General features: G+C 47.9%; 1 protein-coding gene and 1 long non-coding RNA gene across 12 annotated transcripts; both read left to right on the top strand.

Moving 5' to 3' along the window:
* The first annotated feature begins 14,299 nt into the window (after window positions 1-14,299).
* On the top strand, window positions 14,300-32,062 carry LOC125544644. 11 transcript variants are annotated; one of them, XR_007299593.1, is made up of 8 exons: window positions 14,300-14,573; window positions 14,672-15,144; window positions 15,251-15,392; window positions 15,525-15,593; window positions 16,406-16,557; window positions 16,635-16,849; window positions 16,954-17,261; window positions 31,508-31,716. It is a non-coding gene; the product is annotated as an uncharacterized LOC125544644 (long non-coding RNA). The 11 variants fall into 11 exon arrangements; XR_007299592.1 differs by having other exon boundaries at window positions 16,395-16,557; XR_007299587.1 differs by lacking the exons at window positions 15,251-15,392; window positions 16,406-16,557 and adding an exon at window positions 32,010-32,062 and having other exon boundaries at window positions 31,508-31,591.
* Window positions 32,063-37,714: 5,652 nt separating this feature from the next.
* On the top strand, window positions 37,715-41,378 carry LOC125544643 (receptor-like protein kinase 5). Its single transcript, XM_048708384.1, has 2 exons — window positions 37,715-40,612; window positions 40,708-41,378. The coding sequence occupies exons 1-2, from the start codon at window positions 37,903-37,905 to the stop codon at window positions 41,163-41,165; spliced, it is 3,168 nt and encodes a 1,055-aa protein (XP_048564341.1). The 5' UTR covers window positions 37,715-37,902; the 3' UTR covers window positions 41,166-41,378.
* The last annotated feature ends 21,180 nt before the right edge of the window (window positions 41,379-62,558 follow it).

Genomic DNA, 62,558 nt, shown 5'->3' with positions numbered 1-62,558 from the left:
TGTATGATTGGTTATCTTTGCAAGTCTCTTCGAATTATCAGTTTGGTTTGGCCTACTAGATTGATCTTCCTTGCAATGGGAGAAGTGCTTAGCTTTGGGTTCAATCTTGCGGTGTCCTTTCCCAGTGACAGTTGGGGCAGCAAGGCACGTATTGTATTGTTGCCATCGAGGATAACAAGATGGGGTTTTCATCATATTGCATGAGTTTATCCCTCTACATCTTGTCATCTTGCTTAAGGCGTTACTCTGTTCTTATGAACTTAATACACTAGATGCATGCTAGATAGCGGTCGATGTGTGGAGTAATAGTAGTAGATGCAGGCAGGAGTCGGTCTACTTGTCTCGGACATGATGCCTATATACATGATCATACCTAGATATTATCATAACTATGCTCAATTCTGTCAATTGCTCAACAGTAATTTGTTCACCCAGCGTAAAATACTTATGCTCTTGAGAGAAGCCACTAGTGAAACCTATGGCCCCCGAGTCTATCTTCATCATATTAATCTTCCAATACTTTGCTTTTTTTACTTTGCTTTTATTTTACTTTGCATCTTTATCATAAAATACCAAAAAATCTTATCTTATCATATCTATCAGATCTCACTCTCGTAAGTGACCGTGTAGGGATTGACAACCCCTTATCGCGTTGGTTGCGAGGATTTATTTGTTTTGTGTAGGTGCGAGGGACTGGCACGTAGCCTCCTACTAGATTGATACCTTGGTTCTCAAAAACAGAGGGAAATACTTACGCTACTTTGCTGCACCACCCTTTCCTCTTCAAGGGAAAACCAACGCAAGTGCTCAAGAGGTAGCGGAAGCCCTAGAGGCTAACCGTTTTCAGGACCCACGCGCAGCCCGCCTTCGGGTATGGCATGTCAAATAGCCGGTTGCTTATTGCATTATTTTGTACCAATGTGCTTGGATGCATTAACCCAACTATAATGGAAACAGTTCATGATCCAAGTTCAAGGGATCCAGATCCTATCTCTGTTCTCCCTTTGTTTTCCTTTATATTACTTATTTCCTAGCAACCGTACACTCTGGTACATTTCATATTTGCCAGGGGTCCCCATCGCCCCACGATACGACAACAAAGTCCGAACAATCCTTAAAGATAAGTTCGGCACCCCGAATTTAGCATTATATGCATTGGCTCTGAATCATGTCTTTGGTCAATAGTTGGGTTGCCCGGCTCGTGTGCTTGCTACCCTACGTTCCGCTAAATCAGCTAGGGTAGTAAAGCGAGAACTACTGCGATTGTGCCCTGGCCTTGACCAGATGAGCACCTCAGTAGAGAAAGCTGAAAATTGACTGTCATGATATGGCGAGAGCCGGTCAGCTGTTCGAGGGTTACAAATCGTTGGAGATTTTTTCCGCATTATGCGAAAGATCGACACTTCCCGATCACATGCTGACAGCACCCTGGCTTGAACCAGGGGTTGCGCCCATGCTTTATTATAAAACTCCTATGGCTAAGTGAGGGCGTTTAAGCCGTATAGTCTGATTGCCTTGTTCGTTGCGCTAAAAAACTCCTTCAAGGACCATATAATTGGATCAAGATTGTTTAGATTCCATCTCGAACACCTCCGTACTACCTACATGAGGGCAGAAGCTGACGACTGGCCAACCCTCAGATTACATACAACACGGCCGCATAGGAGGAAACAATCAAAGCATAACAAAATTACATCACAAAACAGGCTCTGTTTTTTATAATACAAGGCACAAGCAACATGAATACATTTATTCAAATACAACGTCCTGCGAACATTGTGCTGCCGCAAGGCGAGACCCCTCCAGGACATCCGCAAAATACCGTTCGAGTGTACGGTGCTCCTTGCCCTCCGGTGGCCCTCTGGTCACCTCGACGGCGTCCATCTTCGCCCACCACATCTTGCAATGGGCGAAGGCCATGCACACACCTTCAATGCAGGTCGAGCGCTTGACGACGTCCAGTCGAGGACATGCGTCCATCATCTGCCTCACGAGTCCAAAGTAGCTGCCTAGCATAGCTTCGGATGGCCATAGCCGGATTATCAAATCCTTAATGGCTAGTTCGGCCACCCTATGCAGCTCCACCAGCTGTTTCAGCTGATCGGTGAAGGGCACGGGATGCTCTGGCGCCGCATACTGCGACCAGAATAGCTTCTCCGTAGAACCCCCTCCTTCAGCTCAATAGAACTTTGCGGCGTCTGACACACTGCATGGTAAATCCGCAAAAGCCCCTGGGGAACTCCAAAACCGGGTTAGTAAAAGGTACTGCTTCTCCGCATACTTGCTTTGCATCTTAAATGCCTTACCCGCCGTGACCTTCTTGGCCTCCTGGATCTCCTGGAGGGCAGCCTGGGCCTCATTCAGTGCGGTCTCCGCGCTCTGACGAGCCTTGGTGAGTTCGGTCCCTTGAATCAACGCCTCATGCTCCAAGGCTTCGCATTTCTTGACCGCACCCTAGAGCTCCTGCTGGACTTCTTTGACCCGGGTCTTGAGCTTCTTATGGGTGGCTTGCTGTTGTACAGCCTTCTCCTCGGCCTTGCCCTGGGCCTTCCTTAGGGCCTCGACCTCGGTCGCGGCTCCTGCACATATCACGACATTGCGGTCAATATGCAGCGCCTATCCTTTCTGAACACACAGCAAGTTGTCACTCACCTTGCTTCTCCTGGAGCCGAACCTTAACCTCGCCGAGCTCGTTCTTGGTCCGCTCCAGCCTCTGCCTTAGTTCAGAGACTTCGGCAGCATGCGAGGTTGCGGCCAACAACGACGCCTACTTATTCATACATATTACGTTAGTCTCCTATAACAAAAGATTGATCCTCTGTCCGGTTCTTCTTGCCGAACACCGGACAGTCTCTTAGGGGCTACTGTCTACATGAGGTTTTTCTCTTTCTTACCTCGAAACCTGTCAACAGGCTTCTGCAGGCTTCATTCAGTCCACTCTTGGCGGACTGAATCTTCTCGATCACTGCACCCATAAGGACATGGTGCTCGTCCACGACGGAGGCGCCTCGAAGCGCCTCCATCAGGTTATCCAGCGCCCCTGGATGGACATGGGCGACCGGTGGAAGCGGCGCAACCCCCTCCTTCAAAGGGGGCTGCTCGCCTGACTCCGGAGCCATATGGGCCTCCGGAATCATATTCGGCTGAGGGCCGAACTGGATGCGGCCCTCTTCGCCAATCTCCATGGGGACCAGCTCCTCCATGTGTCCGGCAGTGGAGGTCTCGCCTTGTGGCACCTCTCGGACGGAGTCCTGCACTTCTCCCCGGTTCGGAGCGGTCTTCCGGGATAACACTTCGGTGTCGTCCCTGGCCCCGAGGGAATAAGAAGGCAGTGGCGACATGCTCGCCATCTCTGACGGAGCCAACGAACCTCCAGATGAGGATCGCTGGATAAGGTCGTGGGCCGGACTGCAATAGTACAATTAACTATGTCAAGATAATGAAGAGAAAGGGCCGGATGCGCGCATGAGCGAGCCATGTCACTTACGATGCGGACTGGGGCTTAGTGTGGGGGCGTCGTTCCAGACTGCTATCAATGTCCCACGCGGTGTTGATCGCTAGGGCGCCCTTCCCCTTCTTTGGCGTTTCCGCTTCCGGATGCGCCGAAGCCGCCCTCTTCTTCTTCCTCTCCTCAGAGGGAGGATTGTTTTCCTCCTCCTCCTCTTCCTCGCCGTTGTCCTCAGGGATAGAGAATGAGCTTCGTCATCTTCGGATGTCACGTCCGAAGTGCCCTTGCGATGGGGGCCACTCTTGGCCCCCTTGGCCTTCTTCTTGGCCTTCTTCTCCGACGCCTTATAAGGCGCTGGCACCAGCATCTTCGCTAGACGCGGGATGACCGGTTCTTTAGGAAGCGGAGCCGGACACTGGATCCGCTTCGCACTCTCCATCTAGTCCTGAAAAAGCAACAATAAAAGCTCAGGCATCATCCTTAAAACAAACAAGTGGAGAATGAATCAAAAAAGACATACCTCGCTAGCGAGGTGTTTAGCGCTGTGCCCGCGATCTGAATCTACGGCTGGCGGTTTCTCATTGCCCTTAAAAAGAAACTTCCATGCACCTTCGTGGGTAGTCTCTAAGAGCCTCACCAGGGTCTGGTGCTTCTTCGGGTTGAACTCCCACAGAGGATGGCTTCGGCGCTGGCACGGAAGGATCTGGCAAACTAGCATCACCTGGATCACATCAACGAGCTTGACATTCTTGGTTACCATGCTTTGAACGCGTGTCTACAGCGCTATCACCTCGTCAGGGGAACCCCAGTCCGGACTCTTCTTGACCCAGGAGGTGAGTCGCATGTGAGCACAGGAGTGGAATTCGGCAGCTGCGGCCCAGGTGGCGCCGCGCGGTTCTGTGATGTAGAACCATTGCTTCTGCCACTCCTTTACCGTGTCCACAAAACTACCTTTGGGCCAGGAGACGTTGGACAGCTTGCTCACCATGGCTCCTCCGCACTCCATGTGCTGGCCATCCACCACCTTCGGCTTCACGTTAAAGACTTTGAGCCACAGCCTGAAGTGGGGTTGGATGCAGAGAAAGGCCTCACAAACGACGATAAATGCCAAGATGTTGAGGAAGGAATTCAGGGACAGATCATGGAAATCTATCCCGTAATAATACATCAGCCCGCAGACGAAAGGGTGGAGTGGAAACCCTAGCCTGCGGAAGAAATGGGGTATGAACACTACCCTCTCAGTGGGCTTCAGCGTGGGGATGACTTGTCCCTCGGTCGGCAGGCGGTGAGTGATCTCCTTCGCCAAGTATCCGGCCGCCCGAAGCTCCATAATGTTCTCCTCCTTGACAGAGGAGACCATCCACTTGCCTTGACCACCGGATCCGGACATGGTTGCTTGAGTGGAAAGGAGATGAGAACTTGGGCGCTGGAGCTCGAGATTGGAAAGGCGGAGACAGAGAGAGGGCGTGTGAGAGGAAGAGGGAATCCTTATCCCCTTATAAAGGCAATGAATATTAAACGCCTCCTCACTCGCCTTAAGATTCGCCTATTCCCAAGGGATGTATAAACGTCACGGTTGGGTTACCCATGCCCGCATTGATGAGAATCCCTCGATAAGGGGAAACGATCTCTACTTTGACAAGACGTGCCAATGGCAACCGCATCTCGGGACGTGGGGCATCGAAACATGAAAGCGGTTTGGAATTATGGCCGGTCAGACGTAATATCGTGCTACGAAAAAGTTGTCAGCGGATGGAACTCATCTAAAAATATATATTCTCTCTGTGGTTATGTATGGTGTGTGTGACAGGTCCGGATACTATCATCGCATCCGAAGACTATCTTGAAGTTCGGATAGAAGGGAACCCGCCTTGCAATGCCGAAGACAATCTGCGCGCCGGACTCCTCGTCATTGAAGCCAAGTTCAGGGCCTACTGAGGGAGTTCTAGACTAAGGGGTCCTCGGGTGTCCGACCTGTTATCCATGGGCCGGACTGATGGGCTGTGAAGACATGAAGGCCGAAGACTGTACCCGTGTCCGGATTGGACTCTCCTTGCGTGGAAGGCAAGCTTGGTGACCGACTATGAAGATTCCTTCTTATGTAACCGACTCTATATAACCCTAGACCCCCCTCGGTGTCCATATAAACCGGAGGGGTTAGTCCGGAAAGGATATACTCATTACCATAGTCATACAGGTTAGACTTCTAGGGTTTAGCCATTGTGATCTCGTGGTAGATCAACTCCTGTAACACTCATATTCATCAAGATCAATCAAGCAGGACGTAGGGTATTACCTCCATAGAGAGGGCCCGAACCTGGGTAAACATCGTGTCCCCCGTCTCCTGTTACCATCGATCCTAGATGCACAGTTCGGGACCCCCTACCCAAGATCCGCTGGTTTTGAAACCGACACCCCCCACATCTCTCTCTCTCTCTCTCTCGGTTTTGATCCATTTTTCTGGTTACTTCTGAAGTTTGATTATCTCTGTGCAACTAATCAAAGATCAAACCGTTCCATGTTTTGATTAGGTAGGAGCAAGAGGAAGGAGTACCTCGATGCACTCGGTCGTGCTCATGTTCCTCTTTCTTTCTCTTGGTTCCGATCCATTTTTCTGAGCTCATGTGAGTAATCTTTGTTGTTTCTAACGGTTTTGTTAGTGATGTTCTGTTTCCAAGGAAACAGACGATTGGTGTATACATGTTTGATTACGTGCTTTGAATTGTATGCCTTTCTGCTTTGAATTGTGTTCTACTTTCCACGATACCTTTGAATCATCTCTGTCAAGCAAACTGTGCATACCGATCATGGTTAGTTAATACGAGGGAGTGGGCATGAGGGGAGGCCTAAAACTGTGGAAACAAATAATGGAAAGTTTGTATGTTGGGAACATATATTTCTGCTGCAGTTTACTCTATTTCGTGCATTTGATTATGCGTAGTAGGCCCATGCTCAGTGAGTTTTCTTTCGTACAATAGGTTTTCAAATTAAATCTCTATTTTTTCTACTTATCATAGCTGGGAACTTTTGGTGATGGATGCATCATAAAATAGTATTTAGAGTATGTTGAGGCACAAATCAACAATGTATTATGCTCTTAGTTTTTGTCTGCAAATGGGTAGCTGCGTAAATTTCTTCAGCAGAAGTACTTTGGATGAAAATTATTCATGCTATTTCATATTCGATGTACAATGTTGAACTGTGTAAATGTACCTAATGTCTTCAAAGCTCAACCATGAATTTCAGTAAAACTAACATGTGTGTTCTGTTTTTCATTCACTAATCTGTGTACAAATATAAAGTTGAGTTCCTATCTGTTTATTTAGTGGCCTATATGACTTTGATTTGGCACATGATATTTTTATGTAGGTTCTTGATTTGCTAGCATATATTCTAAGCTAGATTCTGTTAGCTTGCTGCACTTTACATCGCTCTTATCTTGTGTTTTTCTCATAATATCTTAATTTTTAAAATTGTTGTGTTCACCAATGTTTCTCCATGTTTATGAAGAAAAGATTTGGGTCCAAAGAACCTTTCCATGTTGTTTATTTGATTTTTGTTTGTCGTAAAATTGTTGTGTTATTCATAAAGGTGGAGATCAAAGTTTGTCAGAATAACATCATAGAAGAGGTACTATTGTTCATATGTGCATATAACATGGCACCAAACAGAAGGATCTAAAACCTAATCCTATATTACAACAATAGGAATTCATGTGTCTAATTTTTTTAGTATCTGGCTGATATGGTAACTATTTCTGACCGTATTACATTGACTGATATATCAGCCACCTCTGTAGTATGAACCATGAAGTGCCTATGCAGTGCACGCAAGGCTCCAACAAAAAAGTGATATTGTGCCAAGCCTAGATGTTCCATATGAAAGGGGTAGCCTGTCCTGCACCACAACACAAAGATGATGGGATGATTCATCTATGCATTTCAGGTGACTTCCTTTTTCTAGAATTTAGCTCCAGTAGATGATAATAATTCGAGTAGTCTGTTTAGTTTTTCACAATTCATGAGTTGAAGGAGATCAAGATGTTTTTGATTTGTATTTACCACATGGCAGCCTTCGTAAATTGCCTTGGTGGTGGGTTACCAATTTACATTAGATTTTAAATGTTTAATTTGATATGTATGATTTTTTTATCAGTTAGTCGCGCTCCCGGATTTACATTCAGTCATCTTACCAGTTTACATTACATTAGTACATGGTTCCATTCCATATCTGGTTTGCATAAGGATCATGCCTTTTAATATTTATTCACTATCTCATGTTGTCATACAATCTTGAGTGTGGATGCAATTGACATGTCTGGCAAACATGAGGTTGACTTGCCATCGGATTGCTGATAGCGGATACTAACATTCATTTTTTGCAGGTGTATTTGTCCATGGATTGATTGCTGATGGTGGATTGACGAGGGGCATCATCTTCTGCGCTCCTCTCTCTTGCTGACTTGCCCATTCGTCTACTCAAGTATGGTTGGAGGCGAGAAGAAGGTAGCACAGGTTGGGCCTTGGTTTCCTATAGCATCATCACTGTGATTTCCTCTACAACTGAGCATCCCACTGTCTATATGAATATTTAGTCGAGGAGTGCATAGCTCTGTTGTTGTCTATATATGAGTATTAGTGAGCTAATGAATTGATTATAAGATATTACCAGAGGGTAGAGTTATCTGTTGCTGCATATATAGATATATACATGTTTAGTCTGCTTCAGTTGATAGGAACATTATATGGAAAGTAATAACCAAGCGATGTTGTTTTTCAGCAGGCCGTACGGCATTGTTTGATCACTCAGGGAAAGGATCTCCAACCAGGATGCATCAAGACATATGCTAGGGGGAAACAAATCGCGAACAAGCTTAGTGAACCCTCTACGGAGGAGGCCGCCTGGTTGTGGAGGTCTAAAGACGATGTTGATGCCATGGTGGACAAGATGCAAGATCTAGAGGACGTTTACATGATGCGGATCATAGCTGTGCTGAGGAGGAAGAGACAGGGAAGTTGTTCGGCGGTGGCTCACCAAAATCAAGTCTGTCACCTAAGACGCCGAGGACGTGTTGAATGATCTGGATGCGACGGAGCTATTAAAGAAGAGCCAAGCAAAGGTACTCTCTTGGTGCACTCTCGAAGTCAAAGATCTGGTCTACCAGCAAGTGATTCACGTATACAAGGACTTCTCACTTTTTGGAGTAACACACTGACATGGCATAGTAGTACCTGACGGTTCTTTCATTATAACTGCTTATAATTATCATCGGACCCATACTATTATGCAAATGCTTCCTGTGATTTCATTGGTCAAATTGTATAATTGTGATAAATTCGTATATCATGTCAAGAAAGAGTTGAGCAATGGGACAACCCGACAAATCTATCAAATATTAGGTTACATGGCAGCTACTTAGGTTCTTTATACTGCACGGGCCTTATGAGAAACAATGCAGGATTTGTGATTCATGCCACAATTGGGGTGGCCCTTGCATTCACAATATATAGGATTACATGCCTTGGTAATCAAGGTGAATCAAAGAAAATCTTCAACCAAATCATACAACAATATTCGGTGGGATATTGTGCTAGTTTCCTATTACAAGAAATACAGACAAAAGGAATACTTAAACATCCCCCCTCAGCTTGTGCATCATACGGAAACAAGCATAAGCTGGAACGAAACTCAGAGAAGAGTTGTGAGGGCAATCCTTTTGTCATGATGTCAGCGTACTGATGCGAGGATGGCACATGAAGGACCCGGACCTCACCAAGCGACACCTTCTCCCGAACAAAGTGGATATCAATCTCAATGTGCTTGGTACGACGATGCTGGACCGGATTAGAGGCCATGTAGACAGTACTAACGTTGTCACAGAAGACAACAATGGAAGACAACAATGGCAGACGTCAAAGGGTGATGGAGCTCCCCAAGGAGCTGACAGATCCAACAACACTCAGCAACAACATGAGCAACGGTGCGATACTCTGCCTCGGCACTGGAACGAGACACAGTAGTTGGACGTTTAGACGACCAAGAGACTAGGTTGTCACCAAGATAGACGTAGTAGCCAGACGTAGAACGTCGAGTGTCAGGGCACCCAGCCCAATCGGCGTCAGAGTATGCAGTAAGTGCCGCAGAGGAGGAGTTGGAGAGGTGCAAGATGAGGTCTAGGGTGCCCTTTATGTACCGGAGAATGCGCTTAACCAAGTGCATATGAGGCTCTCTGGGCGCATGCATGTATAAACAGGCCTGCTGAACAGCATGTGCGATATCCGGTCGCGTGAGCGCAAATACTGTAAGGTGCTAGCGTAGCTCTGATACTCGGTGGGATCGGAGAGAAGAGGACCATCCTGAGCTGAAAGCTTTCACTTAGTGTCAATTGGAGTGGCAGAGGGGTGACACTCAACCATGCCAGCGCGGTGAAGTAGCTCCAAGGCATACCGACGCTGAGAGATAACCATGCCCAAGGATGTCCGAGTGACGGAGATGCCAAGGAAGAATGTCAAGGCACCAAGGTCCGTCATGGCGAACTCGAAGTGGAGCTGCTGTGTGAGGTGACGTAAGAGTTGATCCGTCGAGGTAGTGAGGACAATGTCGTCCACATACAATAGGAGATAAGCAAGGTCCATGCTGCGCCTATAGATGAAGAGGGACACATCCGACTTGGAGGCGACAAAGCCAAGCCGATGGGCAAACAGGGCGAACCGCTGGTACCAGGCGCGCGGAGCCTGCTTAAGGCCGTAAAGAGACTTGTGTAGGTGACACACGTAGTCTGGATGGTGAGCGCCAACAAAACCGGGAGGCTGCTGGCAGTAGACCTCCTCGTCAAGATTGCCATGGAGGAAGGCATTCTTGACGTCGAGCTGGTGGATCAGCCACGCCCGAGAGACCGCAAGGCTGAGGACGATGCGAATCATGGCAGGCTTGACAACGGGGCTGAATGTCTCATCCAAATCAATGCCCTGCTGTTGAGAATAGCCTCCTACCACCCATCGAGCCTTGAACCGGGCTAGGCTACCATCCGAGTGGAACTTGTGTTTGAATATCCACTTCCCTGAAACAACATGAGCACGAGGAGGACGGGGAACAAGAGACCACGTCCCGTAAGTGACAAGAGCATCAAATTCCTCGGTCATAGCACGATGCCAGTGTGGGTCATGGAGGGCACCCCGGTATGTTTTCGGAATAGGAGATGGAGTGGAGTGAATAGCAGAGAGATTAAGACGGTCGACGGGTTGGAAGAGACCACGCTTAGCACGCATGGGCATGGCGTGAGTGTTGGATGGGGAAGGTGGCCGGTGCACCATGACCGGCGGGGAGGAGTCAGTGGACACCGAGCTAGGGGAGGGCGTGTGGCCACACAGGGCTGCATGCGGGAACGCATGTGAGGAGGGAGCCGGCGAGCCGAGAGAGACAGGGGAGTGATCCGTCGTGGCGGTGGAAGAGGAGCCATGCATGGCGGGTTGCGGGTCTGCATGCAAGGCGGGTTGTGGGCGCGTGGGAAAACCAGGTGGGTGGCTGGGCATGGTGCGCGCAGAGGAGCCAGGCGAGGGGGTGCGGGTTCGTGGGGAGTGGGTTGGTGGGGTGCGAGCCGATGGGGATGGGGCTCGTGAGTTGGTTGGTGTGGCATGCACATGCACGTTGGTTGGTGTGGCATGCACATGCATGTTGGGAAAAGTAGGGTTCGAGGGTGTGTGGTGTGTGGCGGCCATGTCTAGGAGAAAATCCAGCGCTACCAAGGGATTAGTGGGGCGGTCAGACGAGTAGGAGAAAGGAAAGACAGACTCGTCGAAGATGACATGGCGAGAGATGATGACACGGCGGGTAGAGATATCTAGGCAACGGTATCCCTTGTTATTGGACGGGTATCTGAGGAAGACGCAAGCAGTGGACCGAGGGGCTAGTTTATGCTTGGCCATAGCGGATTGGTTGGGATAGCAGAGGCAACCAAAGACACGAAGAGCGGCATAGTTCGGTTGTGTGTCGTAGAGGCGAATGTAGGGAACCGAAAAACCGATGGATTGTGAAGAGCGTATATTGACAAGGTATGTTGCCATTGCGAGAGCCTCGGCCCAGTAGGAGGGTGGCATGGAGGATTGGAATAGGAGAGTGCGAGTGACATCGTTGATCGTGCGGATAGCATGTTCGGCCTTGCTGTTTTGGGCGGACGTGTAGGGGCATGAAAAACGAAGGTGAATACCATGAGTGGAAAAGAAAGAGGTGATCGTGGAGTTGATAAACTCGGTCCCATCGTCGGCTTACATGGCTACAAGAGGACGTGAAAATTGTGTGCGAATGTAGGCAACAAAGTTAAGAAGAATACCCGCGGTGTCGGACTTTTTCCGGAGAGGAAAGGTCCACGTAAAATGAGAAAAATCGTCAACAATAACAAGATAGTATCGGAAACCAGAATTACTCAAAATTGGAGAAGTCAAAGATCACAATGTATCAACTTAAATGGTTCGACGCTTATTGAGGTAGACCTAGCGAAGGGCAAGCACACGTGCTTGCCAAGATGACAAGCATGACAAATATGTGAGGCTACCTTATTACATGAAATAAAGGAGTTCTTATGAAGTTGGGACATGGCATCGCGTCCCGGATGTCCTAAGTGACAGTGCCAAAGCTCGGCAGAGGTGGTGGCGAGGAGTCCATGAGCGTGGTGGTGGATGACTGATGATGGGAAGACGTAGAGGTCGCCGAGACTATTGCAGCGAAGAATCACTGCCTTGGTGCGAAGGTCCTTCACAGAAAATCCGAGGGGATCAAACTCGAGAGAACAAAGATTATCAATGGTAAAATGATGAACGGAAAGTAAATTCCTGATGATATGTGGAACAAGTAATACATTGCGAAGGAAGAGAACGAGTGGAAGCGGGTATAGAGGTGTGTCCAGCGTGTGATATAGGCAAGGTAGAGCCATTGCCCATGGTGACAACAGAGGAGGAGGGAGAAGGTGCGAGATGTTGAAGCATACCGGGGTCGGAGGCCATGTGCGCTGTGGCTCCGGAGTCCATTACCCATTCACCTACTATTGACGGAGTTGCGGCGTTGTTCAGTGCAGCGAGGAGGGCGGAGCAGTTCCACGCCGGAGAGCCGCCGTAGGCAGGAGTGGGCGGCGGGTTGGTGCCGAAAGCCTAGTCGTGCAGCGGGGCAAGGGAGGTGAAAGCCTGGGCCGACGGAAGGACGGAAGGTCGCGCCCTGAGGAGGCCAACACCTGCGTTGGGACTTCCTGTAGGGGGCGCCGGAAGGAGCTGCTGGGCCTGCCCCGTATAGGGATTGAAGCAGACCCAGGGACTGACGGACGAGGGCGCCCCGCGCTGGGAGTTCCCGTCATAGAAGTTGGAGCGGCCGCTGCCACTGTTCCCGCCGCCGGAGCCCTTCTTCTTCCAGTTGCTGCTGTTGCGGTGTCCCCGGGAGGAGGCACCCTCGGAGGTGTTCCCGTGGCGAGGGCTGTCGCTGTCGCTGCCGTGCCGAGCGCCATCGCCGCGGTCCGGGCCACGGTGCTGTCCAGAGGAGGTGGAGCCGTTGCTGCCATGGGGAGGCGCACCCCCATAGAGCACCTTCTGGTGCCCAATCGCGATGGAATTCGCGAGCTGGGTCTTGCGGAGGGTCAACAATGATCTCGTCTGGCTGAACGAGGGAAGGGGGTTCTGCATGGTGACAATCGTCGTGATGTCCGAAAATCATGGATTGAGACCACGAAGGCAATTGAGGACAAGTGTCTGGTCGGAGATGGGGGGGCAACGTCGCTGAGAGCATCGGAGAGCGCCTTCAAACGATGGCAGTAAGCAGTGATGGAGAGCTCGCCCTAGACGAGGCCCCGAAACTCTGCCTCAAGGTAGACGGCGCGCGTCATCTGATTATTAAGAGACATATTGGAGATGAGTGTCCAAGCTTCTTGCGCCGTCTGTTCCTCCGCCATGATTATGTTGAGGATTTCGTCCGAGATCGAACCATAGAGCCACGAGCGGACAATATAGTCCTCGTGAACCCAGTCGGCGGTGCGGTCCGCCTCGGCAGTGGCGGTGTTGACGTGGGAGAGTAGATCGTACTTGCCGAGAAGCACGCAGATGAGCATCCTCCACTTGGTGAAGTTGGAGGCGTGGACGTCTAGTGTCACGGGGACATGGGTGCGGACACCGGCGACGTTGACAGCAGGAGACGCAGCAGCGGGCATGATGGCGGTGACCACGGCACCGGTGGTGGAGTTCATGGTGGTGGGAAGGATTGAGGTGGTGAGGTAGGAGCTGGTGTTCATGGCTGGGCGGTGCTGCGAGGAGGCAGGGAGCAAGCGGGGCGATCAGGTAGGATCGTGTGTATCTGATACCAAGAAACGATGCAGGATTTGTGATTCACGCCACACTTGGGGCGACCCTTGTATTCACAATATGTAGGATTACATGCCTTGGTAATCAAGGTGAATCAAAGCAAATCCTCAACCAAATCATACAAAATATTCGGTGGGATATTGTGCTAGTTTCCTATTACAAGAAATACAGACACAAGGAATACTTTAACATTATGGATCCCTTTGTCTATATAATTACCGAACTATCATATTTAATTTGTGACCACTCATCGTGTTGATTTACTTTTGAAATCAAAATGCTGCTAAGCCTTTGCTGTAATAGATTGCACTACCCTTTGGCCGAGTCTGGATGGATGCCATGTATTAGACATAGTTATCTCTACTCCTAATGGAGCAGTTGGTAGTCTCCGCCGGTCAATTTTCGTCCCACCACTTTCGTCCGGTTTTTTTCGTAGGTTAACCTTCGTAGATTTTTTTTCGTTGTTTTTTTCGTCTGGTTTTCTTTCATATCTCAGGCCGCACGTAAGAAAACAGTCAACCAGGCTCATCAAATCTCGATCTGCTTCATCTCTCAAAGGACGCCCCAGCCCCGAGAGGAGCCACCGCCGCCGCCGCCGGGGAACGAGAGGAGCCGCCGCCTCCAGGTCACCACTGCCCTCACCCTCGCATCCATACCTTCACCGTCGCCCTCGCGCTCGTGGATCCCTGAAATGCCGCCGATCCGAGACGAGCCGCCGCCGCCGAGGAACGAGACGAGCCGCCGGCGCCGAGGAACGAGACGAGCTAGGGTTCCATACACCGCCGCCGGTATCTCGCCCCCTCACCATGTACGCATCTCTCCTTTCCATCCCCATCTGAGACCGAAACCTACTCACGCCTCTCCTTGTTCGCCCACGCCATTGCAGTCCCAACCACGAACGCCGACATCGGCTGTAGCCGTCACGCCGCCAGCCATCCATGCCTCGTAGCCGTCGCAGCCGGTGCTTCCCCACCGAACGAGCGCCAAGGAGAAACACCGCTGTCTTTCTACATGGTGGCCGCTCCCCTCGATCCCCTCCATCGCCTCTACCGCCGCCGAGGTACGAGATCGCCTCCATCTTGTTCCTTCCCTGGCCACGCCCCTCCCAATTTCTTCCCCTCATCCAACTAGGGTTCTCACCTGCCGCCGCTTCCCTGCTGCTACCCGCCACTGGATGCCCTCCACGGACACCACCACCATGATGGCGGAATGAAGAGCAAGAGGGGTCATCGAGGATGGGTGCCGTCGTGAGGTTGCTGGTGCCCATGTGCGGTGATGGCATTGTGGCGGAAGAAGGTCTTCTTCCTGGGGAGCCGCTACCAGCCTCCGTCTCCACCCGCGGCCACGCTAAAAAGACAGGTACGCCGCCGCGCCCTCGACATATTCCCTACTGCACGTATGGTCAAGCATGTATCGCTTATCTTGCCCCATGTATCGCTTATCTTGCCCCATACGGCCTTGGCAGATCTCAACACTTGCTTGCTAATGTGCATGTGTGGATGTTGCTGGCTGCTGCTGCTGTGCACGTCTGCTTGGTGTGCCCCTGCTGTTTTGTGTTCTCACCACCACATCCACGACAAATAAAATTTCTTAGTTTTCTTAGAATGGTGTGTGTCATGATCTTCATGCCCGGCAGGGTTTAAATTACGCCTGTGGACAACGGGACTTTGATGTCCAGTTAAACTATCACTTGGTTGTGCATATGCACTATCTATTAAACCGACAATCGTTGTTTTCAGGTTCAGGTTCGATATGTCAGGGCTGAAGTACGCTCCTGAGTTAAAGAAAGACCTCGAGAGACTCTGTAGGTACGGTGCTATTGTTAGTGTGTTGTTGTCAGTACTACTCCAATACTTTGGTGTGGGGTTGCATAGTACTCCAATACTTTAGTGTGGGGTAGTAAAAAATGTATTCGTGGTGGGAAAGCATCAGTCGTTCGTATTTGCAGAATATGGAAATCAACAAATATTACCATTAAGAAAGCATGCATGTTATAGTGAATACTTAGTATACCAGTCATATTTTCTTGTCAACATGCACCTATTTGGAGGCTTATCCGATATTATTGCAATCTGGTAGAACTAACATATACTACTTTACTGGAGCTAGCACCTCATGCATAGTTATTGTATCAACCAGAAAGAAACTTCCGATCTACCATTTTACAGAACCAAATTGTATAGTGAGTAATTGAAGTGAAGTTGTTTTGGGCACCCAAAGATAATTCTGTTTGTATATTCCTGCCACTTGTATGGTTACAAGAAGCTAAATGTTGTTTTTCTTTTTTATGTTCTATAAATTATTTCCATGGTTATCTCCGATACAGTTTTAAAATGATCTTTTTGGACCAATTATATTAGCTCAAGTAGCCATTTAGCTGAGTTCAAGTTCAGATTTGGCTGCCATCTTAGTTCAGTTCAGTTAGGAGCAACATTTAGCATTCTAGCTGTATGATATGATGTCTACACATTTCCCTGTTCTCTTTTTGTGTAATGTAATTCCAGACTCTTTAGGTTAACCACTGCCACTAATTCTCTAATGGATATGCCATGTGCATAGGAAGGGTGCACCCGTTTTTCCTTATCTTCATCTGAATTAAATCCGTCCAGTGTGTATGCAGGAACTAAAGACATGTATTAGAGAATGAACCATCAATCCTCTTCTTGCTTATTGTTTGTCAAATGCTATATTAAAGCACTATATCAATTCCATTGTTATTTACACGAAGGGACGGATTAGGACCTGTGGGATCATGGCTCTTTCAGCTTGAACGTAAGCCTCTCCGGCTGTTCCATTTACATAATAATATCTTAATTTGACAATTATGTTTATTTTTCATCCTTTTTCAGAGTATTTGTGATGTATCCTTCACTTACCGTGCCACGGGGTTATCGCGGATATTGGTGGAGGACTTGGTGGACTAGCGCAAAATGGAAATCTAGAAAGAAGTGAAACTAATCAGCTATGGTTCTCCTGGAGTATTTGTGCAACCAGAAGGCCGCCCATGATAAATATGATGTTCTTTATGCATTTAAAAAACTACTAAAGGGAAAGTTGTGAATGTGTAAGTTTTGCACCAGTAGATTCTGAAATATGTTGTTTATGCTTTTAAAAGATATACAATTCTTGAACCTTTTCAGAATTATGTAATCATCCCCTCAAACTCAGTGTATTGCAGAGCGTATGCGTCAGAGGCCAGTCAGCAGAGGTGCATGCAGGTTTGTGCTTGAGGGTGCACGCGAGCCGGCGGCTACAGGCAGAGGGTGCGGCCTGTGTGTGCGTGTTGTGGTCGCCTGATTTGATTGTAAATCGTGTAGAGCAAAGGCGGCTTCTGTGGCGCCGGAGCAACAATTTCAGTGAGCACATGGACTTGATGCAGGGAGGGTCGTCGAAGAGAAGGACGGCGGCCCGGCCTACACATGATGGAACACACATTGCCGACGATGCGGTACCAGGCCTGGAGAAGAGATCCCGAGGTATGCATGAAGCCTTCTTAGTTAGTTTTTTAGTTGAGCGACTGCATAACTGAAGAATTTTGTGTGTGTAGTCTTTCAAAGTTGATTCAGACATAGCCTTACAATTCAAGAGCAACGGTGTCTGAACTTTTCAAAATTATATCAATTATTGTACTGTTTTTGGATTGTTGACGAGATATGTAGATTTGTGATATTGATTGCAATGAAATTTGGTTCAGTTATTCAGTGTTTAGACATACAAGATACTATACTATAGCTTAGGATTAAAAAAATTGGTCACTTTGTTTCATTCTAGAATGCCCGCTGTAGTACTGTAACACCCCGGATGTAACTTTCCCTTTTTGTACTCCAACTCTTGCCGTTTTCCGGCGTTCAGTTATATTTATTTCTCGGGTTCGGGTCGTTGTCTCCGTGTGTTGCTTTCGTTGTCATGCATCTAATATCATGTCATCATGTGCATTGCATTTGCATACATGTTCGTCTCATGCATTCGAGCATTTTCCCCGTTGTCCGTTTTGCATTCCGGCGCTTCGTTCTCCTCCAGTGGTCATTTCTAGCTTTCTTTCGTGTGTGGGGATTAAACATTTCCAGATTGGACCAAGACTTGCCAAGCGGCCTTGGTTTACTACCGGTAGACCGCCTGTCAAGTTTCGTGCCATTTGGACTTCGTTTGATACTCCAACGGTTAACCGAGGGACCGAAAAGGCCTCGTGTGTGTTGCAGCCCAACACCCCTCCAATTTGGCCCAAAACTCACCAAACTCTGCTCCATGTCCTAGAGCGTTCGATCACGATCGTGTGGCCGAAAACCGCACCTCATTTGGACTCTCCTAGCTCCCTCTATGCCTATATAAAGGCTCCCCGAAATTCGGATCTCTCTCCCTCCCCGAAACCCTAGATCCATTTCCCACGCCGCCGCCGGACAAAAACTGCCGGGCCGGACGTGTCCGACCCGACCTCCGCCGCCACGTGGCGCTCCCCGATTCGCCGCCGCCCTCTCTCTCCTCTCGGCGCCGCCGAAGCCCGCCGGCCCGCGGGAGGCCCTCCCCGGCCCGCGCGAGGCCGCGCCGCCCCTCGGCTTCTTCTCAGACGCCGGACGCCGCCCCGCCGCCGCTCGCCGCCTCGCCCGACGACGCCGGCTGCCGCCTTGCCGCGACCACCGCCGCCTCCATGCCACCGGCCGCCGCACCGCACCACCGCGGCCGCCCCTCGCCACCACCGGCCGGCGTCGCCTCTCCGCCGCCCTCTCCGGCCTCCTCCTCTCCTACCCCGGCGACCCCTCCAACTCCGGCCGCCGTCGTCTTCAACCCCGGCGAACCTCGATTTTCGCGTGCGTGAACAGTACTGCTACAGTGATCTGGATCCAGATCTGGAATCTCGGTTGACTTTCTCCTCCCGAAACCCTAATTTTATGCAAACTTTGACCTGCCGTAACTTTGCATCCGTGGCTCCGATTTGGGTGTATAGCATATCAAAATGTTCGCCTCGACGAGTACATCATTTTATTACATTGCATCATTTTCATTTGAGCTCATCTTGATGCCCAAAATGCTGTTAGAAGGAGGCTTCATGAGTTAATTGTCAGATCTGCTAGTTCATCTTAGACTTTTGTCATTTTTGCCATGATTATTGTGTGCATGCTATGCCTGTGAGTCCTTCATATGTTTTGTTAAGGATTTTGTCTTGTTTCTAGAGGTGCAACCCATGCATTTTTAGGATGTGTGTGGTGACTTTTGCAAGCTTGCAAAGTGAGGCACCCGGGAAATCTGTTTTCAGAGACTTAGTAGTTTTCACTAAGTCTGGGATTATTTAGTTCATGATGCCATATGTTCAGCTTGTTTCCTAGTGATCCGTGCCTCTTTTGTGGATGATCAGTAAAGGAGTTTTGTTAATCATGTTATGCTCTATCTATCCATGTCTTTGTTTGAAATTATGGAGCACCCTAGCTTGAGTCAATCGAGCTCTACTTTTGCTTCATTGTGAATCTGGGCAGATCGTCAACTCGTTTGCGATTTTGCCGGCGTTGTTGTAGTTGATCCGTGCATGCTATGCCATTGTTCTTGCCATGTATAGCTTGTATTTTGTGCCTTCATAATGAATGTATGCTTCCCTTGCCATGACTTGCACCGTGGTGAGTGCATCGAGCTCGTTTACATGCCTTCGTGAGTTATATTTTAGTATGTCTCAGTTTTCACTAAGTCTGAAAACTGATTGTGTTTTAGCTATGTTCGTGTGCCCATTAGTATATTTTGTGATCCCTTTTGACCCCAGGTCACTTAGGGACTTTTGTTAAACTTGTTGAGTAGCTCCATGCCATGTTCTTACTTGTCTTATTCAGGTCATGTATTATGTTGTTTTGCTGCTCCGAAGAGGGCTTCGTGATCTGAAATTCCAGACAAGTGTTAATTTCACTAAGTGTGAGATCTGTTTTGCATTTGCGTTTTTTCCATGCTTGTTTGAACCTCATAATGGATGAATTGGCCGTGGCTCAGTGCTAGTCTTTTGTTAAGCATCTTGTGTGCATCCCGGCCATGCATTTTGTTGTCATGTTTGGTGGCTGTAGCATGTTCATTTCATTGCATTTAGATGCCTTCCTGCTGTAAATCGCAGACCGGTGTCATTCTTAAAACGCTTGCCATTTCCAAACCGTAACTCCGATTCCGATGATCTTTATATCATTTTCAAGCGATTGCATCTCATCTTTCCATTGGCACCCTTGGAATTCCAAGTTGGGGCCAGGTTCATGCATTTCCTGTCACATCCTGCATTTTGCATCCCGCATCGCATCCCGCATAGCATGCCATCATTTCATCATATTGCTTGGTCTTGCACGTGGTTGATTGTATCCTTGTTGCTTGTTTGTCTTGTTTGGGTAGAGCCGGGAGACGAGTTCGCTACTGAGGAGCCCGTTGAGTTTGCTTGTGAGGATCCAGTCAACTCTGACAACTGTGCAGGCAAGATGATCATACCCTCGAAATCACTACTATCTTTGCTATGCTAGTTTGCTCGCTCTTTGCTATACCAATGCTACGATGCCTAACTTTTAACTTGTCAGCCTCCCAATTGCCATGTTGAAACTCTAACCCACCATGTCCTAGCAAACCATTGATTGGCTATGTTACCGCTTTGCTCAGCCCCTCTTATAGCGTTGCTAGTTGCAGGTGAAGATTGGAGGCCGTTCCTTGTTGGAACATCATTTATTTACTTGTTGGGATATCATTATATTGCTATGTTATCTTAATGCATCTATATACTTGGTAAAGGGTGGAAGGCTCGGCCTCTCGCCTAGTGTTTTGTTCCACTCTTGCCGCCCTAGTTTCCGTCATATCGGTGTTATGTTCCCGGATTTTGCGTTCCTTACGCGGTTGGGTTATAATGGGAACCCCTTGATAGTTCGCCTTGATTAAAGCTTTTCCAGCAATGCCCAAACCTTGGTTTTACCATTTGCCACCTAGCCTCTTTTCCCTTGGGTTTCCAGGAGCCCGAGGGTCATCTTTTTAACCCCCCCGGGCCAGTGCTCCTCTGAGTGTTGGTCCAAATAGAGCCACTTGCAGCGCCACCTCGGGGCAACTTGAGGGTTGGTTTTAGTTGTACGTAGTGTTCATCTGAGTGTGCCCTGAGAAAGAGATATGTGCAGCTCCTATCGGGATTTGTCGGCACATTCGGGCGGTGTTGCTTGGATTTGTTTTAACCTGTCGAAGTGTCTTGAATTACCGAGATACCAAGTCTGATCGGAACATCTTGGGAGGAGGTCTATTGCTTCGTTGACCGTGAGAGCTTGTCATGGGCTAAGTTGGGACTCCCCTGCAGGGATTGAACTTTCGAAAGTCGTGCCCGCGGTTATGGGCAGATGGGAATTTGTTAATGTCCGGTTGTAGATAACTTGAACCTTAATTAATTAAAATGAATCAACTGAGTGTGTTACCGTGATGGCCTCTTCTCGGCGGAGTCCGGGAAGCGGACACGGTGTTGGAGTAATGTTTGCGCAGGTTGTTCCTCTAGTTTTTCACGCTCGCGCTTTGCCTCCTCTTCTCGCTCTCTTTTGCGAATAAGATAGCCACCACATATGCTAGTCGCTTGCTGCAGCTCCACATATATTGCCTTGACATTCCTGTAAGCTTAAATAGTCTTGATCGCGAGGGCGCGAGATTGCTGAGTCCCTGTGGCTCACAGATTACTATAACTCCAGATGCAGGTCCAGGTGATTCCGCTCCAGGTGACGAGTACGAGCTCAAGTGGGAGTTCGACGAAGACTCTCAGCGTTACTACGTGTCTTTTCGTGATGATCAGTAGTGGTGCCTAGTTGGGGTTTGATTGGGACCTTGTCGCATGTTGGGTCATTTTCTATTTTGGTGCCGTGGTCGGGCCATGAGTGTTTGTATGATGGATGTTATTTATGTACTTTGATGTGACGTGGCGAGTGTAAGCCAACTATATTTCTCCCCCTTTTATTATATATATTACATGGGATGTTGTAATGATTGCCTGACTTGCGACATTGCTTTCAATGCGGTTATGTTTCTAAGTCGTGCCTCGACACGTGGGAGCTATAGCCGCATCGAGGGCGTTACAAGTTGGTAATCAGAGCCTTCCCCGTCCTTAGGAGCCCCATTGCTTGATCGCTTTTAGCAGCCGAGTTGTGTCTAGAAAAATGTTTTGAGTAATTTAGGAATTATATATCGGAGAGCTTAGGAATTCTTTTTACTTCCCAGTCTCCTCATCGCTCTGGTAAGGCATCCTGACGTAGAGTTTTGACTCTTCTCTTCTCAAATTTCACTAAAAAAAATTTAGGATCACGCGAGTATCTTGGAATCGTTCCGATGGCTTATGATGAGAACATTGACTTGGTGCCTCCTGTCAGGGGTTTAGTGGAAGTGTCCCAGGGAGTTGAGCTCTGAGGTGTTGTCATCATAATTTTATCGTTGCAATTCTGGAATACTTGAGATATGTTCGCCGACATCAAAAATCTCTTTTATGCAGTTCGTTGGTGAGATAACCTCGACGCCACCTAGTACTGGGGCGGGAGTTCGGGAGTATCGCCATAACTTGTATAACGGATGCTTTTCGAAGGTTGAGGTAGATGGTTTCCGAAAGTTTCTTGGTTATGTGTTGAAGGATGGATACAGCTGGATGTAGGATTTGCTAGTTTGGGTGAGATATTATGCTTCCCCTGTATCCCCAACACCTGATTGCATAACCGGAAAGGTTCGGAAGTTTCATAGGTGGGAATTCTAGTAGTTCTAGTTCTTCTTCCACGGATATTGGTTTGAGATTGGGATTTCTTACTGATTATTCATTCTTGATCCGTACCTTGTTGATTTACTTCTTCTACCTAATTCTACGTGGCTTCTCAATTTATGGATATGTGACCATTTGAAGAGGAATGCATTCGTTCATTTTGTTCGGATGTGAAAACTATATGTTGCAATTTTCATTCCGTTGGTTTCAGCTTCATTTATCTGTCTATGTGCTAACAGTGGTCAACCTCTTCAGGATGGCTCCTGCTAAGAGCACCAGTCAGAACCAGAATCAACATCCGCCACCACCTCCACCTCCTCCAGAGGCATGGCAAGCTGTGATGGCCGCAACCAATGCAAACACTCAGCTGATCATGCAAATTCTTCAAGAGCGCAATCAAGGCAGTCAAGGGAATCAAGGCGGCAATCAGAGTCACTTTGCTACACTCAACCAGTTCCTTGCTAACGGGCCAAAGACTTTCAGCAATTGTGTTGAGGCAACCGATGCTGACGATTGGCTTGTGGATCTGTGTAAGCATTTCGAGTGCAGTAACGTCAGGCCTGAGGACTTTGTCAAGTTCGCTTCCTTCCAACTCAAAGATCAAGCTGCAGAATGGTTCCAGCAGTACAAGGATTCCAGAGGTGGACGTGTTATCACTTGGGATGATTTCCGTCGAGATTTCCGAGCTCATCATATTCCGCAGAGTGTGGTTGAAAGCAAGCGTGAGGAATTCCGCAATCTGAAGCAAGGCTCTTTGTCTGTCTATGACTACAACAAGTTGTTTTAGAAGCTCGCCCGCTTTGCCAAGCAGGACGTCCCTGATGAGAAGAGCATGATATACCAGTTCAGGGATGGTCTCAGAGAAGATATTCAGCTCGCTCTTGTCCTCTTCAAGCCCTTGAGATACGATGAGTTCTACAACATGGCACTGAAGCAAGAGGCTGCTCAGTTGAGGTGTGATGCTTCCAGGAAGCGAGTCAGAGATGTTACTCCTTCCTCTACTCAAGTGGCCAAGCAGCAGAAGTTTTGGCTTCCTCCTCCTCCGTTCCGTCAGCCGTTCCAGCAGAAGAGCAAAGGTGGCAGTGGTTCTTCCTACCCACCCAACCCTGGCTTTCAGAACAAGACTTCGTCTCAAGCTCCAAGATCGAGTGCTCCGTATCACCGTCCGCTTTCAGAGGTCACGTGCAACAAGTGCCAACAGAAGGGTCACTATGCCAACAAGTGTTTCAACCAGAGGCGTCTTCCTCCTCCTCCTCCTGTCAGATCGGCAAGTACAGCTGTGGTCAAGCATAACCCCAAGCACGCCAAGGTCAATCTGCTAAATGCAGCTCAGGCAGAGGACTCACCAGATGTGATCATGGGTAACCTTCCTGTTAACGATGTTCCTGCAAAAGTTCTTTTTGACACTGGTGCATCTCTTTCTTTTATTTCAACTCCATTTGTGGCCAAGCATGATTTTGTGACCGAAAGGATTCCTGTTCCATTGAAGATTGTGTCTCCGGGCAAGCAAATGAATTCTAACAATTGCGTCCCGGATGTCTCTATCACGTTGGGCGATTACAAGTTTCTCTCTTCTCCGGTGGTTCTTGGTAACTCGAATATTGATCTTATTCTCGGAATGGATTGGCTTTCTAAGCACAAGGCTCAGCTTGATTGTGCAGTCAGGCAGATTCAATTGACTCATTCGTCTGAGGATGTAATTGTCTTTGCCGCTCGTGATGATACCATTCGTCTGTTTTCTCTCAATGAGAAGGGTGAATTGGATGCCATCTCTCAAATTCCAGTCGTTTGCGAATATTAAGACGTCTTTCCAGAAGAGCTCCTAGGAATGCCTCCGCACTGGCCAGTTGAATTCGTTATTGAACTTGAGCCTGGCACGGAACCTGTGTGCAAACGTCCTTACAAGCTCGAACCTGAAGAGTTGAAGGAGCTGAAGAAGCAACTCGATGAGCAAGAAAGAATGGGTCTTATCCGGCCTAGTTCTTCTCCGTGGGGTTGTGGTGTTCTTTTTGTGAAGAAGAAGGATGGAACGGACCGACTTTGTGTTGATTACCGTCCAGTGAACAAGAAGACCATCAAGAACAAATACCCACTTCCCAACATCAATGAGCTGTTCGAACAACTAAAAGGTGCTCAAGTATTCTCCAAGCTTGATCTCCGTATGGGTTATCACCAGATTCGCATTCGTGAAGAAGATATTCCCGAGACAGCATTCAGAACAAGCTTTGGTTCATATGAATACACTGTCATGTCTTTTGGCCTCGCCAACGCTCCTCCGATGTTCTCTCGCATGATGAATTTCATCTTCAACGCCTACACCAATGACTTCGTTTTGGTCTATCTCGACGACATTCTGGTTTTCTCGAAGAACAAGGAAGATCATGCCAAGCACTTGCGTTTGGTTCTTGATAAGCTCAGAGAACATCAGTTCTACGCCAAGTTCTCCAAGTGCGAATTTTGGCTCGATGAGGTTCTTTATCTTGGTCATATCATCTCTGCCAAGGGCATTTCCGTGAATCCTGAGAAGGTGTCCGCAATTGTGAATTGGGAACCTCCTCAGAACGTGAAGCAACTCCGCAGTTTTCTCGGTCTCGCAAGCTATTGCCAAAGATTCATTGAAAACTTTTATAAGATCGCGAAGCCACTCTCAAATCTTCTTCAGAAGCACGTCAAGTACGTTTGGTCTCCGGAGTGTGATATTGCTTTCAACACTTTGAAAGAGAAGTTGATCACTGCTCCAGTTCTGACTCCGCCTGATGAATCCAAGCCATACGAGGTCTTTTGTGATGCCTCTCTCCAAGGTCTTGGCGCAGTTTTGATGCAAGAGAAGAAAGTTGTTGCTTATACATCTCGCCAGTTGAAGCCTAATGAGAAGAACTACCCCACTCATGATCTCGAGTTGGCGGCAGTTGTGCATACTCTTTTGACTTGGAGACATCTTCTATTGGGAAGAAAAGTGGACATTTTCACTGATCACAAGAGTCTCAAGTACATCTTCACTCAGCCTAATCTCAACCTCAGGCAAACTCGATGGGTCGAAATGATTCAAGAGTATAATCCGAGTATCGAGTATACTCCAGGAAAGGCCAATGTGATTGCTGACGCTTTGAGCAGGAAGGCCTACTGCAACAGTCTGATTCTCAAGCCTTATCAACCCGAGCTTTGTGAAGCTTTCTGCAAACTTAATCTGCAAGTTGTTCCTCAAGGTTTCCTCGCCAACCTTCAAGTCTCTCCTACCTTAGAAGACCAGATTTACCAAGCCCAGCTTCTTGATGCTATGGTGAAAAAGGTGAAGATTGGGATTGCCAAGAGTCAGTCCAAGTACAAGTGCTACCGCCTTGATGACAAGGACACTCTCTTCTTCGAGGATCGTATTGTTGTGCCCAAAGGTGACCTCCGTAAAGTGATCATGAACGAGGCTCACAATTCTCTCCTCTCCATCCACCCTGGGAGCACGAAGATGTATCAGGACCTCAAGCAAGCTTATTGGTGGACTCGAATGAAGCGCGAGATCGCTCAATTCGTGAATGAATGTGATGTCTGCAGAAGAGTGAAGGCAGAACACCAAAGGCCAGCTGGTCTCCTCCAACCTCTTGCCATTCCAGAATGGAAGTTTGACCACATTGAAATGGACTTCGTGACTGGGTTTCCAAAGTCCAAGCGTGGCAATGATGCTATATTTGTTGTCATCGACAAACTCACCAAAGTGGCTCACTTTCTGCCTATAAAAGAGTCGATCACTGCAGCTCAATTGGCGGAACTCTATACCTCTCGCATTGTCTCTCTGCACGGTATTCCTCAAGTGATCTCTTCAGACCGTGGCAGCATCTTTACCTCGAAGTTTTGGGATTCTTTTCAGAAGGCCATGGGCACTAACATCCGCTTCAACACTGCTTTCCATCCTCAAACAAGCGGTCAAGTCGAGCGTGTCAACCAGATTCTTGAAGATATGCTCAGGGCTTGTGTGATCGCCTTCGGCATGAAGTGGGAGGATTGTCTTCCTTATGCTGAATTCTCCTACAACAATTGTTTTCAAGCAAGTTTGGGCAAGGCCCCTTTTGAAATTCTGTATGGCAGGAAGTGCCGTACCCCTCTCAACTGGTCTGAAACCGGTGATCGTCAGCTTTTGGGTAATGACTTAATCACAGAAGCAGAAGAAATGTGCAAAGTCATTCGTGATAACCTCAAAGCAGCCCAATCCCGCCAGAAGAGCTACTATGATAGTAAGCACCGTGATTTGGCTTTTGAGATCGGAGATCATGTTTACCTCCGCGTCTCTCCTATGAAAGGTACTCGTCGCTTCGGTATTAAAGGGGAGCTTGCCCCTAGATACGTGGGACCTTTCAAGATTGTCAGCAAGAGAGGCGACCTCGCCTATCAACTCGAGCTTCCTTCAAACTTTGCAAATGTTCATGATGTGTTCCATGTCTCTCAGCTTCGAAAGTGCTTCAAGACTCCTGACCGCACCATCAACTTCGAGGACATTGAGCTCCAAGAAGATCTCTCTTATCGTGAGCACACAGTTTCTATTCTTGAAGAGACTGAACGCAAGACTCGCAACAAGTCAATCAAATTTCTCAAAGTCAAGTGGTCACACCATTCCGACCGTGAAGCTACCTGGGAACGCGAGGATCACCTCCGTTCTGAGTACCCGGAGTTCTTTCAGTCCTAGATCTCGGGACGAGATCTTTTCGTAGTGGTGGAGTGTTGTAACACCCAGGATGTAACTTTCCCTTTTTGTACTCCAACTCTTGCCGTTTTCCAGCGTTAAGTTATATTTATTTCTCGGGTTCGGGTCGTTGCCTCCGTGTGTTGCTTTCGTTGTCATGCATCTAATATCATGTCATCATGTGCATTGCATTTGCATACATGTTCGTCTCATGCATTCGAGCATTTTCCCCGTTGTCCGTTTTGCATTCCGGCGCTTCGTTCTCCTCCGGTGGTCATTTCTAGCTTTCTTTCGTGTGTGGGGATTAAACATTTCTGGATTGGATCGAGACTTGCCAAGTGGCCTTGGTTTACTACCAGTAGACCGCCTGTCAAGTTTCGTGCCATTTGGACTTCGTTTGATACTCCAACGGTTAACCGAGGGACCGAAAAGGCCTCGTGTGTGTTGCAGCCCAACACCCCTCCAATTTGGTCCAAAACCCACCAAACTCTACTCCATGTCCTAGAGCGTTCGATCACGATCGCGTGGCCGAAAACCGCACCTCATTTGGACTCTCCTAGCTCCCTCTATGCCTATATAAAGGCCCCCCGAAATTCGGATCTCTCTCCCTCCCCGAAACCCTAGATCCATTTCCCACGCCGCCGGACAAAAACTGCCGGGCCGGACGTGTCTGACCCGACCTCCGCCGCCACGTGGCGCTCCCTGATTCGCCGCCGCCCTCTCTCTCCTCTCGGCACCGCCGAAGCCCGCCGGCCCGCGGGAGGCCCTCCCCGGCCCGTGCGAGGCCGCGCCGCCCCTCGGCTTCTTCTCCGACGCCGGACGCCGCCCCGCCGCCGCTCGCCGCCTCGCCCGACGACGCCGGCTGCCGCCTCGCCGCGACCACCGCCGCCTCCACGCCACCGGCCGCCGCACCGCGGCCGCCCCTCGCCGCCACCGGCCGGCGCCGCCTCTCCGCCGCCCTCTCTGGCCTCCTCCTCTCCTACCCCGGCGACCCCTCCAACTCCGGCCGCCGTCGTCTTCAACCCCGGCGAACCTCGATTTTCGCGCGCGTGAACAGTACTGCTACAGTGATCTGGATCCAGATCTGGAATCTCGGTTGACTTTCTCCTCCCGAAACCCTAATTTCATGCAAACTTTGACCTGCCGTAACTTTGCATCCGTAGCTCCGATTTGGGCGTATAGCATATCAAAATGTTCGCCTCGACGAGAACATCATTTCATTCCATTGCATCATTTTCATTTGAGCTCATATTGATGCCCAAAATGCTGTTAGAAAGAGGCTTCGTGAGTTAATTGTCAGATCTGCTAGTTCATCTTAGACTTTTGTCATTTTTTCCATGATTATTGTGTGCATGCTATGCCTGTGAGTCCTCATATGTTTTGTTAAGGATTTTGTCTTCTTTCCAGAGGTGCAACCCATGCATTTTTAAGATGTGTGTGGTGACTTGTGCAAGCTTGCAAAGTGAGGCACCCGGGAAATCTGTTTTCACAGACTTAGTAGTTTTCACTAAGTCTGGGATTATTTAGTTCATGATGCCATATGTTCAGCTTGTTTCCTAGTGATCCGTGCCTCTTTTGAGGATGATCAGTAAAGGAGTTTTGTTAATCATGTTATGCTCTATCCATACATGTCTTTATTTGCAATTATGGAGCACCCTAGCTTGAGCCAATCGAGCTGTACTTTTGCTTCGTTGTGAATCTGGGCAGATCATCAACTCATTTGCGATTTTGCCGGCGTTGCTGTAGTTGATCCGTGCATGCTATGCCATTGTTCTTGCCATGTCTAGCTTGTATTTTGTGCCTTCTTAATGAATGTATGCTTGCCTTGCCATGACTTGCACCGTGGTGAGTGCATTGAGCTCGTTTACATGCCTTCGTGAGTTAGCTATGTTCGTGTGCCCGTTAGTATATTTTGTGATCCCTTTTGACCCCAGGTCACTTAGGGACTTTTGTTAAGCTTGTTGAGTAGCTACATGCCATGTTCTTACTTGTCTTATTCAGCTCATGTGTTATGTTGTTTTGCTGCTCCGAAGAGGGCTTCGTGATCTGAAATTCCAGACAAGTGTTAATTTCACCAAGTCTGAGATCTGTTTTGCATTTGCGTTTTTGCCATGCTTGTTTGAAACTCATAATGGATGAATTGGCCGTGGCTCAGTGCTAGTCTTTTGTTAAGTATATTGTGTGCATCCCGTCCATGCATTTTGTTGTCATGTTTGGTGGCTGTAGCATGTTCATTTCATTGCATTTAGATGCCTACCTGCTGTAAATCGTAGACCGGTGTCATTTTTAAAACGCTTGTCATTTCCAAACCGTAACTCCGATTCCGATGATCTTTATATCGTTTTCAAGCGATTTCATCTCATCTTTCCAGTGGCACCCTTGGAATTCCAAGTTGAGGCCAGGTTCATGCATTTCCTGTCAGATCCTGCATTTTGCATCCCGCATTGCATCCCGCATAGCATGCCATCATTTCATCATATTGCTTGGTCTTGCACGTGGTTGATTGTATCCTTGTTGTTTGTTTGTCTTGTTTGGGTAGAGCCGGGAGACGAGTTCGCTACCGAGGAGCCCGTTGAGTTTGCTTGTGAGGATCCAGTCAACTCTGACAGCTGTGCAGGCAAGATGATCATACCCTCGAAATCACTACTATCTTTGCTATGCTAGTTTGCTCGCTCTTTGCTATGCCAATGCTACGCTACGATGCCTACCATTTGCTTGTCAGCCTCCCAATTGCCATGTCAAACCTCTAACCACCTTGTCCTAGCAAACCGTTGATTGGCTATGTTACCGCTTTGCTCAACCCCTCTTATAGCGTTGCTAGTTGCAGGTGAAGATTGGAGGCCGTTCCTTGTTGGAACATTTATTTACTTGTTGGGATATCATTATATTGCCATGTTATCTTAATGCATCTATATACTTGGTAAAGGGTGGAAGGCTCGGCCTCTCGCCTAGTGTTTTGTTCCACTCTTGCCGCCCTAGTTTCCGTCATATCGGTGTTATGTTCCCGGATTTTGCGTTCCTTACTTATGCGGTTGGGTTATAATGGGAACCCCTTGATAGTTCGCCTTGATTAAAGCTTTTCCAACAATGCCCAACCTTGGTCTTACCATTTGCCACCTAGCCTCTTTTTCCCTCGTGTTTCCGGAGCCCGCGGGTCATCTTATTTTAAACCCCCCGGGCCAGTGCTCCTCTGAGTGTTGGTCCAAATAGAGCCACTTGCAGCGCCACCTCGGGGCAACTTGAGGGTTGGTTTTAGTTGTACGTAGTGTTCATCTGAGTGTGCCCTGAGAAAGAGATATGTGCAGCTCCTATCGGGATTTGTCGGCACATTCGGGCGGTGTTGCTGGATTTGTTTTAACCTGTCGAAGTGTCTTGAATTACCGAGATACCGAGTCTGATCGAAACGTCTTGGGAGGAGGTCTATTCCTTCGTTGACCGTGAGAGCTTGTCATGGGCTAAGTTGGGACTCCCCTGCAGGGATTGAACTTTCGAAAGCCGTGCCCGCGGTTATGGACAGATGGGAATTTGTTAATGTCCGGTTGTAGATAACTTGAACCTTAATTAATTAAAATGAATCAACTGAGTGTGTTACCGTGATGGCCTCTTCTCGGCAGAGTCCGGGAAGCGGACATGGTGTTGGAGTAATGTTTGCGCAGGTTGTTCCTCTAGTTTTTCACGCTCGCGCTTTGCCTCCTGTTCTCTCTCTCTTTTGCGAATAAGATAGCCACCACATATGCTAGTCGCTTGCTGCAGCTCCACATATATTGCCTTGACATTCCTGTAAGCTTAAATAGTCTTGATCGCGAGGGCGCGAGATTGTTGAGTCCCTGTGGCTCACAGATTACTATAACTCCAGATGCAGGTCCAGGTGATTCCGCTCCAGGTGACGAGTACGAGCTCAAGTGGGAGTTCAAGAAGACTCTCAGCGTTACTACGTGTCTTGTCCTGATGATCAGTAGTGGTGCCTAGTTGGGGTTTGATTGGGACCTTGTCGCATGTTGGGTCATTTTCTATTTTGGCGCCGTAGTCGGGCCATGAGTGTTTGTATGATGGATGTTATTTATGTACTTTGATGTGACGTGGCGAGTGTAAGCCAACTATGTTTCTCCCCCTTTTATTATATATATTACATGGGATGTTGTAATGATTGCCTGACTTGCGACATTGCTTTCAATGCGGTTATGTCTCTAAGTCGTGCCTCGACACGTGGGAGCTATAGCCGCATCGAGGGCGTTACAAGTACTGCTTTGCCACTATCTGCTTGATATCCCTGGCAATATTTTTGGAAAGCATTACAAACTATATAAGTTTTGCCGTCACTGCTTGCCTTGCCTGTGCAGTTTCCATTCTTCTGCAACGACAGGGAGTATGTTATCGGTCGCGGGGTCTAGGCATCTAGAAAGACGTACTACTGCGCTAATAAGGTATCTGATGAAATAGTACAACTTTATATGTCAGGGTTCCTTTACGACAGGGAGTATGTTATCGGTCACGTGATTGCTTTTACAGCCATTTTCAGGGTTCCTTTACTACTGTACATGAGATGGAAACTCTTGCTATTTTTGTTCCATGTTCCCATTTGCAAATTTTCATCACGTGGTTGCTTTTACAGCCATTGCCGCTTTGTCCATATTTGGTTATGATGCACTGCATTCTATATCCATCAGTGCCAAGCATATGTCTCCTTTCTATCTGTAGTTCCTCGCACTAGATAAGCGAAGGACAATGCATACTATGATCCCTCCCCCCCCCTCTCTCTCTCTCTATATATATATATATATATCTAAATTCATGGTAGCAAGAATCACTACGTACTGATACTAATTAAACTATACCTTTCAGGTGTTTGATGAAATGCCCTCCGTCCGGAAATACTTGTCATCAAAATGAATAAAAGGATATCACAATGTTGGACACGACCACCTAAGAACGAAATATTTTTAGTTGGAATACTATTTTAATGATCAATCACAATGTTGGACACGACCACCTACTTATTCCCGAGACTTTAAGTCTTTGGTGGCTTAAGCACAATATGCTCCGCATATGTTCTACATCTGCGGCATGTAATGACCCTACTGGCATTTCAAGAGGTCTGTAAATACAACACTCTTCCAAAGTATTTCCAAGTAAGTGTTCACCTCGTGAGATTTATTAAATGTTTTAGATATCTCGCTTGTGAATGCTCATCGGTAGCTAATATCCCGAGTATTTTGATAACGGGTTTAGATCTGGACAGTTATTGAGCCTGCATTGATGAAATAGTTGACAAAGAAGGAACTGAAATGAGGTTATTGAGGCTGCATTTAAGAATCTTGGTTGATGAGCTGATATCTGACCAAAAGCTCAAGAACTAGAAGCAAGCCTGACATCCTTTTTCTGTAAGCCGTATATTCTCGGTAGCAAGCCTGTCATCCTTTTGTATCCACATGAGGCTTAGGGGCCGTTTGGATTAGCACCAACGCCGACCCTATCAATTTTTAGGTGGTCCCCTGCGATTTGGACCCTGTTTGGACCATCGCCAAAATATTGGCTCGCCCCGAAGGCTCAGTGTTACTTCTGCCAACTCGTGGGCGCATCGAGGGCACCGAAATCGGTCGCCAAAAAATTGGTGAGCACGTCCCTCGCTGGCTGATACGAGGTTCTCGTGTTAGTTTTTTTTTATCTCGTATAGTTCGAACAATCTTGGTGTCTACTATGCTTTTCAGAAAGGTGAGTGCATTTGTGAAGCTTCCTGTAGAGTTTCACATGATGAGTAGGTAAATGTGCTGCTTGTGCGTTTACCAAGTAGTTATATAGGAGAGCACACAAGCAACAGACTACATAGCTTGTGCTAATTTCCATGATAAGTTTTATCGCATATGAACAAGTTATATTGTCAGTTAAGTTATTATTAAAAATTGAGTTGCTTATCGTCGAGTAAAAGACGTTCCTTTAGAGTATTTATAGTTTTATACTAATACTTTATCAAGGTGATATGCTGAAGATTTGTGATTATTACAGTATGTCCTTTACATTGCTTTGTCCAACAGAGGTATTTCTATTTTTCTATCCTCAGAAGAAAAAACAGTAAAAAGAAGATAGAGCTCGTTTAGTTTGTTTCCACAAATCTTCAACAACACGTTTATAACAATATCACCAGCCTAAATGCTTGTTACTTACAATATTTTTAATTCAGTTGACCTCTTGAATGCAGATTATTGAAGGTTGTTTCTGAAGTTGTGATTGACTGGAACCAAAGGAAAGTTGGGGACTTTTTTGGTGTGAATTGCTTGGATTAAGTGGGAGTGAAGATGTTCTTTCTGTCTATATCTGGTTCTATTATTGGCAAATTTGTGCCTTCGAGATTGCTGCGAGTGTTTGTGTTCTCGAGCTGAAAATTTAGATTATTACCATGTTTGGTCTCCTGAATATAAATCATGATTCTTTTCATCTCAATTACAGACCAGCAGACCTTTCCGTCCTCATATTCCCTGGATTCGTTTTCTGCGATCGAGCGCTCGAGCGGTTGCATCTCGACGGCAGGTGCGCGCTCCATTTCAGTAGTTATACTTTAGTCCAGAAGTTTTTTGGGCTCTCTAACTTTTTTGAGTGGTTTTTCCAGTTCCCTTTACAACCGAGTTAGCTTTATACTATGAGCAGTGAGCAAGTCATGTATAAAGCAAAAACAAAATATTGGTCTGCTATCAAATGGTACATTTATTTGAACTCTAAGGGCAGGTTCAGGGTCTCATGAAGAGGGCATGTGTTTGTATTAGGTGAGATCTGAACTGATTCTGACCAATGTGAAATTAATTTTGTTGTTGATGGATCTGCAATTATTTATGTGCACAGAAGTGTCGTAGTTGAGAAGCCTGAGAAGAATATATCACTTAGGTACAGATTCGAGCTAGGGTTTTTCATTTTGTCCTTCCAATCCATTTATCATGCGATAATTTGCCCATAAAAGACATACATGATGATCGTCGTTGGACATACTATATTTGTTTACTTCTACCCATAAATTTAAAGTCCTGAACATGTATATTACACATCTCTTGCAGGATATATTAATATTAAACTATGTGTGCGTTCCACTGCATTCATCTATTTAAGGCATGATATTTGTAAGCTTGGTTCAGGCTGCCACGCATCTATCTATATAATGCACAATATTTCTATGCTTGGTTCAGGTTGTTTCCGACAACCATTGGCAATCTGTCCCTATGTCATTCCTCTTATATATACATAAGAACTGTCTACACAGATCAGAGTTTGTGTATGAGGGTCGCTTCCATTTGTGTTTTGTTCCCTTTATTGTTTTATCAATGTAAAACCCTTGACAAATTATCCATTTCTTTTTCACAGATCAGAAGGTTTTGCAGTTGAAAAGCTTATAGGTTTGAGCACCCCAAACAACGGGGTGGGCCCTTTGACCTGTGGGTTCTGCTGGTACCAAGAGAAGGAGGTTCCTTTTAACCTGCAAGAGCTCTGCCAATGGCAGCGTGCTTTCCTTGACAATGATGTGGTACTGCACGTACGCAACATGCAGCGAGTGAAATCGGCGCAAGAGGGCATCTTGCAAGCAGCACCAAATCCTATATTATGGGACCGAGTGAGTATCTCAAAGAAGAAATAATTTTTTTGATGTAGGAATATCTGTAGGCTGATTATGCTTTGATGTATAGATCACAGTAGCACTTAGGTAAAATATAAGTTCTTAGCTAGTTCAATAGTACTTTCGTCGAACAAAGCTCAATTGACATTACGCTAAAACCTTGAGAATACCTGAGGGGACAAGGCAAGTGTTGTTTGTAATGACTTGTGTTATGATATTGCAAAATAGATTAGACGGAAAAGTACATAACATTGCCATGGAATATTTAATACTTTTAGATCTGCCTGTTCATATGATGGCATCCACAAAATCCTTTCTACCATGTGGGTGTGTTTGTGTTAGAGTTGTTTCACACAAATAGTCAAATTATTTTCTATGTGTATGCTTCTCCTTTTATCAACTTATGAGAAATTATATTAATGGGACATGCTTTATTTGCAAGATATAGATGTCTTAACTTGATAAAAGGACTTTATATCGAATGTGTTTGTGCGACTGAAGATGAGGCATGCTTTATTTGAAAAATTATATTGAGTGTGTTTGTGCGACTGGAGATGGAGGATGGCTTGTGCTCTCGCTTGTGTGGTTACCACGGTGCTCCGGCCATTATGAAGATGTGTTGTGGCGGCGATAATGTGTTCCAACTTGGACGGCGTTGCCCCCATTGTGGTGTACGGAGCTAGAGATGTGTAGTGCTATGGATGAAAGTCATGTGCAGCTTAGGTCTGTGCCGGTGGCGACGACGCATGTGGGTGCCGTTCCACTCCTTGGAGGCGTCGTCGAGGTGTGTCGGCATCTTTCCCCTCACATTGGTGTTTGGTGGTTGTCTCCGGGCGAAAGCCTAGGTTCTCATAAATAATGTTCAACAAACTGGAATTCATTTAGCAACCGATTTTTATGCTCCGTTTGAACTCATCTATCTATCTATCTATCTATCTATACCTCTCTCTCTCTCTCCCTATATATATATATAGGGTCGCGCTATTTGTCAGCCTGGGTGAGGAATAGTTATTCTTCACCCCCTCTCTATTTTGACATCAATGCATCATAATTTTACGTTCCGTAAGTTATGTCTTATTTCCGACGTAAAAAGAGACCGTAAGAAAATATATAATCGTCGTAAAAAAAGTTTATGTTATGTAAAATTACAAACATAAGACATAGTGTAAAATACACATAAACTGTAAATTTTCTTATCTTATGATCTATATTTTTATTTTTTATGCGAAATTTTACGTAATGAATCAATAGGAATGTAACTATTTGAATTCCAAACGTAATTTAATTATGAAATGATCGTAAGATTACCTCGAGTGAAGAATAACTTATTCTGCACTCTGGATGATAAATAGTATCACTATATATATATATATATATATACTTATACTAATTAGAGACTCCCTAGAAATTCCCAGGTTAATCAGTAATTAGGAGTCTTTGATCAAGTGGGATCAAATTATTACGGTGTAGATCTCTCATGAATCTCTCCCCAAAAGAAAAAAAATCTTATAGATATTTCGCTCACGATTGAAATTTCTCAATGTCTCATGCGTTGAAAAAGTCTCACGTATCTCGCTCCCACAACCCCATTCAATCTCAGAAAACAATATAAACAATCTCTCACGTACCTCTCCAAATAGGAAAAAACTCTCATGTATATCTCTCCGCACGTGTAAAGAAGTCTCACGTACACATCTCTCCCACAACCATACTCAAACAATTTGGAAAAAAAATCCACCACACGATCCTAATGCATAATTTTTTTCCTCCTCTAATTAAAGCAATTTCTATCTCTTCTGGGAAAAAAACTAAATCTACTCCACGGTCTCTTCCTCATTAGTACTCCATGATATCTTTCTCCATACTTCATGGACTCTTCCTATTCTCCATCGGACTTTCCCCACGTGGAAAATAATTCCATCCACGGCTTCTTCCTCTTCTCCATGATCTCTCTTTCTGTCTCCGCCAATGAAAAACAAATGCATAGCCTCTCTGAAGCTGAACAAGGTAGGTTTGGAAATTGATTCCATGTGCTTAAGGAGATTATCACCCTTATCCATTCCCCTTCGATGCCGGCGAGGTGGTCGGGCGGGAGCTCGGCTCTGTAGCGACGCGGCTCGAGGAAATATAAGTTGTGGTGGCAAATATAATACACATAATCCATATTGTTTATGCACTAGCGTGTGTGCGTGTGAAATAGATGAATTATGATCCCGTACCCAATAAGATGAATATGTGTGTGTTAGAGAGAGAGGGGGGAGAGTGAGGAAGAGGGAGGAAGAGAGTGTGTGTGTGAGAATTCGATAGTAAAAAATATCGCCAATGTCACTTGATATGTATGAGAATATTAAATATAATATTAATATAACTGATATTGAACTCTTAAAGTTAATATGGCTCCGTTGCAACGCACAGGCGTTCTTCTAGTATTATCTATGAAGGCATTCTCAGTTTCTTGACATGTCAACCTATCAAATTTAAAATCTAACCTAGCATGTCAGGTTATATATAACCGCACCCGGCAGAGATGCGGGGTGCGGCAAGCCGCACTTTCCATCCTTGAAAACCAGCCGGGCAGCCCAGCTGGTTTTTATATGTAGAACGCTCTTTCGATGTACTCTACCATCCTTGAAGTATGACCGTTGAACGACTAGAAGTTTGGACTAGTCCACCTGTATATTGCGCTATCCAAGATTTTTCTCCGTTTGACCACCGAGAGAGAGAGCCAGAGAAAGGCACTCGATCGTGGGCCACTCGTGTTTGAACGCAGCTAGCTTTGCCTTTGCGGTCGGTCTACGGTGACGAAGCAGGCCGTTATTAGAGAGACGATGAGTGGCGGAAGGCGGCTACTTGGACCGTGGAGTCAAGTCAAGAAACACTATCTTCTCGTAATTAAGAGGGCGTTATGTGCACTACACACACATTTTCCGGCTTCTCTCTTCACATGGAATGAAGCAAACCGTGAGGCCGCAAGCACGTCGAAGCTTCCTAGCAAGCACCTACAGCAAGTGAGCGGTCACGTTCCGGCCGCCTTTGCTTACCTTGTGTACGTGCTTAATACAAAACCAGCTCCTCTTCCCGCGTCCACACCGCGGCGGCCAACACACGAAGAAGACCAGCCCGAAAACGCCCCAGAGCATGGCGCCCTTACCATGTCGCGCGTCCCTCCTCCTCCTGCTGCTCGTGCTCCCTTGCTGCCTCCTGCACCGCGCGGCCGCCCAGGCCGCCGACGAGGGGCGGCTGCTCATGCAGATCAAGAGCGTGTGGGGCGACCCGCCCGTGCTCGCGGCATGGAACGGCTCGGGCGACCACTGCACCTGGTCCTACGTCACCTGCGATGCCTCCGGGCGCGTCACGGGCCTCCACCTCGCCAACACCGGCGTCGCCGGCCCATTCCCGGACGCCATCGGCGGCCTCTCCGGCCTCACCAGCCTCAACATCTCCAGCAACAACATAACCGGCGCCTTCCCGACCAGCCTGTACCGATGCGCTTCGCTCCGGGACATCGATTTGTCGCTTACGTTACTCGGCGGCGAGCTCCCGGACGACATCGGCCGCGCGCTCGGGAAGAACCTCACCTCTCTGATGCTCAACGGCAACTACTTCAACGGTACCATCCCTGCCTCTTTGTCCCTGTTAAAGAACCTGCGGTCGCTCGCGCTGGACGGCAACTACCTCGCCGGCACCATCCCGGCAGAGCTCGGCGCCCTGACGGGCCTTGAGACGCTGACGCTCGCCTACAACCGGTTCAGCGTTGGCGAGCTGCCGGCGTCGTTCAAGAGCCTGACCAAGCTTAAAACCTTCTTTGCGGCAAACTGCAGCCTCACCGGCCACTTCCCGAGCTATGTTGCGCAGATGCCGGAGTTGGAGCTGCTTGACCTCTCGGTCAACGCCATGAACGGAAGTATACCTCCGGCGATTTGGAACCTCACCAAGTTGCAAACTGTGGCTCTGTATGCAAACAACTTCACCGGTGAGGTCGTCATTGATGATGGTGCTTTCGGCGCGGTGAATTTGGTGATGATAGACCTGTCCGCGAATCACAGGCTTACTGGCCCAATTCCGGAAAGTTTCGGTCTCTTGTCGAAGCTTAATACCTTGAACTTGTTCAACAACAGCTTCTCCGGCGAGATACCGGCGAGCATCGGCAGGTTGCCTTCACTAGAGACACTGAAATTGTTCAGCAATCGTCTCACCGGCACGCTCCCGCCGGACCTCGGCAAGAACTCGTCGGCAGGTTTGATGTATATTGAAGTTGATGACAACGAGATCACCGGCGCGATTCCGGAGGGTCTTTGCGCCAACGGCAAGTTCCAGTCGCTCACCGCCTCTAACAACCGCTTGAACGGGCCCATCCCGGCAGGCCTCGCCCGTTGCGCCACGCTCAACAACCTTGTGCTCGACAATAACCAGCTCTCCGGCGAGGTTCCTGAAACATTGTGGACGCAGACACGACTTGAATACGTGCGGTTGCGGAATAACCAGCTAAGCGGGAGTCTGCCCGTCAACATGTTCAGCAGCCTCTCCAATTTACACATAGAGAACAATCAGTTTAGTGGCAACATCCCAGCGGTGGCCGTTGAACTCCATAAGTTCACCGCCGGGAACAACAATTTTTCAGGGGAGATGCCGCCAAGTCTTGGCAGCGGCATGCCGCTGCTGCAGGCAATGAACTTGTCCGGTAACCAGCTCTCTGGCGGGATCCCGAGGAGCATAGCCAAGCTCGGCTCCCTGACGCAACTGGACCTGAGCAGGAATCAGCTCGCCGGCGAGATACCGGCCGAATTGGGCGCCATGCGGGTGCTCAACGCACTTGACCTGTCGTCCAACAGACTATCCGGCGACATACCGCCGCCGCTTGCCAGGTTACAGCTGAACCAGCTCAACCTGTCATCCAACCAGCTCGACGGCCAGGTACCGGCAGGGCTCGCCACCGCCGCTTACGATCGGAGCTTCCTCGGCAACCCCGGCCTCTGCCATGCCGGTCTGGGGCCCGGCTACCTCACCGGCGTGCGCTCCTGTGCTGCGGGATCACAAGCTGCCCCTTCCTCCTCGGGCGTCTCGCCGGCGCTCCGCACTGGCCTCCTGGCCGCTGCCGGCGCGCTCCTTGTCTGCATCGTGGTCTTCGCCTTCTTCATCGTCCGCGACATCAGGAAAAGGAAGCGCGCGGCACAGGACGGTGGCTGGAAGATCACGCCTTTCCAGACCGATTTGGGCTTCGGGGAGGCGGCCATACTCCGGGCGCTGACCGAGGAGAATCTCGTCGGCAGCGGCGGGTCGGGGCGCGTGTACCGCGCGGCGTACACCAACCGGTACAACGGCAGCGCCGGCGCCGTGGCCGTGAAGCAAATACGGAGCGCCGGGAAGGTGGACGAGAAGCTGGAGCGCGAGTTCGAGTCGGAGGCCGGAATCCTCGGCGGCGTCCGGCACAAGAACATCGTCAGGCTGCTGTGCTGCCTCTCGCGCGACGACTCTGCCGGCAAGCTCCTCGTGTACGACTACATGGACAACGGCAGCCTCGACGGGTGGCTCCACGGCCACGCTCTCACCGACGGCGCCAGGCACTCCGTGTCGTCCGTGGCGAGGGCCCGATCGGGTCGGCGCGACGCTGGTTTGGACTGGCCGGCGAGGATCAGAGTCGCCGTGGGCGCCGCGCAGGGGCTCTGCTACATGCACCACGAGTGCTCCCCGCCCATCGTTCACCGGGATGTCAAGACCAGCAACATCTTGCTGGACTCGGAGTTCCGGGCCAAGGTCGCGGACTTCGGGCTGGCCAGGATGCTGGCGCAGGCCGGCACGCCGGACACCATGTCCGCCGTCGCCGGGTCGTTCGGCTACATGGCTCCTGGTAAGGAATCAATCAACCATCCCTCCCTGTTCGTCGGTGACTAAATTTCCAGTGGATTCATACATCTGACACTGTCGTCGTATGCTTGTGTGCAGAGTGCGGCTACACGAGGAAGGTGACGGAGAAGGTGGACGTGTACAGCTTCGGCGTGGTGCTCCTGGAGCTCACCACCGGGCGGGCGGCCAACGACGGCGGCGAGGACGGGTCGCTGGCGGAATGGGCACGGCACCTGTACCAATCAGGAGGAAGCATCACGGAAGGCACGGACAGTCGCATCAGATACGCGGGGTGCTCGGACGAGATCGAAGTCGTGTTCAGGCTAGGCGTGATGTGCACGAGCGCGTCGCCGTCGTCGCGGCCGGCCATGAAGGACGTGCTGCACATCCTGCTCAGGTGCTGCGAGCAGACGCACCAGAAGGGCAAGGCGGAGCCTGGCCGGGAGTTCGAGGCAGCTCCGCTCCTGCTGCCGCAGCGCGGCAGCCGCCGGAAGCAGCTTTCGAACTCCAAGGGATCCGACAGCGAGGAGAACGGCGACTTCGACACCATTGTCTGACTTAAGGAGCCAACCGCAGCATCTTGATTGCACTGGCAGAGCGGTTAAGACGACAGCTTGAAGCAGGGACCAGTATATTTGTATTCGGGTAGTATACAAGTTTTGCTTACTAGGTACCCTCGACGGGTGGCTCCACACGCGCGCTCTCGAGTTCATATTCGATTTAGGTGTCATACCTAGTGCATCGGGTTTAATGAAAATCTTTTGTGACAATACCGGTGCAATTGCCTTGGCAAAAGAATTCAGATTTCACAAGAGAACCAAGCACATCAAGAGACGCTTTAATTTCATATGGGATCTAGTCCAGGTGGGAGACATAGAGATTTGCAAGATACATACGGATCTGAATGTAGCAAACTCATTGACTAAGCCTCTTCCACGAGCAAACCATGATCAGCACCAAGGCTCCATGGGTGTTAGAATCATTACTGTGTAATCTAGATTATTGACTCTAGTGCAAGTGGGAGACTGAAGGAAATATGCCCTAGAGGCAATAATAAAGTTATTATTTATTTTCTTATATCATGATAAATGTTTATTATTCATGCTAGAATTGTATTAACCGGAAACGTAATACTTATGCGAATACATAGACAAACAAAGTGTCACTAGTATGCCTCTACTTGACTAGCTCGTTAATCGAAGATGGTTATGTTTCCTAACCATAGACATGAGTTGTCATTTGATTAACGGGTCACATCATTAGGAGAATGATGTGATTGACATAACCCATTCCATTAGCTTAGCACCCGATCGTTTAGTATGTTGCTATTGCTTTCTTCATGACTTATACATGTTCCTATGACTATGAAATTATGCAACTCCCGTTTACCGGAGAAACACTTTGTGTGCTACCAAACATCACAACGTAACTGGGTGATTATAAAGGTGCTCTACAGGTCTCTCCAAAGGTACATGTTGGGTTGGCGTATTTCGAGATTAGGATTTGTCACTCCGATTGTCGGAGAGATATCTCTGGGCCCTCTCGGTAATGCACATCACTTGAGCCTTGCAAGCAATGCAACTAATAAGTTAGTTGCAAGATGATGTATTACAGAACGAGTAAAGAGACTTGCCGGTAACGAGATTGAACTAGGTATTGAGATACCGACGATCGAATCTCGGGCAAGTAACATACCGATGACAAAGAGAACAAACGTATGTTGTTATGCGGTCTGACCGATAAAGATCTTCGTAGAATATGTAGGGGCCAATATGAGCATTCAGGTTCCGCTATTGGTTATTGACCGGAGACGTGTCTCGGTTGTGTCTACATTGTTCTCGAACCCGTAGGGTCCGCACGCTTAACGTTATGATGATAATTTCATTATGAGTTTATATATTTTGATGTACCGAAGGTTGTTCGGAGTCCCGAATGTGATCACGGACTTGACGAGGAGTCTCGAAATGGTCGAGACATAAAGATCGATATATTGGACGACTATATTTGGACACCGGAAAGGTTCCGGGTGAGATTGGGACAATACCGGATCACCGGGAGGTTGTTGGTACTCTCCGGGAGGTATATGGGCCTTATTGGGCCTTAGTGGAAAGGAGGGGAAAGGAGCAAGGGAGGGGGCGCCCCACCAAGCCCAATCCAAATTGGGAAGGGGGCCGGCCCCCCCTTTCCTTCCTCCCTCCTTCCTCTTCCTTCCCTCTCCCACTCCTAATAGGAAAAAGGGGAGTCCTACTCCCGGTGGGAGTTGGACTCCCCCCTAGGGCGCGCCACCCTCCTTGGCCGGCCCCCTTCTCCACTCCTTTATATACGGGGCAGGGGGGCACCCCATAGACAAAATAGTTGATCATTGATCTCTTAGCCGTGTGCGGTGCCCCCTCCACCATAGTCCTCGATAATATTGTAGCGGTGCTTAGGTGAAGCCCTGCGACGGTAAAACATCAAGGTCGTCACCACGCCGTCGTGCTGACGGAACTCATCCCCGACACGTTGCCGGATCGGAGTCCGGGGATCGTCATCGAGCTGAACCTGTGCTAGAACTCGGAGGTGTCGTAGTTTCGGTGCTTGATCGGTCGGGCCGTGAAGACGTACGACTACATCAACCGCGTTGTGCTAACGCTTGCGCTTCCGGTCTACGAGGGTACGTAGACAACACTCTCCCCTCTCGTTGCTATGCATCACCATGATCTTGCGTGTGCGTAGGAAATTTTTTTTTGAAATTACTACGTTCCCCAACAGTGGCATAAGAGCCTAGGTTTTATGCGTTGATGTTATATGCACGAGTAGAACACAAGTGAGTTGTGGGCGATATAAGTCATACTGCTTACCAGCATGTCATACTTTGGTTCGGCGGTATTGTTGGATGAAGCGGCCTGGACCGACACTACGCGTACGCTTACGCGAGACTGGTTCTACCGACGTGCTTTGCACACAGGTGGCTGGCGGGTGTCAGTTTCTCCAACTTTAGTTGAACCGAGTGTGGCTACGCCCGGTCCTTGCGAAGGTTAAAATAGCACCAACTTGACAAACTATCGTTGTGGTTTTGATGCATAGGTAAGAACAGTTCTTGCTAAGCCCGTAGCAGCCACGTAAAACTTGCAACAACAAAGTAGAGGACGTCTAACTTGTTTTTGCAGGGCATGTTGTGATGTGATATGGTCAAGACATGATGCTAAATTTTATTGTATGAGATGATCATGTTTTGTAACCGAGTTATCGGCAACTGGCAGGAGCCATATGGTTGTCGCTTTATTGTATGCAATGCAATCGCGCTGTAATGCTTTACTTTATCACTAAGCGGTAGCGATAGTCATGGAAGCATAAAATTGGCGAGACGACAACGATGCTACGATGGAGATCAAGGTGTCACGCCGGTGATGATGGTGATCATGACGATGCTTCGGAGATGGAGATCACAAGCACAAGATGATGATGGCCATATCATATCACTTATATTAATTGCATGTGATGTTTATATTTTATGCATCTTATCTTGCTTTGATTGACGGTAGCATTATAAGATGATCTCTCACTAAATTTCAAGATAAAAGTGTTCTCCCTGAGTATGCACCGTTGCCAAAGTTCGTCGTGCCCAGACACCACGTGATGATCGGGTGTGATAAGCTCTACGTCCATCTACAACGGGTGTAAGCCAGTTTTGCACACGCAGAATACTCAGGTTAAACTTGACGAGCCTAGCATATGCAGATATGGCCTCGGAACAGTGAGACCGAAAGGTAGAGCGTGAATCATATAGTAGATATGATCAACATAGTGATGTTCACCATTGAAAACTACTCCATTTCACATGATGATCGGTTATGATTTAGTTGATTGGGATCACGTGATCACTTAGAAGATTAGAGGGATGTCTTTCTAAGTGGGAGTTCTTAAGTAATATGATTAATTGAACTTCAATTTATCATGAACTTAGTACCTGATAGTATCTTGCTTGTTTATGTTTGATTGTAGATAGATGGCCCGTTCTGTTGTTCCGTTGAATTTTAATGCGTTCCTTGAGAAAGCAAAGTTGAAAGATGATGGTAGCAATTATACGGACTGGGTCCGTAACTTGAGGATTATCCTCATTGCTGCACAGAAGAATTACATCCTGGAAGCACCGCTGGGTGCCAGGCCTGCTGCTGGAGCAACACCAGATGTTATGAACGTCTGGCAGAGCAAAGCTGATGACTACTCGATAGTTCAGTGTGCCATGCTTTACGGCTTAGAATCGGGACTTCAACGACATTTTGAACGCCATGGAGCATATGAGATGTTCCAGGAGTTGAAGCTAATATTTCAAGAAAATGCCCGGATTGAGAGATATGAAGTCTCCAATAAGTTCTATAGCTGCAAGATGGAGGAGAACAGTTCTGTCAGTGAGCATATACTCAAAATGTCTGGGTATAATAATCACTTAATTCAACTGGGAGTTAATCTTCCGGATGATTGTGTCATTGACAGAATTCTCCAATCACTTCCACCTAGCTACAAGAGCTTTGTGATGAACTATAATATGCAAGGGATGGGTAAGACAATTCCCGAGCTCTTCGCAATGCTAAAAGCTGCGGAGGTAGAAATCAAGAAGGAGCATCAAGTGTTGATGGTCAACAAGACCACTAGTTTCAAGAAAAAGGGCAAAGGGAAGAAGAAGGGGAACTTCAAGAAGAACAGCAAGCAAGTTGCTTCTCAGGAGAAGAAACCCAAGTCTGGACCTAAGCCTGAAACTGAGTGCTTCTACTGCAAGCAGACTAGTCACTGGAAGCGGAACTGCCCCAAGTATTTGGCGGATAAGAAGGATGGCAAGGTGAACAAAGGTATATGTGATATATATGTTATTGATGTGTACCTTACTAGAGCTCGCAGTAGGACCTGGGTATTTGATACTGGTTCTGTTGCTAATATTTGCAACTCGAAATAGGGACTACGGATTAAGCGAACACTGGCAAAGGACGAGGTGACGATGCACGTGGAAAATGGTTCCAAAGTCGATGTGATCGCGGTCGGCACGCTACCTCTACATCTACCATCGGGATTAGTATTAGACCTAAATAATTGTTATTTGGTGCCAGCGTTGAGCATGAACATTATATCTGGATCTTGTTTGATGCGAGACGGTTATTCATTTAAATCAGAGAATAATGGTTGTTCTATTTATATGAGTAATATCTTTTATGGTCATGCACCCTTGAAGAGTGGTCTATTTTTGATGAATCTCGATAGTAATGATACACATATTCATAATGTTGAAGCCAAAAGATGCAGAGTTGATAATGATAGTGCAACTTATTTGTGGCACTGCCGTTTAGGTCATATCGGTGTAAAGCGCATGAAGAAACTCCATACTGATGGACTTTTGGAACCACTTGATTATGAATCACTTGGTACTTGCAAACCGTGCCTCATGGGAAAGATGACTAAAACATCGTTCTCCGGTACTATGGAGAGAGCAACAGATTTGCTGGAAATCATACATACAGATGTATGTGGTCCAATGAATGTTGAAGCTCGTGGCGGATATCGTTATTTTCTCACCTTCACAGATGATTAAAGCAGATATGGGTATATCTACTTAATGAAACATAAGTCTGAAACATTTGAAAAGTTCAAAGAATTTCAGAGTGAAGTTGAAAATCATCATAACAAGAAAATAAAGTTTCTACGATCTGATCGTGGAGGAGAATATTTGAGTTACGAGTTTGGTTTACATTTGAAACAATGCGGAATAGTTTCGCAACTCACGCCACCCGGAACACCACAGCGTAATGGTGTGTCCGAACGTCGTAATCGTACTTTACTTTATATGGTGCGATCTATGATGTCTCTTACAGATTTACCGCTATCGTTTTGGGGTTATGCTTTAGAGACGGCCGCATTCACGTTAAATAGGGGACCAACAAAATCCATTGAGACGACGCCTTATGAACTATGGTTTGGCAAGAAACCAAAATTGTCGTTTCTGAAAGTTTGGGGCTGCGATGCTTATGTGAAAAAGCTTCAACCTGATAAGCTCGAACCCAAATCGGAGAAATGTGTCTTCATAGGATACCCGAAGGAGACTGTTGGGTACACCTTCTATCATAGATCCGAAGGCAAGACATTTGTTGCTAAGAATGGATCCTTTCTAGAGAAGGAGTTTCTCTTGAAAGAAGTGAGTGGGAGGAAAGTAGAACTTGATGAGGTAACTGTACTTGCTCCCTTATAGGAAAGTAGTACATCACAGAAACCGGTTTCTGTGACACCTACACCAATTAGTGAGGAAGCTAATGATGATGATCATGAAACTTCAGAACAAGTTACTACTGAACCTCGTAGATCAACCAGAGTAAGATCCGCACCAGAGTGGTACGGTAATCCTGTTCTGGAAGTCATGCTACTAGATCATGATGAACCTACGAACTATGAAGAAGCGATGGTGAGCCCAGATTCCGCAAAATGGCTTGAAGCCATGAAATCTGAGATGGGATCCATGTATGAGAACAAAGTATGGACTTTGGTTGACTTGCCCAATGATCGGCAAGCAATTGAGAATAAATGGATCTTCAAGAAGAAGACTAACGCTGACGGTAATGTTACTGTCTACAAAGCTCGACTTGTCGCAAAAGGTTTTCGACAAGTTCAAGGGATTGACTACGATGAGACCTTCTCACTCGTAGCGATGCTTAAGTCTGTCCGAATGATGTTAGCAATTGCCGCATTTTATGATTATGAAATTTGGCAGATGGATGTCAAAACTGCATTCCTGAATGGATTTCTGGAAGAAGAGTTGTATATGATGCAGCCGGAAGGTTTTGTCGATCCAAAGGGAGCTAACAAAGTGTGCAAGCTTCAGCGATCCATTTATGGACTGGTGCAAGCATCTCGGAGTTGGAATAAACGCTTTGATAGTATGATCAAAGCATTTGGTTTTATACAGAATTTTGGAGAAGTCTGTATTTACAAGAAAGTGAGTGGGAGCTCTGTAGCATTTCTGATATTATATGTGGATGACATATTGCTAATCGGAAATGATATAGAATTTTTGGATAACATAAAGGGATACTTGAATAAGAGTTTTTCAATGAAAGACCTCGGTGAAGCTGCTTACATATTGGGCATTAAGATCTATAGAGATAGATCAAGACGCTTAATTGGACTTTCACAAAGCACATACCTTGACAAAGTTTTGCAGAAGTTCAAAATGGATCAAGCAAAGAAAGGATTCTTGCCTGTGTTACAACGTGTGAAGTTGAGTAAGACTCAATGCCCGACCACTGCAGAAGATAGAGAGAAAATGAAAGATGTTCCCTATGCTTCAGCCATAGGCTCTATCATGTATGCAATGCTGTGTACCAGACCTGATGTGTGCCTTGCTGTAAGTCTAGCAGGGAGGTACCAAAGTAATCCAGGAGTGGATCACTGGACAGCGGTCAAGAACATCCTGAAATACCTGAAAAGGACTAAGGATATGTTTCTCGTATATGGAGGTGACAAAGAGCTCATCGTAAATGGTTATGTTGATGCAAGCTTTGACACTGATCCGGACTATGCTAAATCGCAAACCGGATATGTATTTACATTAAACGGTGGAGCTATCAGTTGGTGCAGTTCTAAACAAAGCGTCGTGGCGGGATCTACATGTGAAGCAGAGTACATCGCTGCTTCGGAAGCAGCAAACGAAGGAGTCTGGATGAAGGAGTTCATATCCGATCTAGGTGTCATACCTAGTGCATCGGGTCCAATGAAAATCTTTTGGGACAATACTGGTGCAATTGCCTTGGCAAATGAATCCAGATTTCACAAGAGAACCAAGAACATCAAGAGACGCTTCAATTCCATCCGGGATCTAGTCTAGGTGGGAGACATAGAGATTTGCAAGATACATACGGATCTGAATGTAGCAAACTCATTGGCTAAGCCTCTTCCACGAGCAAACCATGATCAGCACCAAGGCTCCATGGGTGTTAGAATCATTACTGTGTAATCTAGATTATTGACTCTAGTGCAAGTGGGAGACTGAAGGAAATATGACCTAGAGGCAATAATAAAGTTATTATTTATTTTCTTATATCATGATAAATGTTTATTATTCATGCTAGAATTGTATTAACCGGAAACGTAATACTTATGCGAATACATAGACAAACAAAGTGTCACTAGTATGCCTCTACTTGACTAGCTCGTTAATCGAAGATGGTTATGTTTCCTAACCATAGACATGAGTTGTCATTTGATTAACGGGATCACATCATTAGGAGAATGATGTGATTGACATGACCCATTCCATTAGCTTAGCACTCGATCGTTTAGTATGTTGCTATTGCTTTCTTCATGACTTATACATGTTCCTATGACTATGAGATTATGCAACTCCCGTTTACCGGAGGAACACTTTGTGTGCTACCAAACGTCACAACGTAACTGGGTGATTATAAAGGTGCTCTACAGGTCTCTCCAAAGGTACATGTTGGGTTGGCGTATTTCGAGATTAGGATTTGTCACTCCGATTGTCGGAGAGGTATCTCTAGGCCCTCTTGGTAATGCACATCACTTAAGCCTTGCAAGCAATGCAACTAATAAGTTAGTTGCAAGATGATGTATTACAGAACGAGTAAAGAGACTTGCCGGTAACGAGATTGAACTAGGTATTGAGATACCGACGATCGAATCTCGGGCAAGTAACATACCAATGACAAAGAGAACAAACGTATGTTGTTATGCGGTCTGACTGATAAAGATCTTCGTACAATATGTAGGAGCCAATATGAGCATCCAGGTTCCGCTATTGGTTATTGATCGGAGACGTGTCTCGGTCATGTCTACATTATTCTCGAACCCATAGGGTCCGCACGCTTAACGTTGCGATGACAGTTTCATTATGAGTTTATATATTTTGATGTACCGAAGGTTGTTCGGAGTCCCGGATGTGATCCCGGACATGACGAGGAGTCTCGAAATGGTCAAGACATAAAGATCGATATATTGGATGACTATATTTGGACACCGGAAAGGTTCCGGGTGAGATTGGGACAATACCGGATCACCGGGAGGTTATCGGAACTCCCCGGGAGGTATATGGGCCTTATTGGGCCTTAGTGGAAAGGAGGGGAAAGGAGCAAGGGAGGGGGTGCCCCCCAAGCCCAATCCGAATTGGGAAGGGGGCCGGCCCCCCTTTCCTTCCTCCCTCCTTCCTCTTCCTTCCCTCTCCCACTCCTAATAGGAAAAAGGGCAGTCCTACTCCCGGTGGGAGTTGGACTCCCCCCTAGGGCGCGCCACCCTCCTTGGCCGGCCCCCTCCTCCACTCCTTTATATACGGGGGCAGGGGGACGCCCCATAGACACAACAGTTGATCATTGATCTCTTAGCCGTGTGCGGTGCCCCCCTCCACCATAGTCCTCGATAATATTGTAGCGGTGCTTAGGCGAAGCCCTGCGACGGTAAAATATCAAGATCGTCACCACACTGTCATGCTGATGGAACTCATCCCCGACACTTTGCTGGATCGGAGTCCGGGGATCGTCATCGAGCTGAATGTGTGCTAGAACTCGGAGGTGCCTTAGTTTCGGTGCTTGATCGGTCGGGCCGTGAAGACGTAGGACTACATCAACCGCGTTGTGCTAACACTTCCGCTTCTGGTCTATGAGGGTACGTAGACAACACTCTCCCCTCTCGTTGCTATGCATCACCATGATCTTGCGTGTGCGTAGGAATTTTTTTGAAATTACTACGTTCCCCAACAAGGCTAGCTTCTAGGGTTTAGCCTCTCTGATCTCGTGGTAGATCTACTCTTGTACTACCCATATCATCAATATTAATCAAGCAGGACGTAGGGTTTTACCTCCATCAAGAGGGCCCGAACCTGGGTAAAACAGCGTGTCCCCTGCCTCCTGTTACCATCCGGCCTAGACGCACAGTTCAGGACCCCCTACCCGAGATCCGCCGGTTTTGACACCGACATTGGTGCTTTCATTGAGAGTTCCTCTGTGTTGTCGCCGTTAGGCTTGATGGCTCCTACTATCATCGATAGCGATGCGGTCCAGGGTGAGACTTTTCTTCCCGGGCAGATCTTCGTATTCGGCGACTTTGCACTGCGGGCTAATTCGCTTGGCCATCTGGAGCAGATTGAAAGCTATGCCCCTGGCCGTCAGGTCAGATTTGGAAGTTTGAACTACACGGCCGACATCTGCGGAGACTTGATATTCGACAGATTCGAGCCACAGCCGGGCGCGCCGCACTGTCGCGATGGGTATGACCTAGCTCTGCCGTCGAATAGTACCCTAGAGGCTGCGCCCGCATCAGCTCCGACCTTTAGCTCGGAGCCAACTACGCCAAACGAGGACGGGTGGTTAGACACTGCCTCAGGGGCTGCAGTCCCAACGGCGATCGAGCCAAACACCAGCCTAACCCTCTGCACAGCCCGTGACTCCAAGGTGTCGGACTCTTTTTCTGACTCCGAACCGCCCGCGCCCTTGCCAATCGAATCCGATTGGGCGCCGATCATGGAATTCACCGCCGCGGATATCTTTCAGCACTCGCCCTTCGGCGACATTTTGAATTCACTAAGGTCTCTCTCTTTGTCAGGAGAGCCCTGGCCGGATTATGGCCAACAGGATTGGGATGCGAACGGCGAAGAAATTCGACGCCCACCCACCACCCACTTAATAGCCACTGTCGATGACTCAACCGACATGCTCGACTTCGACTCCAAAGACATCGACGGTATGGACGACGATGCGGGAGGCGAAGAGGAACCACCGCCCACAGGGCGCTGGACGTCCACTTCATCATATGACGTATACATGGTGGACACACCAAAAGAAGACGACGACGAGGAACGGAAGGACGCACCGAAGGCTTGTTCCCTTGAGAAGTAGTCAAAGCGGCAGCGCAAGCGCCGCCCCAAATCCTGCCTCGGCAGAAATAACGATCATACAAACCCAGCGTTGGAGCAGGGCGAACCATTGCCGGACCACGGTAATACGGAGAATCAAACCGAACAAACCAATTCTGTCAAAGATAATAGTCCGGACAACATAACGCCGGACAGGCGCCCGGAGCAGCAGAATGCCCGTCAAAGGCTTGTTGCCACCGTGAGGAGTCTGAAAAAGCAGAAGCAAAGGCTCAAGGCTACACAGGACACACTCCAAATCAGATGGAGTAAAGTACTCAACACAGCAGCGAAGTACGGCGACAATCGCCCCACCAAGAGCTACCCAAAGCGGAAGTTGCTACCTGAATTCGATGAGGAGGCCTCGGACCTCCCACAACCAAAAATCAAAACAGCCACCTGGCCGAATAGACGACCTCACGGCCAACATAGAGCGGCAAACAATGCCACTCACAAGACAATACACGATCCATGCGAGGGCTCGCACCAAAAGGACGGCGCAACCAGATCCATCTATGGACCACACAAGCGCGCCCCAGCATACAATGTAACACAACAAACATCCGAACAACGCGGTACACCCAGATACAGGGGTGCCGCACACCCCCTATGTTTCACCAATGAGGTGCTGGACCATGAATTTCCAGAGGGATTCAAACCCGTAAACATAGAGGCATACGGCGGAACAACAGGCCCTGGGGTATGGATTGAGGACTATATCCTCCATATCCATATGGCTCGAGGAGATGATCTCCACGCCATCAAGTACTTACCCCTCAAGCTCAAAGGGCCAGCTCGTCACCGGCTTAAAAGCCTCCTCGAAAACTCCATTGGAAGCTGGGAAGAGCTCGAAGACGCTTTTCGGGAAAATTTTCAAGGGACTTATGTCCGACCTCCGGACGCAGACGATTTGAGTCATATAACTCAACAGCCCGGAGAGTCAGCCCAAAAACTTTGGAACAAGTTCTTACTAAAAAGAACCAAATTGTCGACTGTCCGGACGCCGAAGCCTTGGCAGCTTTTAAGCATAGCGTCCGTGACGAATGGCTTGCTAGAAACCTCGACCAAGAAAAGCCGAGAACAATGGTAGCATTAACAAGCCTCATGACCCGCTTTTGCACAGGTGAGGACAGCTAGCTAGCCAGATGCAACACCAGCGACCCCAGTACATCTGAAGTTAGAGATGGAAACAGGAAATCACGGCGCAACAGCAATAACAAATGCCGGAATAAAGAATACAACACGAAGAGCACGACAGTAAATGCCGGATTCAAAAGCTCTTGGCCAGGTCAGCAAAAGCCGCCCTCTAAAGGCGCCAGAGACGAACTGTCCAGCCTAAATAAAATTCTGGACCAAATATGTCAGATCCATAGCACCCCTAGTAAACCCGCTAATCATACCCACAGAGAATTTTGGGTCTTCAAGCAGTCCGGCAAGCTCAACGCCGTACACAAGGGGGAGGATACGCCAAGCGAAGACGAGGATGAGCCTCTCAAGCAAGACACTGGGGAACAAAAGAAATTTCCACCAAAAGTCAAAACAGTAAACGTGTTACACGTGATAAAAGGAAGAAACAAAACGGCACTCCCAGAAAAATATGCCCAAGGGCCTATCACCGCGGAGTCCTGCCACTGGTCGTCCCAACCGATCACTTTCGACCATCATGATTACTCAGCAAGTATCCGGCGTGCAGGATGGGCTGCCCTGGTATTAGACCCAATAATTGATGGATACCACTTCACACGAGTCCTGATGGACGGTGGCAGTAGTCTAAACTTGATATACCAGGATACAATCCGCGAAATTGGGATAGACCCAACAAAAATTTGCCATAGCAATACTACCTTTAAAGGAGTAACGCCAGGCCCAGGGGCTCATTTCACGGGCTCCCTACTACTAAAGGTTATATTCGGCTTCCTCGATAACTTCCGTAGCGAACATTTAACCTTCAACATCGCTCCCTTCCAAAGTGGCTATCAAGCACTACTCGGACACGAAGCTTTCGCTCGCTTTAATGCAATACCGCACTACGCTTCCCTCACACTCAAAATGCCCGGCCCACATGGCATCATTACAGTAAACAGAAGTATTAAGCGATCTTTGCGTGCCAAAGAGAGTGCGGCTGCCTTGGCAGCCGCACACTAAAAACAGCCTCACCAACTAAAGCATTTAACAGGTCATCAAGACCTCGGACACGGTTAGACGAGTCCAGCGCAGCTATATGTAATTCATACCGGATCAATGGTCACACCCCTATTACAAATACAAGGGGCCCAACACGCGCAGACAAGTGGCAATTTTTACTCATCTTGAATTATACATTGTTTCTTTAAAAACTATCTTTTTGCACGACAACTTTTTCACCTAAGTTCCTATCTTTTACAGATGATCATCGTGCTACACCCATCCAGGATACGGCACAACGGAGACACAGGCGCAGATGTGCAGCAGGGACCCGCTCCAAGGATTCTTTTTAGATTAAGACCCTGCGTAAACCTTTTTTACTGTCTCTTGTTGATACATATCCACCGAATTCTCAGCACAGTTGAGAAGGATGCTGACGTCTTGGCATGTGGCCACGTCAGAATAATGCACGTACATGGACACAAGGGGCTTCTTACAAAGGGCACTATTTAGGCCCGGTTTATACCATAAAGACCGAATACCTTAGGGAGTGTTCGGCGTTGCGAGTTTGGCCTTATATGCATCAGCTCCGAATCATTGTCTTTGATCAAATGTCGGGTTTGCCCGGCTCCTGTGTTTTGGTGCCTTACGTTCCGCTTTATCGGCTAAGGTAGCACCAGGAGAACTACTGCGATTGTGCCCTGGTTTATCCGGACGAGCACCTCAGTAGAGAAAGCCGAAAACTGACTGTCATGATATAGCGTGAGACTGGTCAACCACTCGATGACCTATCGGAATGTTAGAATTCCTCCGCCATAACGAAGGGCCGTTTTCCGGCTAGGCATGTACGCACCCCGCGATCGGGAGAGTGCGGAGCTACCAGGGGCTATCTAGTAGCCCCACTGTCAAACTCCTATGGCTAAGTGAAAGTGTTAAAGCATTATAGTCCGGTTGCCTCGCTCGCTACGCTATGACCTCCTTAATAGGACCAAGACGTTGGGTTAAGTGTGAACACACGTTTTTTGCAAGCACCTCCGCATTATATGCGTGGGGGTTGAAGCCGACGGCTGCAATCTTTCAGGTTATACACATGTATACATAAACGGCCGCACAGGAGGCATCATACTACTTTCAGGCAAAAGTATAAACATAGCCTTATAAAAACTTCATAAAAGCATTGTGTTTACAATGAGAATACATATCACTCAAACATAATATTCTTCGAGCACTGGGCCTCTATCAAATGAGCACCCTCGAGAAACTCCTCAAAATAATGCTCGGCAGCCACTCGGCCTATGGCCGAACCCTGCGCCGCAACAGTGGTAGCATCCATCTCCGCCCAGTATGCTTTAACACGGGAAAGGGCCATCCGCGAGCCTTCTATGCACGCCGACCTCTTCATCGCATTAATGCGCGGCACCGCACCAAGGAACTGCTGCACTAAGCTGAAATAGCTGTTTGGCTTTGGCTTTTCCGGCCATAGCTGATCCACAACAGACCTCATGGCGAGTCCGGACAACCTATTCAGTTCGGCCCATTCGGCTAGTTGGTCAGTCAATGAAAGTGGACGCTCTGGAACGTGGAATTGCGACCAGAACAGCTTGTCCACTTCACGATCTATCTGACCTTGGAAGTACTTGGCCGCATCGGCAGCGCTCGCCGCCAAATCCATATACGCATCTGCCGAACTCCACAGCCGATCCAGAGGGGCATACCGTGGATCCTGGAACTTCCTCCGTAACATGAAGGGTTTCCCAGCCGCAATATCCCCGGCTTCCCGCAGCTCCTCCTTCTTCGCTCTCATAGCAGAACGGGTGTCATTGTCCGCCGCCGTGGCCTTCTCAAGGTCCGTTGCCTTCGCTCGGTTTTCTTTTTCAAGGACCCGACAACGGTCGGTAGTGTCTTTTAATTCTACGGCCATCTTGGCCATCCTCTCTTGGCTCTCGCAATGTGCGGCCTTCTTGGCTTTCAACTCTTCGGTCGCCTTCAAAGCAGCGGCATTACTAATCCTCGCTTGTTCCTTGGCTCGGGCAAGTTCTGCCCACAAGGTTTCCACGGTGGCAGCTCCATCTGCAGTCACAACATATTAAAGATACTGGCATCATGCCGCTCTTACTATGTGGCGTTCACCGGATAATAACACTTACCCTGTGCCTCGTCAAGCCTCTTGTTAACAAGCTCGATGTCGGCGTCTGCCGCATCCAGTTGCCGTTTTAATTTGGCAAACTCACTAGTCCGGCTAGCCACCGGAGCTTCCACCACCTGCACATAGGGGCAGTCTGGTTATTGCCTGGGAATATGATCCTCTGTTCACCACCTTCTCGACGACAACTAGAGTCTCAGGGGCTACTATCTACACAGGGCACACCTAACATGTGCAGTACTATCACATATTATCTCACGTACCTCAAAGCATGTCAGTAGACTCATAAAGGCTTCATGTAATCCGCTTTCGGCGGACGAGATTCTCTCCGTCACCGTACCCATCAGCATACAGTGTTCTTCTGAGATGGCCGCTCGCCCCACCAACTCCCTCAGAACGTCCGACCGCACACCAGATGGTGCCAGACTCTTTTGTCTGCTCTCTTCGAGAGCTGGACGCTGGCGACTTCGGGGGTCTATGGAATTATCTTCTGGCCTCACCGGATCCGGAGAGGCCGTCCGTGACAACACTTCGGGGTCGCTCACTTCTTGAGCGAAGGAGTCCGGGGGAGGCTGTAGGATCGAAAGTATGTCTAGAGGGGGGGTGGGGTGATTAGACTACTTGACCAAATAAAAACTTAACCTTTTCCCAATTTTAGTCCTTGGCAGATTTTAGCTAATTTAGGACAAGTCAAGCAATCATCACATAATTCAAGCAAGCATGCAAAGAGTATATAGGCAGCGGAAAGTAAAGCATGCAATTTGCAAGAATGTAAAGGGAAGGGTTTGGAGAATTCAAACGCTATTGGAGACACGGATGTTTTTCCCGTGGTTCGGATAGGTGGTGCTATCCTACATCCACGTTGATGGAGACTTCAACCCACGAAGGGTAACGGTTGCGCGAGTCCACACAGGGCTCCACCCAAGGGCAACGGTTGCGCGAGTCCACACAGGGCTCCACCCACGAAGGGTCCACGAAGAAGCAACCACCCACAAAGGGTCCACGAAGAAGCAACCTTGTCTATCCCACCATGGCCATCGCCCACACAGGACTTGCCTCACTAGCGGTAGATCTTCACGAAGTAGGCGATCTCCTTGCCCTTACAAACTCCTTGGTTCAACTCCACAATCTTGTCGGAGGCTCCCAAGTGACACCTAGCCAATCTAGGAGACACCACTCTCCAAGAAGTAACAAATGGTGTGTAGGTAATGAACTCCTTGCTCTTGTGCTTCAAATGATAGTCTCCCCAACACTCAACTCTCTCTCATAGGATTTGGATTTGGTTGAAAGAAGATTTGAGTGGAAAGCAGCTTGGAAAGGCTAGAGATCAAGATTCATATGGTAGGAATGGAATGTCTTGGTCTCAACACATGAGTAGGTGGTTCTCTCTCAGAACATATGAGTTGGAATGGTGTGTGTGTTCTGATGGCTCTCACTCTGAATGAGAAGGAGGTGGAGGGGTATATATAGCCTCCACACAAAATCCAACCGTTACATAGTTTTCCAATCTCGGTGGGACCGAATCAATAAACTTGGTCGGACCGAAAATGTAAACCTAGTGACCATTAGTGATTTTCGGTGGGACTGATATGCAACTCGGTAGGACCGATATGGTTAGGGTTTGGGAATAACGTAATCTCGATGAGACCGATTACACAAACTCGGTGAGACCGAATTTGGTAATTAGCTAACCAGAGAGTTGGTCAGGCAAACTCGGTGGGACCGATTTGCTCTTTCGGTGAGACCGAGTGGAACTCGGTGAGACCGAAAAGTTACAAAGGGGAAACACTGAGTTTACATTGCAATCTCGGTGGGACCGATTCGCTCTTTTGGTGGGACCGAAAAGTTACGAAAGGGAAACAGAGAGTTTGCAACCCCATCTCGGTGAGACCGAGATCCCTATCGGTAGGACCGAATTGCTAGGGTTTGGGAGTGGCTAATGACAAGTGAAACTCGGTGGCGCCGGATAGGAAGAATCGGTAGGACCGAGTTTGGATTAGGGTTTAGGTCATATGTGGATATGTGAAAGTAGTTGAGGGTTTTGGAGCATATCACTAAGCACATGAAGCAAGAGGCTCATTAAGCAACACCTCATCCCTCCTTAATAGTATTGGCTTTTCCTAAAGACTCAATGTGATCTTGGATCACTAAAATATAAAATGAAGAGTCTTGAGCTTTTGAGCTTGAGCCAATCCTTTGTCCTTAGCATTTTGAGGGTTCCACTTTCACATCCATGCCATGCCAATCATTGAGCTTTCCTGAAATAATCATCTTGGAATAGTATTAGCTCAATGAGCTATATGTTGTTATGAATTACCAAAACCACCTAGGGATAGTTGCACTTTCAGAGGCGTTTCGCTCTCCATCATCTCTGGAAGAAGATCCCCCGAAGACGAGCTCATCTGAGAGGGGCTAAGGCCCGAACTGCAAGATATATGCGGTGGTTATTTTCTCAGAAAAAAGATAGCATACCTTTACTATTAAAGTATTTTGGATCACTTACGACTCGTTGGAGGGCTGATCCCCCGCGGACTTTGTGCGGCAAAAGCACCCCCCGAGGCAGGACCCTCTATGGGAGACTTCTTCTCCCGTTTGGAGGCTTCGGCTTCCGGATCCTCGGAAGCAGTCCTTTTCCTCCCCCGGTTGTCCCCCTTCATGGAGACGCTCAATCCCTCGGTTCGAACGGGCAGCGATGGGGGCCCGCATCCGCCCGTATTATCCCCCCCGGTATCTTCCTTCGAGGGCTCCGGGCAAGGTGCGACCTCGGGCATCTTTTCCAATACCGGATTTTCCAAACCCTCAGGGAGGGGGGCCAATCACCGAATCATCTTCGCCTTTGTTAGCCAGTCCTGGTCAAAAAGTGAACTCTCAGAAATAACTTCATGACGAATAAAAGACAGTGTGTTCGGCCAGAGGGTTTCTTACTTTTTCAGCGGCGCGGTTACTGCTCAGGCCCACGTCCTCGGTAATATCCGGACACTCTACTTGAGGTCGAGGAAACTTTGAATGGCACGCGGTCCCTCTGGGTTGAACTCCCACAAGCGAAGGGGCCGTCATTTGCAAGGCTGGACTTGACGAACCAGCATAACTTGTATTACCACAGCCAAATTAAAATCTCCCTCGAAGAGATCTCGGATGCGGCTTTGCAGTATAGGCACGCCCTTGGCTGGACCCCAGCTCAGACCTCTGCTAATCCATGACATCGGTTGTGGTGGGGGGCCCGAGCGGAAAGCGGGGGCAGCCGCCCACTTGGCACTTCTGGGAGCCGTGACGTTAAACCACTCCTGTTGCCATAATTCGGACGCCTCTGGAAAGGAACCTTTCAGCCATGGAGCTCCTGCCATCTTGCCTATTGATGCACCTCCGCACGCTGCATTTTGCCCCTCAATCATCTTCGGCTTTACTTCAAAGGTCTTGAGCCATAGGCCGAAGTGAGGGGTAACGCGGAGGAAGGCCTCACACACGACAATAAATGTCGAGATGTGGAGAAAGGAGTCCGGAGCTAGATCGTGGAAATCTAGCCCGTAATAGAACATCAAACCCCTGATGAAGGGATCCAGAGTGAGGCCTAGACCTCGGAGGAAGTGGGAGACGAACACAACGTTCTTGTTGGGTTCGGGAGTAGGGACGATCTGCCCTTGAGCAGGCAGCCGATGCGAAACCTCGGCGGTCAGGTATCTGGCCTCCCTCAACTTCTTAATGTCCTCTTCCGTGACAGAGGAGGGCATCCATTGGCCTTGAAGGCTGGATCCGGACATGACTGAAGATCCAGAGCACCTAACCTGGGCTTTGGGTGTTAGAGCTCGAGGCCGGGAAGGGTTCGATTGAGCACGAGAGGGAAAAAGCAAAAACCTTGTCCCTTTATAAAGAGGGTGAATATCAAGCGTCCTCTCTGTAGCCGTTTAGGACTTGCCTATAATCTAGGAGTCCTAGACACGGTTGGGTTACCCACGACTGCATTAATGAGAATGCCGTAATTGGGGGGGGCACGATTTCTGCTTTGACAAGACATGTCGAAAAACTGCCTCGCGTTATGTGCGGGGCTGGTTAAAAGAAACGGTTCAAATAATCACCGGGCCATGACATAATGTCGTGCTGCCAAAACAAGCCCGCAAATTAGATCTGCGAAAATATTATTCTCTCTGCGGTGGAATGTGGAACTTATTTTGCAGGGTCGGACACTATCCTCGTATTCAAATTCTTCCGTGATGTATTCGGAGAAGGAACCCGCCTTGCAATGCCGAAGACAATACTGCGTGCCGAACTCATCATCATTGAAGCCTGGTTCAGGGGATACTGAGGGAGTCCTGGATTAGGGGGTATCCGGATAGCCGGACTATCTCCATTGGCCGAACTCTTAGACTATGAAGATACAAGATTGAAGACTTCGTCTCGTGTCCGGATGGGACTCTACTTGGCGTGGAAGGCAAGCTAGGCAATACGGATATGGATATATCCTCCTTTGTAACCGACCTTGTGTAACCCTAACCCTCTCCGGTGTCTATATAAACCGGAGGGTTTTAGTCTGTAGGACAACAACCATAACATACAATCATACCATAGGCTAGCTTCTAGGGTTTAGCCTCTCTGATCTCGTGGTAGATCTGCTCTTGTACTACCCATATCATCAATATTAATCAAGCAGGACGTAGGGTTTTACCTCCATCAAGAGGGACCAAATCCTGGGTAAAACATCGTGTCCCCTGCCTCCTGTTACCATCCGGCCTAGACGCACAGTTCGGGACACCCTACCCGAGATCTGCCGGTTTTGACACCGACACCAGCCAACTATCCTCGCCCACACAAAAGCGGGTCATGAGTGCCGTGAGGGCCGCCATGGACTTTGTCTTCTCTTGGCCGAGGTGGCGGGCGAGCCATTCGTCGCGAATGCTATGTTTAAAGGCTGCTAGGGCTTCGGCATCCGGACAGTCGACGATCTGGTTCTTTTTAGTTAAGAACCTAGTCCAGAATTTCCTGGCGGACTCTCCGGGCGGTTGAACTATATGGCTTAAGTCATGATATGTCTCAAACGTATCTATAATTTTTTATTGCTCCATGCTATATTATCTACTATTTTGGACATTATTGGGCTTTATTATCCACTTTTATATTATTTTAGGGACTAACCTATTAACCGAAGGCCCAGCCCAGAATTGCTGTTTTTGCCTGTTTTAGGGTTTCGAAGAAAAGAAATATCAAATGGAGTCCAAACGGAATGAAACCTTCGGGAACGTGATTTTCTCATCGAATACAACTCACGAGACTTGGACCCTACGTCAAGACATGTAACAGGAGGCCACGAGGTAGGGGGCGCGCCTACCCCCCCAGGCGCGCCCTCCACCCTCGTGGGCCCCATGTTGCTCCACCGACGTACTTCTTCCTCCTATATATATCCATGTACCCCCAAATGATCAGATACGGAGCCAAAATCCTAATTCCACTGCCGCAACTATCTGTATCCACGAGATCCCATCTTGGGCCTGTTCCGGAGCTCCGCCGGAGGGGGCATCGATCACGGAGGTCTTCTACATCAACAACATAGCCTCTCCGATGAAGTGTGAGTAGTTTACGTCAGACCTATGGGTCCATAGTTAGTAGCTAGATGGCTTCTTCTCTCTTTTTGGATCTCAATACAATGTTCTCCCCCTCTCTTGTGGAGATCTATTCGATGTAATCTTCTTTTTGCGGTGTGTTTGTTGAGACCGATGAATTGTGGGTTCATGATCAAGTCTATCTATGAATAATATTTGAATCTTCTCTGAATTCTTTTATGTATGATCGGTTATCTTTGCAAGTCTCTTTGAATTATCAGTTTGGTTTAGCCTACTAGATTGATCTTTCTTGCAATGGGAGAAGTGCTTAGCTTTGGGTTCAATCTTGCGGTGTCCTTTCCCGGTGACAGTAAGGGCAGCAAGGCACGTATTGTATTGTTGCCATCGAGGATAACAAGATGGGGTTTTCTTCATATTGCATGAGTCTATCCCTCTACATCATGTCATCTTGCTTAAGGCGTTACTCTATTTTTAACTTAATACTCTAGATGCATGCTGGATAGCGCTCGATGAGTGGAGTAATAGTAGTAGATGTAGGCAGGAGTCGGTCTACTTGTCTCGGACGTGATGCCTATATACATGATCATACCTAGATATTCTCATAACTATGCTCAATTCCGTCAATTGCTCAACAGTAATTTGTTCACCCACCGTAGAATACTTATGCTCTCGAGAGAAGCCACTAGTGAAACCTATGGCCCCTGGGTCTATCTTTATCATATCAATCTCCTACTACTTAGTTATTTACTTTGCTATTTACTTTGCCTTTATTTTACTTTGCATCTTTATCATAAAAATACCAAAAATATTATCTTATCATATCTATCAGATCTCACTCTCGTAACTGGCCCTATAGGGATTGACAACCCCTATTTGCGTTGGTAGCGAGGATTTATTTGTTTTGTGCAGGTGCGAGGGACTAGCGAGTAGCCTCCTACTGGATTGATACCTTGGTTTTCAAGAACTGAGGGAAATACTTACGCTACTTTTCTGCATCATCCCTTCCTCTTCGGGGAAAGCCAACGCAGTGCTAAAAGAGGTAGCAAGAAGGATTTCTGGCACCGTTGCCGGGGAGGTCTATGCAAAAGTCAACATACCAAGTACCCATCACATACCCTTATATCCCGCATTACATTATTTGCCATTTGCCCCTCGTTTTCTTCCCCCCACTTCACCCTTACCGTTTTATTTGCCCTCTCTCTCTCTATCCTCCCTCTCTTTCTCTATTTGCCTCCTTTTGTCCGCTTGCTTT

This window comes from Triticum urartu, chromosome 3 (genome assembly GCF_003073215.2).
Source record: "Triticum urartu cultivar G1812 chromosome 3, Tu2.1, whole genome shotgun sequence".
NCBI classification, from domain to species: domain Eukaryota; kingdom Viridiplantae; phylum Streptophyta; class Magnoliopsida; order Poales; family Poaceae; genus Triticum; species Triticum urartu.
This window is presented reverse-complemented; position numbering and strand designations above follow the sequence as displayed.

Coding starts and splice junctions, on each gene's coding strand:
- LOC125544643 (XM_048708384.1), top strand. CDS start 37,903: ATGGCGCCCTTACCATGTCGCGCGTCCCTCCTCCTCCTGCTGCTCGTG. Junction 40,613..40,707: donor GTTCGGCTACATGGCTCCTG/GTAAGGAATCAA, acceptor GCTTGTGTGCAG/AGTGCGGCTACACGAGGAAG.